At 39.5% G+C, this 72,089-nt stretch overlaps 4 protein-coding genes across 5 annotated transcripts in view; 3 read left to right on the top strand and 1 right to left on the bottom strand.

The window, feature by feature from the left end:
* npvf (neuropeptide VF precursor) overlaps nucleotides 1-963 on the bottom strand; it is a 2,050-nt gene extending 1,087 nt beyond the window's left edge. The window contains exons 1-2 of the mRNA XM_027014969.2: nucleotides 825-963; nucleotides 1-59 (exon numbers count right to left, since the gene is read on the bottom strand). The exon at nucleotides 1-59 is cut by the window's left edge and continues 321 nt beyond it. Coding sequence (XP_026870770.2) covers nucleotides 1-59; nucleotides 825-956 — 191 coding nt within the window. The 5' untranslated portion in view covers nucleotides 957-963. The remainder of the gene's footprint in view (nucleotides 60-824) is intronic.
* A 29,311-nt stretch (nucleotides 964-30,274) lies between these two features.
* nfe2l3 (nuclear factor, erythroid 2-like 3) lies at nucleotides 30,275-37,670 on the top strand. The gene is made up of 4 exons (XM_027014970.2): nucleotides 30,275-31,012; nucleotides 33,307-33,414; nucleotides 33,497-33,577; nucleotides 35,122-37,670. The coding sequence occupies exons 1-4, from the start codon at nucleotides 30,611-30,613 to the stop codon at nucleotides 36,355-36,357; spliced, it is 1,827 nt and encodes a 608-aa protein (XP_026870771.2). The 5' UTR covers nucleotides 30,275-30,610; the 3' UTR covers nucleotides 36,358-37,670.
* Nucleotides 37,671-38,237: 567 nt separating this feature from the next.
* Nucleotides 38,238-42,146, top strand: cbx3a (chromobox homolog 3a (HP1 gamma homolog, Drosophila)). 2 transcript variants are annotated; one of them, XM_027014972.2, is made up of 5 exons: nucleotides 38,238-38,375; nucleotides 39,554-39,693; nucleotides 41,211-41,376; nucleotides 41,460-41,554; nucleotides 41,836-42,146. In XM_027014972.2, exons 2-5 carry the CDS (start codon nucleotides 39,560-39,562, stop codon nucleotides 41,960-41,962), a joined length of 522 nt encoding a protein of 173 aa, XP_026870773.2. In that variant the 5' UTR covers nucleotides 38,238-38,375; nucleotides 39,554-39,559; the 3' UTR covers nucleotides 41,963-42,146. The 2 variants fall into 2 exon arrangements, with proteins under 2 accessions (XP_026870773.2, XP_026870772.2); XM_027014971.2 differs by having other exon boundaries at nucleotides 38,242-38,375; nucleotides 41,208-41,376.
* Nucleotides 42,147-49,810: 7,664 nt separating this feature from the next.
* snx10a (sorting nexin 10a) lies at nucleotides 49,811-67,280 on the top strand. The gene is given in 7 exon segments (XM_027014963.2): nucleotides 49,811-49,903; nucleotides 50,630-50,716; nucleotides 50,948-51,048; nucleotides 51,216-51,314; nucleotides 51,974-52,102; nucleotides 56,026-56,080; nucleotides 67,116-67,280. Coding segments are annotated over 7 exon segments (729 nt in total).
* The last annotated feature ends 4,809 nt before the right edge of the window (nucleotides 67,281-72,089 follow it).

Below are 72,089 nucleotides of genomic sequence, written 5' to 3'. Positions count from 1 at the left end.
GGGACCACGTTGAAAGTAAAGTCATCCATTTCTAGACTTCGTGGAATATCTTGATTGCTCTGTGAGAGGTGTGGACATAGTAAAACGAACTATTAAGAGTAACAGTTGACATTTATGTTTTATCAAAGCATCAAAATATATTTCATGTCTAACAATCTTTTGAACAACAGGTAAAGCAAGTTTATTTATTTATTTATACAGCACATTTCATCATACACAGAAATTAAAGGTACTTTACAAATAAACGAAAAGGAGGATTTGTTGTAGGCTACACACTCAATTTGTACAGGGTTGATTCTTGTACCTGTTCTCGTTATATTCTCCTTAGAGAGAGAGAGAGAGTGACAGAGAGAATATATATATATATATATATATATATATATATATATATATATATATATGTTCTCTCTCTCTCTCTCTCTCTCTCTCTCTCTCTCTCTCTCTCTCTCTCATTTGCTCTCATTTCTCTTTGACCAGTGGTCCAGTGGATAATTGTCATGAATTAATGTCTTACTTCCCCTAATGAACATTAGGAAAGTAAGTAAAGATGTTTTCCACACTTTCTGCTTCACTCACTTATTCATTGTGTGTGTGTGTGTGTGTGTGTGTGTGTGTGTGTGTGTGTGTGTGTGTGTGTGTGTGTATAAAATGTACCTTTACTTGAAACCCTGAAGAGAATTTTTTTTAATTAGGATAATTTTAGGAATAGGTTTAACATAACAGTATAAAACATCTTGAGATTTTACATTGTAAACTGTTTGTAAGTGTAATACAAGTGTATATGATAAGTAATAAAATGTATATATGTAATAAGTTTCACTTACCTCTGAAAATATTCTGCTTGTGATTGTGTTGGGGTCATTGTTGCCAGCCAGTGGAAGCGTGACAGCACTAACATCCCGGAACATTAGGCCACCCAGAATCCCTAGGGTTAAAGTGAACGCAGGGAAAGGCATCTTCCAGTCTTCCTCACAGGTCAAGACATATTACTGTGTATTTATACATTAGCACCCGTACTCCGCACACACACACACACACACACACACACACACACACACACACACACACATTCCGCATGGAACAGTCACTAAATTGAATGCTTATTACAGGGACCCTGCATGAGACCATTTTGTGCATTCACTAATTACATTCTTTGTCAAGTCTTAGCAACAGCGGACGGGGGGCAGGACAACTGAAGAGGAGATGGAAGTATTTGTCTATGATGCTTTGCGTGGGATCCATATTTAAGCAGAGGGTGTATAGAGCACTGTTAACATTTAAACCCAAGAAGCAATGGAAAAAAAAAGACTTGTACATTTTGTGCCTACTGTCAGTCTTGCCACATTGTCTTGTATTGAATTGAAATACGATTATCACATATTCAGGCCTCAGACTCAACATTTAGGTAGTGTTTTTGCTACCTATTACCTATTCAGTTAACACTGGAAATCTTTGCCCTGCTAGGTTTTGAGTTATTGTTCACAGAAATGCATAGTGCCAGATGTGACGTTTGTACCTTAAAGGAGAGACCTTAAAGCCCAGGAAGGCTGATTCCTAGAATGCCGCATACAAAAGAGGCATGTTGGGCTATTTAGGAAGAGCCATGTGTCGCACACACACTCTCCCAACCACTCAACCCACATGTACAGGAAACCATCAGCTCGTAATTAGGGCCCATGACCTTTGATCAGTGGTTGAAAGCCCTCGAAACAAAGAAGCTCAAGCACCACTACAGCATTCAGTCCAGAACATTCTGCCGTTTTGTCCGGTAATGAGGTGCATGTCTGGGGTAGCTCAGGCCTCCCAGTCAAGCTGGGCTGGGCAGGCTGACATTTTCACTAATTGCGAACTATTTTTTAATTACATTTTGCATCATGTTGACCCTCAGATTCTGCAGAGAGCTTTTCAGCCAATGCACAGCTCTGCTTGCTCAGAGCTCATTGCTTTTTATTTATCAACCCCATATACCAGAGTTATAAGAGAGACATTTAAAAGCCCATTGAAAATAATCTTTAGCTGCAATTTTAGGAATGTCATCTTAAAGAACTAGCATACCTGAAATACCTTATTATGGGTGCCAGATCACATTAAATTAATTATAATGAGCTAATGTACTATGTATGTCTTCAAAACCAAAGCAGTAACTAAAGGCACTTGTTGTCTGTTTAATGTTTGCATAGGAAAATCAATAGAGAAACTTTTAAAATTCAAACTTTAGACATCATAGATCTACTGTTTATATTTAATAAGATATTTTAATCTCACCTTATATTTAAAACAGTAGGATAAAACTTTGAAAAGAGTAAGATGTCAGTGCTGTTGAAGTTATTGTAGAAACAAGAAGCAGTCAGCACTCCTCAACACTCGCTGCTGTGGAAGCCTGATCTACACATTCGATTTTCTGACATTCGAATCACATCAATATAGATGTACTGCACAGAACTCAACACATTAAGTGTTAAAAATACCCAAAGGAAATGTGAACTGATGTAAGAGGTGGCAGGATGCAGAGGTGCTTACTTGTCTTTTTTGCTGGACCATCTATCACACCAGTCTCACATACTTCAGTTTAATTTCTATATACTGTCTTAGTAGTTGGCGTAGTAGTTGCATAATTCCAGGCTGCTCCTTATTGGTTGCATTTAGATGTGTGTCATAGCTGCAGTCACACTCCCTTATTTTGGAGCAAAATGTCTGACACTGCCAGAACATAAACAGAACAGAATCACAGAACAGAATCATACACTGTCTTTGGTCGCAGAGACACTAAATTGGTCACAGTAGACCATGATACATTACACATTTAAACACAGCAGATATGAACTCACAGTCAAATAATTATTTCACGATTTGTGATTGGCACCTTTGCCTGCCCTGATAATCACACAAAACTTTAAGTTAAAGAATAACGATGGCACACAGATGCCTTTGTAGCTGCATACTGACCATATTTATCTCGATCATTATCCTATTTACTTGGCTAAGATTGGTGTATATGAGTAAGAGATCTTCAATTACCTGATCTTGTATAGATATTAGAATAGATATCTATTTGGTATTGACCAAATAGAACCATTTCTTTTACTAAAACCCTTGAGGAACCATCATATTTAAGAGTGTACGAGTTTAAAACGTTAGTAAAATAGGCCAAAACCTATCTATCTATATATATATATATATATATATATATATATATATATATATATATATATATATATATATATATATATATATATCATCAAGCTTACAAACTACAAACATCCATGTCACAACCTCAGTATTCTCTTTATGTCACATAGACCTCATGAACGTACACTATACACTCCACTTCGTACAAAACTACAGCCCCACTTCCACCTGAAAGCAGTGTTGTTACATATAATATATACTTTGTTACTTAAAAAAACAAATAAAAAACAAATATGTTACATGTTAAAATTCTATCCTAAGGGCAGGAAAGTGTGACAGTAATTCTGAAATGTACCACTAGAGGCGTATTATATGGAATTAATTGTACAGTTCTGAAAGTGAGGGTTTAAAATTCCGGTACTGCCAGTCTGCAGCTGGATACTACTGGAATGACTTCATCCTCGTGGCAGAAATTCACATAAACCAGAGATCCAAGGGACTTCATGTTTAACATTTCTTGTTAACTGTGGCTATAACTAACAATGACCAAGTACAAAAAGGACTTGGTCATTGTTTTCACAATGTTTTCACGTAGAAGACCAGTCCAGACCAGTTTCAGACATAATGCTGAAAGATGCATAAAAGATGCTGCGCAATAAATGGCAGTCCAGTAAAACAATCTTGTTTTATTGTAACATGTAATGTAAGATTATTGTATACATTTGGATCATTGTATAAAATATATCAAGAACATATACAAAAGGAATAATAATGAATAACTAAAAACTAATTAAAATGTGCTTGAACTTTAAAAATTGATCTCAGAAGATGATATGGCAGAATCTTATGTTTTTGAACATCAATATTTAAGCATGTAATGGACACAGGCTATTGTTTTCTGCCTAATGTTAATTAAATTGGTAACAGTTCTTGTAAAAGAAGGTTGGTAAACCACAGATAAAACAACTGGGCAGCAAGTCATAAATAAATGGTGTCATTTTTAAAGCAATGCTTCAGTTAGCAAAGCTCACTGGGCAAATAAGCTAGGATTCCTGTCTTTGTATTTCATCCTCTTGCTTAGAGAGAGAAGCTAATCAGAAGAACCCCAAAAACAAGTGAAGAGAGGAGGAGTCATGGTACAGAGGAGGAGTCAGTGGAAAGGAAGATATTACTTCAAAACAGAGCTCCAGAAGTGTACAAATGTCAGCAAACCCCAGAGATGTGGATCAGGGATGTGGATCAGAGATGTGGATGATAGCTGTGGACCAGGGCTATGGATCAGGGTTATGGATCATGGCTGTGGATCAGGGATCTGTCTGTATCCTGTAATAAGTGCAGGGCATTGCCAGAAAGTGAAAGGGCCACCAAGCCTGAGGGTGGGGATAGTTTCTGGGCCACCAGATAGAACTGCCTACATAGATCTCTGCAGGAAGACTCCCTCCAGGACACTAGAAGGCACTCTGCAGCACAGTTTGAGTAATAATACTGACGATCTGTGCTGGTCATTAGAATATCCACCAGGTGGCAGCAGAACATTAATTTCTAAACCATTGTTTTTTTTCTTGCCTACAGAACAGGTCTTTGTAAAGTTCAGTTTTATTCTGTACAAAAACAAAGACTGAAGACATGAACAAGATATACTTTACATAGAATATTTTCCAAGTCACCTAAACCCCCATCTTAAATCCACTGTAATCATAATAACCCTCAATGTTTAAACACCTTCAATAATCACAAAGTTGTTATTCAAATAAATCACAGAATAAGTATTCAAATAAATCAGAGTGGGTGTTCAGATTTTAGGTATTAAGATGTAGGTATTCCAAATACTCAGTCCATTGCACATACTTAAGTTAGCATTTACTTAGTATTTCATCTACACAAATTTTAAATATACTCTTTCTCTTCATCTGATCTTGAATCTGAGCTCATTACATCCCAAAACTGTAAGTACTGTCTTAGAAGCTTTAGCATCAGCACCATCTGCTTAGGAGCAGGGTGTTTTCTACATGTACTCAGAGCTGCTTAAAGGAGATGCAAAATGTACTTTTAGTGATACTTTGGAAAAGAAATACTGTCAAATGATTATTTAGGCAAAACCTTTTCTTCCACCAAAAAACCTTTTTGATGAAAACTAACATGATAGATGTAAAATATACCCAAAGAATTCATAAAAAGCTGTTTTACAATAACCAAACCTCTGTAACTTTTTTGCTTGTGAAAATCAAACATTTATTGAAAATGTTTAATTAAACTTGAGAGGTCTCAATCAATGAATCTTTCCTTTATGTCAATTGTCCTCAGTTAATAGTTAAGAGTTTTTTATGCTTCACTATTCAGAAGACTTATATTTTTTAAATGGCCATGTTTTTTTTTTGTGTGTGTCTGCCTTTCATGAAAGCTATATCTTAGTGGTTTATAAAGTGTCTAAGATGAGTTTAGATTTATGACTCTAAGAGCAGTCTGATTGTAATGTATGTTAAGATGTATTATTTATGGATAACCCCAATTTTCCCTACAACACTCCACAAACCCACTTCCATTTTGACAACCATTTTTCACTCTGTTTTCTCCAGCAAATACCCAAGTAAACAGGCCAAGCCCTCTTAGAGGGTGGGGCCTGTTGTCTAGAGACCCAGTGGCCAACCAATGACTTGACCTCTGAGTGCAGTTTTTTCTGCCAATCAGGAGAAAACATGAAAGTCCTGATGAAGGAGCAGGAAGCCAAGAAAATTGGCCCTTAATAACAGGAAAGGGGTGTGTCCATATATGTGTGTGTTTTTATATCTATCTTGTTACTGCTGGTGTGCTAATCTTATCTGCTTATTTGTGTATTTTATCTGTGTATGTTTTAATCTCTGCCTTTGAACTGTGGAGTTTAATCTGCCCTAGAAAAAAGGCAGCATGAACCAAGTTTGAAGAATGGAGAATCGAGATATCTCAAAGGGGTGTAGCTCCTCCCACCACTTGATTCTGAGCTATAACCTTTAAGATCTTCATCCCCTTATTTTTCTGTGGCTGTGGCTATCAATGGCAGCCGCTGTGGGGGTCAATGTTGATTCCATGGGTCATTCTGAGATGGGTGAGGGCAAGTGTGGGAGGATTGAGGGACTTTTGCCCTCTCTCAGGAGATGAACTATCACCTCTTCACTCAGCCTGGAGGAGAACTGTTGGAACAACCCCCACTAATTAAATGAGACACAGGAACCTATCGCTCTCTCTTTCTCTCTCTCATTCTCTCTTATTCTCTCTCACTTATTCTCTTTTTCATTCTGTCTACCCCACAACTCTCATTCTCACTCCCCCCACAACTTTTGCTTCATATAATTTGATCTCTTGATAGCATCATAGAGTTGCCCTGCCCTCAGCCATCTCAATCTCTCCTTGGTTCCCTGGTTGTCTTTTGGCTTCTATGTGTGTGTGTGTGTTTGTGAGTGCGTTTGTGTGCTCACACTAATCTCGGCTATAATTACCTTAATGCTTTCTCCTCCACAAAGAGGACACATGCACTTATACACACACACCAGTGCAAGTACACACACACTCACAGATAGTTTGATCAGTGTGGATAGGTCCCAACAGCTGAAGAGCTCTGTGTGCATGACATCATTCTTGTTAGGCTGCTGCTGTGTGATTCCACACCATTATCAGTAACATTATGTTCTGGGAACCCAGACTTACCCGGATTGTGGTCACAGGATGTACGCTTTCTCTCTCTCTCTCTCTCTCTCTCTCTCTCTCTCTCTCTCTCTCTCTCTCTCTCTCTCTCTCTCTCTCTCTTTCTCTCTCTCTCTCTCTCTCTCTCTCTCTCACACACACACACACACACACACACACACACATATGCACGCACAAATACGATGTATCTCACTCCTATGCATGCATTTTTATATGTGTACAAATTTACCACAACTTGATCACATATTTGATTTTCAACAGCAGCTCTGCTCAGGAAGGCTCTAAGAGAATGACTGAATGGCTCTGTTACAGACAAAAATGTCAAAGCACTTTCTTTTGAATGCGTGACTTTCAGAAATTAAAACACCTTCACACTACCGTGGCTTTAATGCCAGCAAAAACTACTTGAGTGTGCGTGTGTGTGTGTGTGTGTGTGTGTGTGTGTGTGTGTGTGTGTGTGTGCTTGGCTGTTTATGTGTATGTGCTTGTTTGTGTTTCTGTGTGTGTACCAGTGGTTAAGCACACTCTTATTGATTGAGATCCAAACTAACCATATAACTAAGGTATACAGTAACTGTAAAAAATGTGTGGGTTTGGGTGTTCATGCATGTTCAGGTGTGTTTGTGTATGTGTGTGTGTGTGTGTGTGTGTGTGTGTGTGTGTGTGTGTGTGTGTGTGTGTGTGTGTGTGTGTGTGTGTGTGTGTGTTAGTGGTTGACAGAGTGTAACATACAGATAAGCAGACTTAGCAGATTTGAGATGCAAACTAGCCACATACCTGAAGTATACATAACGCTATAACAGAAAGGGTGAGAGTTAACTCTAACACTTTAACAGAAAGGGTGAGAGTTAACTCTAACGCTATAACAGAAAGGGTGAGAGTTAACTCTAATGCTATAACAGAAAGGGTGAGAGTTAACTCTAACGCTATAACAGAAAGGGTGAGAGTTAACTCTAACGCTTTAACAGAAAGGGTGAGAGTTAACTCTAACACTTTAACAGAAAGGGTGAGAGTTAACTCTAACGCTTTAACAGAAAAGGTGAGAGTTAACTCTAACACTTTAACAGAAAGGGTGAGAGTTAACTCTAACGCTACAACAGAAAGGGTGAGAGTTAATTCTAACGCTACAACAGAAAGGGTGAGAGTTAACTCTAACGCTACAACCTACGTAACAAACATTCTCTATTTCACTAGTCTTTTAACTCCAGGGTGCTAAATCCATCATGGGCAGAATTTTTTAAAGGAGTGAAATGTTCTGCACTCACACCCCCTAAAGCAAATACTGAGGCTTTCTGAGAGAGTTTGTGTGTTTTTTATGTTTGGGTTAGACATTCCCCCAAAGTTCTGCTATGGCATTTTCCACACCTTTCATTGTATGTGTGTATGTTAGTGTGAGTGTGTGTATGTGTAGGGGTATGCCTTTGCATGAGTGGGTGTGTGTGGGAGAGAGAATACAGGAATAACGTAGACTGCATTGTGTACTTGAAGTGCTGAAAAGCCAAGACACAGCTCCTGTCACCTGTCAACTATTCCCATGTGAGCTGCTCTGCCCCGGAATGTCTAGGGTGATGTCTGTTGGGAAAACCCCAGCGCTGACTGACATATGGACGTCACTTCAAATGGGTAATATTGGGTAATATTAAAAGAAAATAAAATTGAACTTGTAATCAAGATGTACTTCATATTATTGTGGTAAGAACATCCTCTGCAATGTTATAGAAGTGATTAAACAACCAAAATGACTTTACACCAAAAATGACTTTGACTTTGCAGGTGGTGTTAATCTTAAACAAGTACTTTATGTGCCAGACATGGATTCGGATTAGTTTTAAACTACAGAGCCAATGGTGAAACACCATTTAAATTCACAATTAGGTTTAGGCTTAATTTAGGTCTCGAAAACTTGTCTTATACAGAAAGAAACTTTTAATAAACTGAATAGAAATCCCAAACCAATACATGGATTTATAGATTTACTGGAGAGGACTGGATTTCGAAAAAGGCATTGATGGGCATATTGTGAAACCATGCTTTATGTGATGAAAGTTTGTAAGTCTTTGAACTGAAGCCTAAAACTCTCTAGAAAGAAAGAAAAGTACACACTACCTGTCATCACCATGACAACCTGAAAACCTTTTCAGACCATCACCATGACTTGGCTGCCCCTCGTAAAGCATGTTTCATGAACATTTCACTAAGAGCTTTGAAGAGATATGCTTAAAAAAAACTGAGCAAGGAGAGAGTGCTAAATGAAATGAACTGATGACAGAGAGGTAAAAGGATGCTATTCCTCAACCATTCCTCATGCAGTAATGAATGAATGAATGACTGCTAGCACAGCTCGGACCGACTGTGTAGTCAGCACAGTGTCCAGGTAATGGGAGCTGAGGAGTGGATGCGCTCGGCTAGAGGGTGACTGACATTAATGCCTAAAGATGCCAAACATGCTTAGAGTGAGAAGGGGAAGTAACACAGAGGGTAGGCTTCAAAATAAATTGAACAAACACTTATATATGTTTACTGAGATTTTACAAATCACATACAAAGAGACTTTTCAACAGCCGATGCCATTTTGGCTCAACTTCCTACTGTGCTGGACTAAGCTTCATTCAGCTTTGCACTCATGCCTTCAACAGTCTTAATTCTGTTCAGTGGAAAATCCAGAAACCTCTGTTTATTAAAGCTCTGAGTAAACCAAAACTCTATAAAGGACTGTTCAGCTGCAGTAAACCCAGAGAATTACATTAACTTGGGTTAAGACCATGAGACTCAAGCTCTTAGTTCCATGTGGAAGTTATACATTACCTGCCTACCTGACTTGTTGTAGTGATTTCCATCTAATTCTCATTTTTTACCTGCCCATAAAAAGCAAGGAATTAGGGAATTAAAATAATCAAGAATAATCAAGAATAAGAGATATATGGAGCATGAAAAACAAAAGAAAAAGATAATTTGGGATAATACATTTATCGTTACATTGGATATTCAAGAGATCGCATGTTTTTTCACTTGTATGTGGATTTGGCAGTTTGCTGATATGGGGTCTCTATCAGGTGTTTGCTGTTTTTCCATTACTTTCTTAAGCCTAATACATATTACTGGTAACTATTAACAACAAAACTCAGACTTCTATGGTTTATGTGAAATAGGTTTTCAAGTAATTGAAAGTATATTAAAATAGGTGAAATACAAAGATGAGTTTTTCTAATGGTATATTCTAATATACAGTTTATTGTATTTAACAGATTAAAAACTGTCCATATGTCATGGGGCTAAGAAACTAGATTCAGCCAATTGTGTGTGTGTGTGTGTGTGGGTGGGTGTGTGTGTGTGTTTGTTGAATGTTTGTATGTTGCGTGTGTGTGTGTGTGTGTGTGTGTGTGTGTGTGTGTGTGTGTGTGTGTGTTTGTGTGTGTGTGTCTGTGTGTCTGTGTGTGAGAGAGAGAGTAGTTGACAGCTATGATTGATGATGTATTGTGTCTGCAGATGCTATCAGAAAAGGCTAACATTTGATCATCTGTCTCTCTCATCTCTCTCTCTCCCTCTCTTGCTCTCTTTCTCCCTCTCTCTCTCATCTCTTTCTCATGCACATACACACATTCTGTCTGGTAGCTTTCAGATCTCAATAATGAAAATTCTGTCTTGCTTGTAGTGTATTTGTGAATAAGATTAAGATACATTAATCGTTAGAGCAAAAGCCTACTAGTATCCTACTGGCCTAGTAGCTTGTGTGCTGTTTAAGAGACAACCAGCTTTTAATGATGAAGGTAAATGGAGTCATGGAGTTACGTGGAATTATGTGCAGTTATGTGGAGTTATGTGCATGATTTGGTGCTAAAATTAACTATGGTCTTTATTGAATTTATATTAATGAATATTATGGAACAAATGAGACACTTTTTCATTGCCATTACTGAACAAACACTTTAAACAGTAGGGATCTTTCATTATAGAACAAACACTTTGAACAGTAGGTGACCTTTCATTGGAGAAGTATGTGAACCCTTTTGGATCATGACCTCTTTAAAAAAGTGGTTACATGTACTTAGGTGTTCTACAAAATTCAGATATATGGCTTGACCAGCCACTCCTAAAAAAATTAAATTAAAAAAATTAAACAGTATAAATTTGGTTATCTGCCCTTCACAATAGGATTCTGTTCATATACAATGTGACATGACTAAATAAGGAACATCAAACTCTCAAACTGGAAAGTATGCAAAAGATCAAGGGCCATAATCCAAATGGTACAGTACTTTAAACATGGAGAAAATTCAACACCTCACTGATCTCTGGCTACTGACTGTAGTAGTGGATGTCCTGTAAGTATTAATGCATGAGTAGACTATAGAATTCTGAAACAAGTAACCATGAACCCTAGGCTGAGACATCTGTAGGCACATTCTACATTTGTTGTTCATGGGAGGTTACAGTGGAGGAAATCTCTGCTCTCAACAGTGACAAAAGCAACAGCAACAACAACAAAACAATGTGAGATGTTGTTCAGTAGACAGATAAGACAAAAGTGGAACTATATCGTGAATATTGTGAAACAAAACACCAAACCTCCAACAAGAGAACAGTGAAGAATAATGGTGTATAAGATCTATAAACTCTAGGTCAATATATTCTGGATCAGAAGATTATACAGCAGAATGTGAAGGCATCAAAATGTGATCTAAAGTCCCCAAAATGATGCACCAATCAGCATGACAGCAAACCAAAAGGTGTGTAAATAAACTGCTTGGTCCACACAGAATGAACCCTGACAACACAGACTGAACCCTGACCTCACAGGCTGAACCTTGACCACACGCACTGAACCCTGACCTCACAGACTGAACCCTGACCACACAGACTGAACCATGACCAGACAGACTGAACACTGTCTTCACAGACTGAACCGTGACCACACAGACTGACCACACTGAACACTGTCCTCAAAGCAACAAAAGTGCTAAGAAGAGATCTAAAGAAAGTTTATAATGGGTCGAAACCCCCATAAGCCCCTACAGCTCTGCAACACAGAACAGAAAACATTTTGCAGGAATTAGTGCCATTTCTTCCAGAATATAAGGGCCCACATGCTTTTTCCATCATTTCATTGATTCTTTAGTACATTTGCACCAGATGTTGTATTATAAAATGTACTGTTTGTTTTATTTACTTCTACTATTATAGTAGTAGTAAATAATGATACATTAAGCACCATTCCTGCAGAAATCACGATCATCTCAAAGGCTTCTCATAAAACTAAAATTCCTGATGATTCATTAAGACATAATAGGCAACGACTGTTCCAATATCAGCATTTTCAGGCTGTAATATAATATTAGCTACACAGTAACAGTTAAAGAGTTTGACACTGTACAGAAAGTTTCTCATAATTTCATAATCATATAAGGCCCTGCACTTCTATTCTTAAGACAAACAAAAATGGCATAAGTCAAGTCAAGTTTATTTGAATAGCACTTTTCATACATAGTATCAAAGTGCTTAACTAAGATATAGAAGGATAATAAAGCTTATTATATCTTGAGATCTATCCCCTCTGGAAGGTTTTTTTTCCAAAAATAAAAAGAAAACTCTTATTTATTAATTAAAATAACATTAAATATAGTTTAAATAGAAAATTAACTAAAGTTCATTTAAATAAATAAAATGAAAGATTAAAGAGATAATGTAGATAGTTCCTATGTATGTATTTATTTGCAAAACAACTTTTAAATAAAAAAAAAATAAAAAATTTAGCTGCAACAAGCAGCTTTCATTTCATTTCATTTAACTTTGTTAAATAATGTTGTTATGTTAAATGAAATCTGTGTCTCTTTGCCTTATCAGCCTCTCTCTCCTGTTTATTTGACAGGGCACTCAGATCACAGGAAGCTTGTAAGCCTTCTCCAAGTCTCTCATTCTTTCACTCTTGTAAAGTATGTCATCCGGTCCCAGCTACCTGTGAGATGAATCTGGGTTTGAGGATAGTGGGAGTGAGGGACATCCACTGGTACTGGGCAGCGGTAGCTCAGTGGTTAAGGTGCTTAATCTGCCACCACTGGGCCCCTGAGCAAGGCCCTTAACCCTCAATTGCTCAAGTTGTACTCAGTCATAATTGTAAGTCACTTTGGATAAAAGTGTCTGCAAAATGTACTGGGTTGAGGGACATACAGTGGTAAACTATGTAATCATAGACACACACTCAGCCAAATACAGACCAATGCTGTGCACACAGAGAACCATGTACACATGTTTCTTTCACTCACTGTGTGTGGTTCTGCTCATTGGTGCTCTGTGAGTGGCCACACAAGTCTTTGCCTGGTCCACTTGCTTTCTGTTACACACACCCTCATGCTCTCTCTTTCTTCACAGGGCAACCACTTACAGAAGGGGAGAATTCTGGGGAAAAAACAGCCAGCAATCAATATGAGTCACTATCAGGGGGACTGTGTGTGTGCGCGCACACTTGTGTGTCTGGAAGCCCGAATACTGCCAAAATCTATAGCCCAACGTCTGTGAGTACATGCATGTGTGATTGTGTGTGTATGTGTATGCGTGTGAGTTTGTCTGGAAGCCAGAATGCTGCCATAATCTATAGGCACATGGTCTAATTTTCAGATAGTACCAGCTGACATGAACCAGCTTGTATGTGTCTGCTGATTTTCTGCCCAATTTATGTATGTGTGTGCGAGGGTGTGTGTGTGCTTGTGTGTGTGTGCATGTAAAAGAGGTAGCATCAGGAGAAAAGAGGGAGGAAAGTGAAATCAATCGCACTTGTTGCTGATTGAGTACCCACTGTGCCTCATACACATTTGTGCGCGCACATGCGTGCACACACGCACACACACACACACACACACATACAAGCCTACACACATACACACACACACACTTGCCTCTTGAAACACAAAGCAGTCTTCAGCTGGAAACCATCAAAATAAACTGAGAGACTCACTATGTAATAGCTTCCAGACCACGTGTGAGTGTGAAATGTAATTGAAGGGGACATGATAGCTTTTATTCTGTCAGGCATTTTGCTGGCTGCCCCTCTGAAAGATCCCAGTTGCTATTCAGCCCTCCATGCCAATAAAAATGGAATCTGAGAACAAATCCCTCCATTTCTATGGTGCATGCAGAGTGAGAGAAGGAGGGTCTGTAGGTCTGTGTGTGTGTGTGTGATGTGTATCTAAGTCTGTGTTTTGTGTTTTGTCTGTGCCTGTGTGTTTTGTGTTTGTGTGGTGTGTGTTTGTGTCTATGCATGCTTACCTCCGAGAAAGGCAGAGAAAAAGACCACATGAATGAAAGAGTTTCCTGTTACTGCCACCTCCATTCCATCTTTTACTGCTGCAGCCTGGACATGGCAGGGAGCCTCTGGTGTGTCTAGTATACGTGTGTGTGATTGGGGGGGGGTTGTCATAGGCAGACACCAGAGTAAGGATAGGGGGCATTTTTGATATTTCAATCATTCTAGTGCTCTGAAATAACATATTCATAAAAACAAATAGGGGGATGAGGCAGGTGAGGGATGAAGAGAAAAATTAAAGACTAATTCTGGGCAGACAGAATAGGAAAGTAAGAGTTTTCCCATAATTTTGTATAATTTTACATTATTTTCCAAACTGAGGGCAATTTAAATTAATGATTAATCCAAATGAACTATGCCTCTCTGTATTTGGGATTAGGACAGTGAAATTCACATGAGCAAAAAAAAAAAAGAATAACAGCAGTCAGCAGAACTGAAGTGTGTGTGTGTGTGTGTGTGTGTGTGTGTGTGTGTGTGTGTGTGTATGTTTGTGTGTGTGTGTGTGTGTGTGTGTGTGTGTGTGTGTGTGTGTGTGTGTGTGTGTGTGTGTGAGTTGTGGGGTGGGGGGTCTGATGCAGTCTGGTGCTGGTGCTGGCCTTTCCCATGAGGTTCAAGAAGCCAGCCATACCCAGCCAATATAAATGTGTGTCTGGATATATATGCATGTGCATGTCTGTGCGATTTTGTGTGTGTGCATCTGTGTGTGTGTATGTATGTGTGAGTCCTTGGCACCATGTAGTGCTTGAGCTCACAGTGAACATGGCCTTTCACTGCTGCCAGGGCGACATGATTGGTTCTGCCAGATGGTTGATGGTAATCCATCATGAGGTCTGAGTGGAGGGAAGGCATGGGGGAAATTTAAGAATCAAAGGTTTGGGGGTTTGTATCTTTAGGTGTGTGTGTGTTTGTGTATGTGTGTGTGTGTGTGTGTGTGTGTGTGTGTGTGTGTGTGTGTGTGTGTGTGTGTGTGTGTGTGTGTGTCTGTGTGTGTGAGAGACTGTGTGGGTGATTTCTTGATGTTGTGCAGAATGTGTTCCCTCCATTGAATGTTTTTGATAGTTAAATATAACTGCAATGCGTTGGGTTTCATGGTTTTTGTAATCAGTACATCTTGTGTCCACTTCATCCTAGTCTTTTGTGTGTGTGCATCCTTGTGTGTGTATTTCTGTCTCTGATTGCTGTTTGTTTATATTGGTCTCAGTTCTTTAATCATACACAAGATCCCTGTAGTGGCGGAAGGAAAACCCTTCTCTCAGACTCAGATCGGGTTTCCCAAAAAATAACAAGTTGTCTGCAGCATCTGTGTTTGTGTGTTTGTGTGTGTGTGTGTGTGTGTGTGTGTGTGTGTGTGTGTGTGTGTGTGTGTGTGTGTGTGCATGTGTGTGTGTAAGCAAGAGATATTCTGAAACACAAAGGATTTTCATAAAGGAAACTTTACTGATGACTCATACTTGCTCAATACTGTCCAGAGAGCAGAGACCTGAGGTGAGATGTGTCAGACAGGACAGGGATGTGCTTATGCTACAGTGTTTGAGAACCTGATCTAAGTTTGGCAGCAGTTTAGTGCAGTTTGGTGCATAAGATATTTGGTAATGTTGAGTCATATTAGTTATCTTAGCTAATGTTGATAATTCTGGGTAATGCTGGGTAATACTGAGTACTGTTGGGTAATGTTGAGTAATGTTAGTAATGCTGGGTAATGTTGGGTAATATTGGGTAATGTTGGTAATGTTGGATGATGTATAGTGGGATATTTTATATTCTTTTTTTTCTGTGCAAAGTACAGTAATGGTCTTTTCTTTTTTTATATGGTTGTGTATGTGTGTTTGTCACTTACTATGTATACTGTATCCATATGTATATTGTATCTGTATATTGTATGCATCCACATTCTCTTTTGTATTCCATTTGACCTTTTGACCTCTATGCTGAGGTCTTTCTCTTGCAGGTGTGCGTGTGTGTGTGTGTGTGTATGTGTAAGTGTGTGTGTGTGTGTGTGTGTGTGTGTGTATGTGTGTGTGTGTTTGTGTATATATAATGTGTAACTATATGTATGTGTGTGTGTGTGTGTGTGTACATGTAACGTGTAACTGTATGTATATGTGTTTGTGTGTGTTTTGTGCGTGCGTGTGTGTGTGTGTGTGTGTGTGTACATGTAACGTGTAACTGTATGTATATGTGTTTGTGTGTGTTTTGTGCGTGTGTGTGTGTGTGTGTGTGTGTGTGTGTGTGTGTGTGTGTGTGTGTGGTTTTGCACTAAATCTTAGAAGAGTTGTGGTTTTGCGATGAATCTTAACAATTACAGCCTGAGCACCAATGAAATCCAATCTAACCCAGTGGTGCAAATTAAACCCCATTAATGCAGTTTAGGGGTGAAGGGTTGGAGAGGGAGCTGGCTGGAGAGAAGGTGGAGCTTCTAGCTCTCTCCTGCATTTGCTCCTCCTTCATTATGACAGAGAAGGTAAGCAGCCTTTATCCCTGTTGCCAGACCACTGGAGGAAAAACATGGTTCAAGTGTTCAGGAACACTGCAAAGGGATTCAGATCAACTCACCTGACCTAGAAAGGCTTCCCAGAAACCCTCTGTACTAAAGCACCAGAACCTGATCAGAACCCCGAAATGGGCCCATGTGAGTGAACAGTGGAAGGAGAGAAAACCCAGGTAATGCATGATGGTGAGTGTTCTTACATTGAATCCTGTAACCACCAACCAATTGCCATCCAGTTGGTGCCGAGCACAGTGCCCCCAAGTCCAGCTACACAACCACTTGTCTTTTATTCCATCATCTAAACTACCTCTGAGACACAGAAATGTATAGGGATTATGTGCAATTTCTGTGTGCCAGAATAAATATTGCATGCTTCCACAAACTCGCAGACATGCGGGCCCACTTCATCGCAATTACTACTTTGTGTTTTCCATCTGATTTTAATTCAGTCAGACATTCAGCACTTCACCTTCATCTATGTTCAAGCATGTGATGTTATTCTGCTTGGCCCCTGAGCCGACAATTGTCCGGTCGCTCAGGGCAACAAGCCCTTGCCTTCCACTTTCGGTGCTTCTTAGACATTATTGTATTAGGCATCAAAGAGACAGTTAAGATTTCTGCAAAACTCTCTGTCATCAGCAATATCTACCACTGTTTTTCTTGACAAATCAAGCAATCAATCTCCCCTTGGTCTCTTGCATTGAAGTGTTCACGGACTGAGCTGCCGTGCAGAAGGCTGCCAAGATAAAGAGAGGTTCTGGCTTCTTTGTTTTATTTTGATTAAAATAATTATGTCCAGAAAAAAAAATCCTTAAATAAAACCTTTCAGTGTTTCACCCCCAATCAGTTCAGAATCAGAGAAAATCCAAAGTGCCAAAAGGGTCTGATGGCTTGTAAGTGGAGATTTCCAAGAAAAGTGCCAGAATGTTTTTGTAGTATGAGGTAAGGCTATGAAACTTGAAATCATATTTTCATTGTCTTAGACCGGCATGTGACCTCGATGGAAATTTGTTGACTTGGAAATTTTCCCAGCAAATAGCTAAAGTTAATGTTAAACACCTATTTGTTCAAGGCACCTCAGCATTGGATCAGCACAGATGGACAGGCGGGCAAAGAGGAGCAGAGACACTCACACTCACATAGATGTACACAAACATACTGGTACAACACGCACACACACACACAAACACACACACACACACACAGGGGTGCAGCCCCAAATTTTGGGCCCTGGGCAGAATCATTTGTCCAACCCCTCCCCCCACCATCCCTCCTTCCAAGAAAACAAAACATATATTCACAGTCAGTGAGGGAGAAAATGCAGCCACCTCTTCCTTTTCTGATGTTTAACCATTAAATCCAAACCATCCAACCTCATCCAACCTCAACATTAGAAATACATTATATATGATATAATATAAATACATAATTATATAGAAGATGTGGTTGTGTTTTCTCCCTCACTGACTGTGGATGCCAGAACTGACAGTGTGCGTTTTACAAGTCTGTTGCTGTAACGTCGTTTGATTATAACAGTAGGAATATTTAATGTTACATTCACTATTTAAAAAATATGTACTTGATGTACCAAGTGAAAGTCCTTCTTTATCCGTTTTTTTGTTTTGTTTTTTTTTTTAAATAAATGACCAAAAATATAAGTTAGTTGATGTTATTACAGCATAGTCACTGTTTGACCCAGTTCTGGCTCATCTGTTTTCTTTAAGGAATGGGCTCTGCCTTCTTTTTGCATGTTCTCTCTTTCTCTTTCTCTCTCTGCTTCTTTCATTTCTGTAATGATCCTTGATTTTGGTTTCATTTTACACAGACTGAACTGTTAACTGCTCTCTGGTCAGTAACACAGAAATTACACAATAGATCTATATGCAGGAGAATCAAACCACTTTTGCTTTTGATGTAGGGTGAGGTGGTTATTAAAGGAAACAACATGTAGATAAACAGAACTTATAAGCAGAAGACAAATTCTGGTATTATTTATCTCTGTAATAATGGAGAATATAAAAATTAGAAAATAACCATTAGAAACCAAAATCTTTTTTTTCTTCCTGAGGCTATTGGAGGCCCCCCACCCAAGGAGGGCCTGCATAGTCAGGCATAGTGTGCCCGACACACACACACTGAACACACACGCACACACACTCATTTCATTTCCCTCTGCCCAACACCCCTGTGTACACACACATACACACAGAGACTTCTGTTGCTGATTGCTGCTTTAGATTTGTGGGTTTAGTACACAGAGCCATATCATATGTATACAGATGCACATACACTTGGGAAATGTATTCCTGCTGTTATTTATTGATGAAATTATTTATTTGTGTTTACCAGAGAACATCTTTCTCATTGCTGGTACTGCTTGCTTTCTTCCTTTCTTTTACTTCCTCTGTCTCTCTCTCTCCCTCCCATTATCACTACATGCCAATTTTCAACATACAGACCTAGAATCTCAATTTGCTCAGTTTGATGAAGGTTAGCTGAACAGGAGTATAAACTGGAGCAAGTGACACTAACTGAGGGTAAAATGAAAAAGATGAAAAGGAGAAAGAAAAGAGGAAAACCATTGATGAATCAATGCTAAATTACAAAGACAGAAAGGAGAAATCAACATGTGACCATTATGGAACTTCTGGAACAGATAATTAAACAAGATTTCTTCGTCAGTCAGGAGCCCTCTCAGAGGAGAAGGGTGACTGGTTCTTATTGGTGTCACTCAGCTGTCATTCACAATGGCAGGCGAACCCCAGGGTCCCATGTCACCGGGCAGAACCTGTCTGTAAAACACTCAGCAGCTGTCATGACATCAGCAGCCAGATCTGGAGCACCACTCACCTGATGGCCAAACACACACACACACAAACGCACGCACGCACACGAGCACACACACACACACACACACACACACACACATACACACAGGGAGGATAATTAGTGTCTATTTCAGTGCTCAGTGGAGCCAACTAAACATACCCACAATTTCCAAACTGAAAAAATCAAAGTGATGCATGACTGTAGCACATGACTACAGAGAGCAGGCTGACAAACCCTTGACCTATAAACAACACATGAGCTTGTATATAAGTAGATAATGAAACCTAAGATACATCCCAAGAAGTACTGTAGCAGAAAGATTTTTGGTAGACACATAACCAAGAAGCTTAGAGTGACAGGCCTAAGTTGAGGAGTTATCTGAAAGATAAATCTGACTCTGTGTCTACAATGAGTGTATTAAACTATAGCAATGACCAGGGCCATATGGCTCACAGAATCATGATAAACTCCCTGCCTTGCACTCACACTCACAAACACACACACACACACACACACACACACACACACACACACACACACACACACACACACACACACACACACATTTACATACAGATAAAAGCTCATAACAGTAATATTGTAGTGAATAATAGATGTATTATTGTGTAGGTAATATCTTAAAAGGCAAAAGACTCATCAAAAGACTCAGGTGACTTCATCTGGGTTTTGGGAGAGAGATTTAAGAGATTTCCCTGTTAGATTTTTTTTAAGCCCTGTAAGCTGTGTTGGGGGAATGGTAAGTCTCTCAAAAGCATGGGACACACAGTTAATGTTGCTTTTTTAAGATTTGGTGCTAGGTAACCATTAAAAAGGCAAATCTGTTTTTTTCAAAATAGTAATATAAATCATATCTGGCAATGTTTTCAAAATTTACTGTAAAAGAGGAGAGGATAGGAGAGGCAAGGAGCAGAGAGGAGAGGAGAGAAGGGGAGAGGAAGCTATGTGCCTTGCATTGAGAACAGCATAATTTTCTGGGTTCATGCAGAGCAGGGCAGTAAACATGCTGGGAGGAACAGGAGGGTCTTCTGCTGGAGGGTCTTCTCCTGTGAGAGTGAGCGAAGGAGCCCTGACCTGGCGATGGTTTTATATCTAGCCAACAGGCCTTCTTCTGTTTCCATTCATTTCACGTGGCCCCAGACACATTCCCAGGGAGAAAAAAAATGAATGTGAAAAACACAAAATTATACAAGCGAGAAATGAAAGGCACTGATCCAGAGCACTGTGACAACACAGATGACAGATGGTGTATCATCTGAGGGAAGACTGAGCCCTTTCTATGAACTGTCCTCTCAACTGTGTGCGTGTGCATGCATGCATGCATATATGTGTGTTTGTGTGTGTGTGTGTATATTTGTGTGTGTGCATACATGCATATATGTCTGTCTGTGTGTGTGGTGTGTGTGTGTGTGTGTGTGTGTGTGTCTGTATGTTTGTGCATATGTGTGTGTTTGTGTGTGTGTGAGGTGAGTGTGTGTGCGTGTGTGTGCGTGTGTGCATGTGTGTGTGCGTGTGCGTGTGTGTAGGATCATGACTGCTCAGCTAACCCAACAGGAGTGGGAACGGGAGACCCTGTCTCCAGCTGCTGTCCACACTCTTCTCTTCTTTCTTTCTTTCTTTCTTTCTTTCTTTCTTTCTTTCTTTCTTTCTTTCTTTCTTCTTTTTTGTGTTTCTTTGTGTTTCCCACTCTCTTTTTTCACAAGCTGTTTGACTGTGAAAGCCCTCTCACAGCCCTCTGAAAGCCCTCTGAACTCCTGACAGCAAGAATGCCCAAGAGAACAAGTGAGAAAGACACACACACACAGACTGAGAGAGAGAACAGAGATGTTAACGATATTGACTTTTGTAGCTATAATATGTGTGTATGTATGTATGTGTGTGTGTGTGTGTGTGTGTGTGTGTGTGTGTGTGTGTGTGTGTGTGTGTGTGTGTGTGTGTGAGTGTGTGTGTGTGTGTGAGTGTGTGTGTGTGTGTGTGGACTGAATGGACTCTTCTGATGAGGTAAGTTGGTTATATTACACAAAGAATCTAAATATTAGTAAGAACTCAGTTACATTTATTTACCATTCTTGTTTTGCACATTAAAGTCTACAAGAAAATATTATTCCAGCTTTCAGCTCATAGATGTTATCACACCGTATCGCAGCATGAAAGGGATTTTGTCCATCTATATCTGTTTTTATGAGCCTTAATAATCTCAGTGGCCAAAGCAACATATGAAGATTACACTACTTATTTTTGGCACTATTTCTGCAGCTAGTTCTAACAGAATGGCAAATTTAAAGTGATGATTTGAATTTTTTTTTTGCCATTGGTTTTCTTCATGTTTTCCACATAGTTTTGGCCAAGTGTAACGTTATTGCTGGATCAATTTGCATAAAGGGACGGAGTCTTCTGACAACCTGTTTATACGCTGGTAGATATGTGGATAAACCACAGGTTTTTTTCTGCCATGTTTGGAGCAGACCAGGAGTCTGGGTAATGAGGTGTGTATGTAGGCACAGAAGGGGGACCAGCAACTATTAGGATGAAAACCAAAAAACACACACTGGCCTGTCAGAACGTTTAAAAAATAACAGGACTGACACGATCGGTGTTGATCTGGATGATATTTGAGAACACAGGAATCCTGCGTGTGTGTGTGTGGGTGGGTGAGTCTGATGGAGCAGTTCTATGTGCCTGTGTTTTATGCGCAGAGCACTTACACTTGAAATTTCATATAAAGCCAAGGGCTCAATGATTACAAGCCCTATTCCCCACCCCCAAACACATCTGTCAGTCATTACTAACCCCTCCCCCTCTCCCTCACCCTGGGACTCCTGAAACAGCTCTTGACCTCTGACCCAACATGACAGTCTCCCTTTTATGCTCTCCACATGTTTTTTTTGTGAGGAGCAGGCTAAGGCACATTCTGCTTTGCTCCAACGCACAGACCACAGCTCCTGGTGCTGTCTGTGAATGTGGGGCTACTGCTAACAGCCACATTTCTTGACCATAAAAGAAATTAAAACAAAGCACTAAAACTATGTGTAGTGTAGTGTGTGGCCTCCCTGGGTAAAGCTGTCCACCTAAAGCAGGACCTTCCTGTGCCTCTCCCTTGCTTTTACTTGAGGGTTCATACAGATTTTTGGATTGTTGGGGAAATTTGATAAAGTGGTGGTAGAGAAAACAGATATAAGACTTTTAGGATTTTAGGAAGCTTTTTTGTCTTTGACCAGGCTCTGAAACATGATGCTGTGGTTCGAAATACATCTGGAACTGTTCTTTTCTGCTGAAATGTTTTTCAGTAAGACTCTGAAATAAACCAGAAGACCAGGCTTTTGATTCTATGCCATACAAAGCCTTCTGTATGAACTCTCACTGACACAATACACCTGTGAGTACTCTTGGTATCACAGTTACTTGCTCCTTAATATCATCTCTCCCACCTCTTTCTCCTTCTTTCATCTCTTTTTTTTTGTCACAGGCATTTGTGTCTTCTCCTTTCTCTCCTCTTGTCCTCCTACTCAGTCTCACACTCTTCTCTCTGCAGCTCACTGCTCCTTATAGCCTCTTTAAGGTTTGTTGACCTCTCTCCCTCTCTCTCTCTCTCTCTCTCTCTCTCACACACACACACACACACACACACTCTGTTGTTCTCTTTCCCTCTCTTCTCTGATCAATAGCATACACATTAGTACTCTGTAAAATTGTGGTGGTCCTGTATCGATTTGTAACCTAAGCCATGCCCATACACTACTTCACAATACATACTTTCTTTCTCTCCTTTATACACACACAGCCTCGTTATCCAAGTACCTTCTCTCTGTCTCTTAGTCCCACACTCTTTTATACAGTTCTAGAATCCTCACATACTCTTTCATTGCAACTCTGTCTTACTGCTCACAACCCTATTTCTCTCTAACTCTCTCTCTCTCTCTCTCTCTCTCTCTCTCTCTCTCTCTCAATTCAGATCAATTCAATGGTGCTTTATTGGCATGACAAATATTCACATTTGTATTGCCAAAGCTCGAAATTAAGAAATTAATATGTTAAATAAAAGATATAATAGACAACAACAATAATACAACTGCTACCAATAATAGTAATAACAACAATAATAATATAACTACAACAGCAATACTACTATTACCTTTATTACTTCTACCATTATCTCTATAATAATAATAATAATAATAATAATAATAATAATAATAATAATAATAATAATAATAACATAAGGCACTGTATCTCTGGTATCTGATATGGTCACTCTCTGTCCCTCAGTCTGTGATGTACAGCACTGTTGTTTTTGCTCAATTCTTGGTACTGCGAAGCTTTAGAATGATATGAGTGGGGATAATAGAACTCTGTATGCAGGGTCTCAACTGGATGTTTTTCCCAATTGCTGTGTTCCTGATTTTTAAGTGGGCCCCACACTTCACAGCCATATAGGGCAATTGGTTCAATTACAGATTCATATATTTTTAGCCAAATTTTGATTGGAATTTCTACTGAAATGTTTTGTCTTATAGCATAGAAAGCCTCGAATTATTTTCCTCTCAGTTCATTCACTGCCCAGGTAAAGTGTCCAGATGAACTAATTTTGATCTCCAAATAATTATAATTGTTTGAATATTTAATATTGTTGATACCTAACGGTAATGTGTGTTTTGATCCCTGAGATCTGGATCATTTTTTGTACATTGACTTCATTTCTCTCTCTCTCTCTCTCTCTCTCTCTCTCTCTCTCTCTCTCTCTCTCTCTCTCTCTCTCTCTCTCCCTCCCTCTCTCTCTCTCTCTCTCTCTCTCTCTCTCTCTCTCTCTCTCTCTCTCTCTCTCTCTCTCTCTCACACACACACACACACACCAGTGTTTTATACCTTGTTAGAACATGGGGTCATACATATGTCCAGTATGCATTATACATATAACTACATGACTACATAAATATATAACTATAACTACATGAGGAATTTTCTAAGTCAAACCATAAACTTAACATAATACACCCTGAAGCTCAGTTGCCATAAAGAAATTTTATTGCTGTATCAGTTTTTAAAAATTATAATTCTGTAAAAAGCACTTATTAGGTACATTTTTCTGGTCTCTGTTTTTCATACAGCTGTCTGACCTATCTGACATTTTGTTATGAAAATTGACATTACCCAATACACATGCACACACACATACACACATACACACTTACATATATATACACACACATAATAAGTGCGAAAGAGAGAGTCTTTGGCAGCTCAGAGGTACTTCAGAGACCCATCTTTCATTGTAAAACTATCTTTCTGATGGCTGTGGATTGAGGAGAGTAACAGAAGACCATAAGACAACAATAAAAAACAGCAGTAAAACTCATGTATAATCATATGTGGGTTTAGCAGAGGAATGAGGAATTCTTGGAGCCAGTGGAACACCTAGAGTTTTTATACATTTGTAGAGTCATCTCAGTCTTTTATACAGTTCTAGAATACTCTCATACTCTTTTGTACAATTCTAGAATACTCTATTACTCTTTTTGTACAGTTCTAGAATACTCTAGTATTCTTTTATACAGCTCTAGATTACTCTGGTACTCTTTCACAGTAATACTGTCTTACTGCTCACAGCCTTCTTTTCCAAAAACATCATAGTGTTGTGTTCATCAAAATGAGAGAGAGGGTGTTCAGCATGATACACACTGTGCCATTTAAAGATGATCTTTGTTTTACAATACCTTTGGGAGACCCAGGCCTGACAAGTGTTTGAGTTGACAGAGCACCGCTGAGCTCTGCCTTTGCTCTGGAGCCCTGTTATCCGGCACCACAGGGGCGCCTTCCCTACTGCTTCTCCAAAACCTCCTCTGTTTTCTTTTGCACAGAGGGTTCTGCCAGACAGGCCAGCAGCATGGCTTATCTACTCACTCATCACGACGGGTCCACAATAAAAAACTCTCAAGCCTAAATTGAAACTGAAAAATGTCCTGTCACCACCTTTGTCAAGGCCAGGAGAGAGAACACACACACACTCACATTGTAAGAGGAGTGACTGTGTTGCACACAATCTATACAATGGCTGTAATTTTTATGTAATAACAGGAAACCTTTTTGTGATTATTGAAATAAATAAATTGTATATATATATATATATATATATATATATATATATATATATATATATATATATATATATATATATATATATATATATATATATACGGCATATGAAAATCTCACACTTGCATAACTTAAACGTCCCATTTAAGTCCCAACTTAAACGTTTCGGCGCTTCAACCATTGCTACTGATATGGGGGACTGCAGCGACACCTTTTGGCAGTTTAAACAGCCTATACAAACGAACACATTTTTTTCAAGTACCCACTTCTATAGACTATTAGTAACATACATGTCTATTTACTTTATTACGATTATAAATTCCTATTTTATGTGAATTTAATTTTACTTATGGATAGAATCTTATTTCTTTTTCCATGGGAGCATATATGGCCAGTCAGCAAGCCACAGACTTTTGGCACGTGAACGCAAACACGCTTCTGACATTAGATTAAAAAAACAAAGACGCTTTTTGATATGGAGAGAAATAAACTAAGAGATTTTATGCATACACATTTCATTGTCAATACTCTCTAGCTGCATCGCGGAATTATTTTCTCGTGACTTCGCTACGTGGCGCAATGGAGTGAGCTAAAAGCACAATTTTTGGCGTTCTCCATATCCAAGGTACTGCAGGTTTCGCCATTGGCTCTTTTAAGAACAGACGTAATCGCCAACGGACAAATAAAAGGCCACATAGCCTAAACTATGATTTGATTGGATTACTTGACTTGTCCATCAAGACAAACGTCGTACAAGGAAACTAAGCGAGCTCAGTCGAAAAGCCGTCACGCTAGAGGAAGGTCCTCCGTGTAGCGCATTCTAATCCTATTACAGGCCAATTGATTTTCTTCAGTCTGAATAAAATGGCAACAAAAATACTATTACTAGCATTACTATTATATAACATAATAATAATAATAATAATAATAATAATAATAATAATAGCAATACTAGTAATAATAAATGTAACTGTTACATTTATCAGTAGTGTCATTAATATATAATATGTAAGTATAATAATAATAATAATAATAATATTAGTAGTAATAATATTGTTATTGTTGTTGTTCTTCTTCTTCTTCTTCTTCTTCTTCTTCTTCTTTTATTCTTATTCTTCTCCTTATTATTATTATTATTATTATTATTATTATTATTATTATTATTATTATTATTATTATTATTTACCGCCCACTAAGCATTATATTCGCTACAACACTCAAGAATACATTTTACTATCTGACCTACAGTCTACAGAAGGAGGTATTTGAAACCAGTGAACTGCTTTTTCACTTTCCATCCAGTGAAAATGAAAACTATTAAAATCTGCTTTCCTGAGCATCTGATTCCGCTTCTATTCTTTATGACACATGTATATGTGAAAAAATTGGTGCATTCACATTATGTCGTTGAGTGTCACTCCAAGACATAATTAATTACTAGTGGGCAACTAAATCAAGAAAATAACTAGCGTTTGTATCATTTATGGACCTCGTCCTCTGTGCAAGACCTAATATGGTTAAAATTACAAGATATTTCACTGTCTCATTTTCTTTTGGCCCTCGTCAGTCTGCGTCATCGTGACATTTCTTCTTATTTCTACAATTTTCCGCGATGCAGTTATGCTTCAAAGGAACAGCACAAACATTTTAGACTTAAAACCAAATTAAGTAGCACTCGCCGTTTGTCGAGCAAATCTGGTACAACGTGAAACCATTTTTATTTTCTGTGCCTTACAACGTCACCATTTTTGACCAATCTGAACCACCGGGTCTCTCTCTCGCTCTCTCGCTCTCAAATGTTTTATAAGAGCACAATCAATCCACGACAGGTCCATTTCTCGATTTCATTTATCATGCAAGGATCTGCTTCCTCTGTGATGACAAACCACCACACTATTTCTTCCTTGAGGTTTGTCATTATTTGTCAGTCATGTGTAACCCAGTCGATATCAATATAACGTATATGACGTTAGTTGCAGGAGGACCCTGAAGGTGGGTTTGTTATAGTTTGTCATGTCAAATAATGAGGCATCTACAGGCCAACGCACATTTAATTTAATGTAATAAATTGTGCAATAATTGTGCCTACATGGCATCTACGGCTGTTTCATTGTACAAAGTGCTATTAAATCATGAACGTATTGGATAAACAACAAACTGAGTGATTGTTCAAGCGAAGCAGATATCTACGACTCATGGGAGAAACACCAGATTTCAATGTAATTATTTGTCTAATCGAATTATTTTTATAAATAAATAATGTTTTAGGATTTTGTGATTATTGTGGTTCTGTAATTTACCTTTTAAAATTGTGGTTCTTCTAAACTACAACTTTAGAATGAAAGTATAAACGCAGGGCAATAATAAACAATCTTTTTAAATTACATGTAACCGAACTGTCCTAGATATGACACGGATGGTGTTTTTGTGTCCAATTCACTTTCCTTATTCATATTTCTACCTTCTATTGAAAACTAAAGTCCGTTGTCGATGGCTGTTAATCAAGTAGGTCAGTGTTATTACAGCCTATTGTTTGGATTAGTTTTTGAAGATGTTTCTGCTGTGATGATAGGTCATTATTAATAAATCATAGTTACTGTCTATTATTTGGCGTTGAAACAAAGAATGTGGCATGCATAGGAAACTGTATATTATACGTAAAGTCTCTGCCTGAGCGAATTAACTGGACAACGTTGCTTAACCAGCAGGTGGCATAAAATAACCAATTATTTTTGATATTCAAGCCCTTCTCTGGGTGAAAGAAAGGTTCTGGAAATATATTTGGGTTCAACGTTACATATAAAACGTATCATTTTGCATGGCACAAAATCTTCCTTATTAATCAGATTTATTTATTAAAACCAGGCACGACATGACTGTAATGGATTTTTGCGTCCAGCAGATGTCGCTAACACAACGAGAACAGAAGAGCCAGACAACAAAGAAAGTTTCAAGTTTCAAATTTCTTTGGGGGGTTTGGTCAGTGTATTGGAAGTGTAGGCAGTGTAAGAGGAGCTGCAGTGTAGTGGGAAGTGTATGCAGTGTATTGGAGATGTAGTCGGCGTGTTAAAGGTGTGCTCAGTGTATTGTAGTCAGTGTAGTGGGAGGTTTCGGTCAGTGTAGAGGAGTATAGTCAGACTCAGTCAGTGGGCTGCATGCACAGAGTAAATTTATTTGAGTTAATCCCTACAGCAGCATTAAAACAGGCAATGACCAGGAAAAAATACAAGAGAGCATAACCATAGGTAATTACATAACAAATCCCCACAGAAACAGGAAATCCCCACACTCAACAGCTTCAGAAAACTAGCCAAATATACCCTTAGGGATTTTCTTATAGCTAGGTGAAAATCTAACTTGATTTGGCAAGTTCTGTAATTTAAACATTTAACATTTATGACAAAATCAAAGTTGTATAATGACCAATATGAGTAACTGCTAACTGCAAGTGCTAATTCTTCCAGTAAACTGCCCAGTGAATGTATTATGACTTCTGTGTCTTTTAGTTTTAAGGTAATTTTCCCCCTCCAGATATCTTAATGGTGATGCTGTACTGTGCAATTGCAATTTTCCTGAAGAGAACAAATGTTACTAATTGTTTTTTTACACACACACACACACACACACACACACATATATATATATATATATATATATATATATATATATATATATATATATATATATATATATATATATATATAAATTAGAAAGATTAAAGTTGTGTTTTTTTCATTAATTGTAATTATGTTTGGCAGCATTAGACCTACTAGGAAACTGAGATCAATGTGTATCCCAAAGGGTTAGCTTAGCAGGGTCCCACAATAACAACAACTAAACATGTCAACCAAAACCATCAGTCCCAGTCTGGTTGCCAGGAGTGGTCTTGGTTAAGCTCACATATGTCTCCTGTGTGGAGACTGAATCTTAACTGCTTTCAGACAGCCCATTTTTTAGCTGAATATCAAAAAGGGAAGAAAACCTGAACACTAATTAAATGTAAAACCACCATGTCACGTGTCCATTCGATAGACCATTTAACATTCACATTGCTCCTGCATGGTTAGAGCCGGATGCAGTGTTTAAAATGCTTTATTTGTAGGTAAGCAGCTGAACATTTGCCTACCTGAACGTTTGTTAATTTGAATTATTGAAGGGGTGGTTTGATTTATCTTTATTGTATTTCTAAATAGACAATAGAATATTCCATTATTTTGAGGGTAATCAAACACAGATCATGTTTGTATTTATATAGAAAACAGTGATCTATAAAATACTTAAAGTGTACCTTAGTCAAACTACATCTTCTTCCTGTTTGAAGACACATCTTTAATACATTGATTTACTGATAACCAACACTAAAAAGACTGCAGTCCACTACCCCATCTACAGAGAGCTAAAATGGGTTAGTAGGTCACACTACTAAGGGAGTATCCGGAAATTACGTCACAATTTTATGCACCAATCTTGGATTATAAACGATATTTAAATTGCCGTTTAACACTGTATTTTCACAGGCCTCTGGGGTAGAATCCACGCTGTAGGTATCTGTTTAATTCATGAACGATTCAACCAGAGGTCGGTACAATCGAACCGTGACTTGTCAACGCGTGTGACAAGTGTGTTTTTTGATTGGTTCTAACAATGACAGAACCAACAAATGCACCAATAAGAGCTTGTTGCGATGGGAGTTGTACGCGAATACACGGCGATTATGCAAATTGAAATGTGTCTTTCTCACGAATTCGGTGAGGGACGCTGCTGATTCTGGTTTTAGGGAATTTGAAGTTGGATTTATAAAGTTAAAGTTTTTAGACGGATGATTAACCGAAACGCTTAGGATGTTTGCCGCTGCTTTTCGTGTCCTTAGTAACCTTTAGTGCTGGTGAGCCATGTCATGGCAGGAAGTTACCAGAAGCCGGTGGTAGTGTGTTAGTGCAAACATTTTCGCCGGCCTGGGCTGTTCCTTTTGTCTGACAGGAGAGGCAGAGCGTGCTCTTTTGTTTGGGATCTTTCTTTGTTTAACGGTTAAATATAGATAGTGTTGTGGAGGTCGCCTTAAGTTGAACTGATTTTGAAACATGCAGTACATGAAGAAGTATTTCACAGAAGGTCTTATTCAGTTTACGATCCTACTTAGTTTGATAGGTGTTCGCGTGGATGTCGATTCCTATTTGAACGGCTACTTCTCGCCATTAATAGAGACTGACGGAGGACCAAGTTCAGCTTTTGTACAGACGCCGTTTCACCGTTATCGGGACACCGCGGCTGGTCATCAGGTGCATCCCAAATGTCCAGAGCTAGACTACTTCACGAGCCGCAGATTGTTGAATGAAGTTCGCGCTCTTGGATCTCCGGCCCGCTTCCCCACGCGCCTGAGCGCGTGGCTACTGCAGCTGGATGGAGCTGAGGAGAATAACGGTAGCACAGACACCGACCAACTAAACCAAGAAAGCCTTGGAAACGAAGCTGACACTGGCCCCGTGAGTTCATTTGTCCGGTCAGCCGTTGAACTTTCTAAAGCAGTAGCTAGCAAGCTAAGTAACTATTTTGGCTGGTTAGCCAACTGCCTAGCGTTAGCTAGCTAACCAGTTTAGGTACAATCATACTGCTAACGCAAGCTAGCTTAGTGTGTTTTGTATACTTTGTTAACCATTAGCTAGCTTGCTTTTAGGGTTTATGTGGTGCTGCAGAACCTTTGTCAATGCAAATTGATTTTTAGTTAATATTAGCTAGCGTTAGCTGTTTAGAGCACGCTTTTTATGCAGGTGCATTAGCTAAACCTGAAAGTGAAACGATGTTTGTTGGTAACCTAACCCTAGCTAGCTAGCACGTTGTTTGACATAGATAAACGTTTAAATGATGCATGTTGGCTAATCTAGCTAGCTATTCTCATTGTTAGTCTCTCGAAGAGTTTTCCCTGTGAAATCAATGTCCGATATTGTGCACAGTTTAAGCTAACATACCAGTACACCTGTTATGTTACTCATATGGAGTGTCAAATTCGGCCAGTTGTCGTTACTAGCTAGCTAATTAGCTACATATGCTAGCTACAGCGATGAAGGTTTTGATACGAATTAGCGTGCTACATTGAGATACGCACACCACGTTGCTGCGTATACTGTGCAAACGTTTTCTGAAAGTTTTGGCTCACCAAGGTTAAGAAAAAGGTTTAGGCCATAAAGGAAATTTTGGTTCTTTTACGAATGTAAGATCGTCATACAAGATCCGGAAAAGCTCATCCACACGTTTATCTCCTCTAGTCCGGGTTATTGAAACACACTGTAATCGGTCAGCCAGTCTTCCATTAACGTCTACGGCTGGATCGAAGCGGTGCAGCCCGTCTGCATTCAGGTGCACCTCAGCCCTATTTTAGCGCCACTACACTGGCTTTCTGTCCAGTGTACGAGCCAACATTTAACGTTTTATTTAAGGCACTGAATAGGCCTTATACTGCAGATATGCTTATTTCATTTATATTGTAAGTGTTGGTAGTAGTTTACCACATGAAAGATGCCTCTGTATGGTTTTAAATACAAACTTTAACTTTTGGGATGTATGTAATGTATAGAGTGAAGAACAGAAATAATGAGAAGTATATACTGAGATACTCTGTATATCACTTTAGCAAACACTTGTTTTAAATGTTCTTTATAGTCACAAATTTACTTATTATGATAGTAGTGTTGAAAAACACAGACCTACATGTAGATTTGATTTAACATCCTTCTTAAACTTTTTTTTCTTTTTCTTTTCATAAGTAGGCATGGTAAACAAAGAAGCAAGAGTGTGGTCGTGTCTTGCTTGTCAAGTCCTGAGTCTAGTCACTCAATATTTCAGTTCATGTACCTCCATAAAGCTTTCATTTATGTTTTTGTCTGAAGCCATAACCAAGAATTGCTGAGTTAGCACAACAGTTACCCTAGAGCTAATGTTCTGTACATTGCCATATTTGAAGAGATAATGCTGTAGTAATAAAAATGGACTTGTCATAATCATAGATTATATAATAATCCTTTAAAGTAATAGAGACTCTCATTCCCCATTGTTGTGTTTATGACTTTGTTTTGCATTTGTAGGAAGTGGGAGCTCCCAAACTCTTTACAGCCTCTGACATTCTTATTCTGCACCTGTCATGTTCTAGAGCTGTGGTTCATTCACCCCCAAACACACACACACACATGCACAGTTCCATAATGGTAAACATATTGCAATAGTTTAAAAATCACTTTTGTGAGTCTTAAAATGAAATGCATGTGTACACACAAGAACACAGATCTAGTGTGTTTCAGTGAAACTTTAAACAATAGTGTTGGGAGGTAAATGGAGTATGGACTGTATATTTAGGAGTGCTGTCAGCAATTAGGGGCCCTGTCAAAGATATCACATTGGGCTCCATTTAAAAAAAAAAAATGTACCTAATGTTCTGATTCTTTTTTGGGCCTATAAACATCACAGATCCTATAAACATCACAGATCGTCCCCCATATGGTGCCACTGTCCATAATGATAATGCTTGTTAATTCATGTTTGAAGTTTTCTCTTGAGGTCGGTTTTCTCTTTTATTTTCAAGCAGCTATGTGGGCGGTTAGCTGAGCAGTACAGTACAGTGCTGTGTGAGGGCAGAACACTGTCCCCTGTGCACTCAGTAGGGGCCAGATGGCATAGGCTGCTGGCATTGCTTAACTGCCTCCATTTGGGAACTACTTTCTAAGTGCTGTATTTCTGTGCTGCTCTCAGGGGTTTGTAAGATATTTTTTAATCTATCTTTGCCCAGGAAGCAGCTTCCAATCGAGCACAAGAGGAAGTTGTGAAAGATGAGGATGAAGAGATCAGTCTTGATTCACTGAACCAGCTCGTTCGCAGCTCCTCACTGGAGCAAGAGGTGTGCTACAGCTTTTGATTATTTCTTTTGTGCATGGCAGTTTTTCTGTGCATTTGTAATTTTGGCTCTTTTTTTTTTTCAGGGTGTGTTTAGTAGCAGTGCCCTGCCTCCCCCTCTGTCTGAACTTCAGCCTCGCTGGCAGGACCTCCTGGCAGACTTTGATGTGAGTAGTCTTTCCTCTGAGCAATCTATTATGGAAATTACTTCCTTCTCTTTGTAATGTGACCTGAACACAGCAACAGACAAAAGGCTATGGTTTGAATAGATGATAGTGTGAAAAGGTGTTATTCTTTATTTGGAAGAAGGTAGAAAAATGAGCTGAAATGGAAGGCAAAGTAATAATTAATGTGTGGCAAATTAAAAAGTGTTCAGTCCTGCACTTGGATGGCAGAAACTATGCACTATTGAGGTGCTGCCCTACTCTAACACACTTTATCCAGTTAATCCAGGTCTTAAGCCTTTGAAAATTGCTCTCAGGTGTGGTTAAAGTAAATTACGTTGTTAGACACCCAGTGACAGTTGGGCACTGCTTATATAAAGCTGTTTCACAGTAAAAGTTCAGCATGTACTGCCAGTATATTTGTGTAGGAGGACCTCTAATATTGAGTCAGTTATTCACAACTCATTTCAGTAAATGCTTACGCACTTTCATTGGCACATATCCTATATGTGTCTTTTAAGGAAACTGAATTGAAAAAAATATGATGAATTGATGGTAGAATGGGTGGAAAAGACATGAAAAAACTTTAACTTGTGTAAGATTGGCTAGCTGTACTTAAACGGATAACAGAACAGATATGTGAATACCAGCTGGTATGTGAACTACTGCAACCCTCACATTAGCCTTAAGCATGTTTAAAGGTGTTTTACATTATGCATAAGTTATTAAAGGTTGTAATATTTGGGAGCCTAACCCCATTTAGACTTTCCACATAAAATGTAGTCTGTACTTGAATAATGAACCAACCAATTTTGCGTTTGTGTTTATACATGGTATTTTTTGGGTTCTGTTCACATTCTGATGGAATCCTTCCACACAATGTATGTATAATGAGTTTGCACGAATTCCCAAGGTCTAGGTACATTTAAGCCAGCTGTCAGTTGTTCTCCCAAACCAACTATAACTAAACTAATGTGACACACATCACTTGCAGCTTTGAGAATTAGTGTTGAATCATGAGTCATCTGTTTTTACCATAGCAGAGGCCAGAGTTCACAGGGATCCGTGGAATAATCTGATCTTGTTGTTCTGTGGGTGGGTCCTTTCTCAGATTCCACTGTAAGGATTTCACTAATGGCTGAGATCTGATCTTGGAGTGAGACAAATGGTCTACCTGAACTGTTCAAATTCTGGTCATAATACTCATTATTTATACATTTACGCATTTTATATAGATATCCAGGTAAGCTGGCCAGGTATAGAATGTGTTGTAATGAAGAATGTAAAAGGGGTTGGAGCTGACTCTGTAAATTACATAAATTATCTAATTAGGTTGCTAACCAATTAGTGCAAGCTCTGGTGGGGGTTTTTATGCCCATGTGTCAGTCACATCACATTGTTGATTAATAACAATGGCATTGAATTAAATGGTAAATTCAGGGTGACAACACTGACTGTGTTTATCTTTGCTGTACATTAAGATACTTTGTCACAATTTACTGACAGTCACTTGAGATGGATGCAAAACCTTTTTTTCCTCTCTCCAGGATTTTAACTCATTGGTTCCACTGCACATGTCAGATCTGGATGTGAACCTTGCAAATCCCATTAGCTACAATGCCAGCCTTCAAGATGCCATGGTAACCAGTGGTGTGGATTACACATCAGCTCCAACCAGAGGTCGAGCACAGATCACACCGGACCATGGGGCATCCCTCTTCAACCTAGAATCAACTAACTTCTCCCACTCAGACACGCCTCCAGCAGCAGCTGGACTTCTGGCTTCACCTCTTTTCTACTTACCAGGCAATAGGTCTCACAATGACACCTCCCACTCTAGGGTTGGAGGTTATCTGGATGAGGCTGTGTTTGAGCAGATCAGTCTGCTGGGTCTGGAGGGACTGAACATGGATTCTGAGCTGCTGAACAGAATGGAAGGTGGAATGCATCCACCTTGGCTAGAGGATGTTGACTCTGACTCAGGTCTGTCACTGGAGAGCAGGTCTCGAAGCCCAGCCTCTACGTTTGCCTCGTCCTCTGATTCGTTTTGTGAAGATGAGGGCGGAGCCACGGGCTATAGCAGTGAAGTGGAGTCCATCTCTAACAAGGGTGGGGGTTGTGCATCAGAATTCTACCACTGGTCACCAGTAGACTTCAGTGAGAACATCTGGCATGACCACACCTACTCAGTCCAGTTGCCTGAAGACCACACACCTTATAGCTGGGCTCCGCCTCTCAAAGGTATTAAAGAGGAAGTGATGAGTGAGGAGGAATCTGGACCTGAAGAGCTAAGCCGGGATGAGCGCCGCCTGCAGGCATTGGGCTTTCCCTTCTCTGCTCCCCAAATTGTTAACATGCCAGTAGAGGACTTCCTGGAGCTGCTGGAGGGGCGAGGTTTGTCTGTGTCTGAGATCGCACTACTGCGGGATGTGCGCAGGCGTGGGAAGAACAAGCTGGCTGCGCAGAACTGCCGCAAGAGAAAGCTGGATGCCATCCTGGGTTTACAGGGTGAGGTGGAGGGCCTTTTGGCTCAGCGCGATGCCCTCTTGCGCGAGAGGGCCCAGACCAGCAAGGCCCTGTCCTCAGCAGCAGATGGTTTGGAGGCGCTCTCGCGGGACGTACTGAGTCAGCTGAGGGATGAGTACGGGCGGCCCCTGAGCCCGGAGCAGTACATCATCCACTGTGGCGCCAATGGACGTGTGGCAGTCCGGCCTCGCACAAACACAAGAACAAACACAACTGAGGCCAAGAATGCGAAGAGGAAGAAGGACAAAAAACACTGAGAGACAATTTGTGTATGCGTGTGTGCATGCATCCGTGCATGTGTGTGGGGCCTGAATATGTGCATTTCGAAAGGGCTACAAGGACTACTGAATATTCTTTCCTGAGGTTGGCTGTTGCTGAATATTTGTTTTCCTCTGAGTTGTTCTTGGCTTCACAGGAGAATTGAAAGACTGTAAGTGATTTTAACATTACAGCATAACGGTGCACTTCTCTACTGGAAAGAAAGTAGCAAAAACACTGGACATGTAGAGCATTGTCTCTGAGGTTATTTAAAACAACAACAAAAAAAACGACTATCCCTGTTTTGCTTTGTTTGAAAAAAGAAATTAGTTAACATGAATTTCTTTAGAACTATAAAAAACAATAGTAAAAATACTGAGAGGCATATGGTCACTGGTTGACATTGCCAAAGCATAAAATAAAATAAATATGGGTGGGTTTTTTGTTTTTTTTTTTGTTTTTTTTTGTTTTTATATAAATAACTTAACTGCCCATAGTCATGGATGACGACATTTCATTTAATGTTTTTGTAAATTAATAATAACTATATACTGCCCCTTACTTTGTATGAATCAGAGTGAATCATATTGCAGGTACCTATAACCATAATGGCACAATTGCATTTTGTAATCTTGCTCTGCTCAAGTCAGTGTAAACATGAATAACACTTGTGTTACAGGCATCACTGCACAAATCACTTATGCACTGATGTATACTTATAATTACTCTGCACCCATTTACTTGGCTTGCAGTTCTTCTGTCCAGATTATACACAGACATGACACTTACTTTTATGCGGTCATACTTTAATTATTCCACTTGCTGGTTTTTATTTGGTTTTATACACAATTAACATTTGCCATTTTGGAATATTCAGTTGGCATTTTACTGTACTGTGTTTTTACAATGCTGCATCTTTTGTGTTTTTGATATGTGTTGATGTTTCATGTGTAATGCCACTAATGTATTGTAACATTTTTTTGAAAATACCTGACTCACCTGAAAGCATCAGCAAAATGCCTTGTCCCAAATTAATAGAAGCAATTAGAGATGTTTGCTAGGACTTTGTAAGCTCATTGACTGTTGAGTTGTGTTGATTTGTTCTACCTCATAATGACCACTAGGTCACCAAAGTTTAAAAAACAAAACAAAACAAAAAAAAAACATGGAAAGGAAGAGGACCCCTCCTGCTTTTGTCATGTATGAGAACAATTGGTTGTATCACATACAAATTACCTTTTTTAATGTAAGCCAAAATCATGTTTTACTTAACTTCTCTTTTTTTTAATTAATAAAGGAGGAACAAATGGTTTTGGTTCTGGTGCTTTACTTCATTCAGGGTTAATTTAATATTTAGCTCTTTTGTTGCTTGTGATAACACCCTCCCCCACCCTAGCCGCAGTAAAACACTCCTGAGTTCTCCCTCTCAGGACAGGCTATACTTTTTAACTTTAAGTGTATTTCTAGCAATGGGTGGCATGGTTATAATGGCTGTAACTTCAGATGAACAGCTCATGCAGTGGTCCATTTTATTAAGAAGGTAATTGAATAATATTTTCAACATTTCAGTGATAAACTAGACTGACTATAAAATAATGCATATTAACTAGTCTATACCATCAGCACAACAGCATGGTTAAAAATGTACTTCTTCGATATATCCAGCACTGCTGCTTGGCAAATTAGTGGAGATGCAGTACCTGTGAGAGAGCTCGAAGGCTCGACAAGGCAAGACAGGAAATCCAGCTACATGGGACATATTGCAATGTGTGGCGCTGGTTCTTTAAAAATCCATCTTAATGTTTAGGCACTGCCTCTTAAATGCTTTGTCAACGTTCATTGGCAAGCGAGCATGTATATGCGTGGCCGTTTAGTGGCGCGCTTATGCTTCAGCAGTTTCCAACCGAGAAATGCACTCGTTCCAGTCGTAGAAGAAGAGGTTTGGTTGGCTAGCTGCCAGTAAGCTCCGTACAAGACGCCAGCTAGGCTTCTGCATCTTTGTAATCGATTGTACAAAGTAAGTGTACATGGATGAAGGTGTTGCTAATTTACCGGAGCCAGCTCGGGTAGTTTGGCTGGCTAGCATTTTCGCGTTAAATCGCAAATGTTAATGCAGCTGTCGAGCATTTTTATGCTTTGTTTCTCTGTTCGTCCTCTTTTGTTCTCTTCTTTTCGCGCGCATGCAGGCACGCGGTAAATGCGCTGGCTAGCTACAACTGGCTGATGTTTGCGTTTTGATAGCTATCTTTAATAAGTGTATCAGTTCGGTAGCGTTTTCGATGAGTCGTCACATTATGCAGATGGTAATGTAGCTAGTTACATGTCTAGGGTTAGAATTCGGCTGACTTTAGCTACAAGTAGGTTGGTCTGATGTCTAATTATCCAACCTATCCTAAGTGGCCCAACTAGCGGTGATGTTGGCTAGCTGGGGAGCCGTATTGGGTGATGCTATCTCAGTTAACTTAGTTTAGCTTCAAGCTAACAAAGATTAGTGGCGTGTTTACCGGGTGGAGATATAACGTTAGGTAGACAGATGGAACAAAGACACATTATCATGCATAGTCATACGTTTTTGTAAATCATCTGCCTTAAAAGTAAATTCCAGCCACGTTTTAAACATGTTCGGCAGTACACTGCCATAGGCCTAATCTCGTGTAATTTCAGCAGGATAGTTAGCCAACTAGCTAACGCTAGCATACTAGCTAGATGTTAAGTAGGTAAGAGTTTATCTATCTGAACATTTTCAATTACTCAATATATTAGCCAGTTAATTAAACAGTTGTTTTAGCTAGCCAGTTATATTCACTACTCACATTTTAGTGGTAGATTTAATACTGTAGTACGCCGTATTGTTTTAGTTTGCAGTTTCTTGTTTCAGAAGCTATTAAGTGGGCGACAATTTGTTGCACGAGATCACTGGTTTGCTGTTGGGATAAGTATTCTGGTACAACATTAGCCTAGCTAGCTAACTCGTTAGCCTCTCAGGATTAGAAACACGGGTCATGTTATCATATGTCTTAAAAACCCGATGTTGCGTAGATACACCATATTTCACTTAATTAAACCCATTGTTAGCTACATCTAGGTAGCTAGCTAACTTGGGTAGCATAAAAGCGCCGTTCCGTGGCCTCAGGCCATGTGCGTATTCCGAATAATGCACTCTCAAACTGGATTTGCTGATGTTCCCCATTTTAGGCTAACATGGGTAAGAAACAACTGAACAAGTCCAAAAAAGAAGTGGAGGAACCCGAGGAGTTTGTAGTTGAGAAAGTGCTTGACCAGCGGGTGGTGAATGGCAAAGTTGAGTTTTTCCTCAAGTGGAAAGGTTTCCCTGAGTAAGTATTGCCTTCTCAGGCCTGCCGCTGATTGCAAGTACCTTTCCGTTACAAATGGAAAACAAATCTACCTGTTTAGATGAAATACAACAAAGTATTTGTGCACACCTCCTGTATTTTATTTTAATGAATCTGTCACACTATAACAAGATTAAAGGTACAGAGTAAACAAATATTTTGGTGCATATGGCCTGTGCAGTTTGCTGATGCTTGAAGTAAACATCTAGGGATTAACCCTGATTTTAAATGGGTAGAGAGACTACTAGTTCTTGGTGATTTCCTGCAATTTCATCCCACGATGTTGCCATTCAGTCAGATGATAAACTGTGTCCCTGTTTTTCATTGGGCAATATGGCCTACATGTGATTTAGTAGAACTCTGCATCTGTTTTACAGACATTGCTGCTTTTCAGTGAGTTAACTGATCTTCACTATTAAGATCTGTTCCAGTAGAAAGGGTTCTGTATGTCGTCTTCTGTTCAGTGGCTGTCTGTTCAAGTTTTGGGGCCCAACTGCCCTCCACAGTGTCATGATTGCCCTTCCCAAGCACACCTGATCTGAGGTTTGGAAATGGTCAAATCCAATCTGTGCATATCAGTGGGCCCCCAGACTGAAGTTGACTGCTTTGGTGCTGTGATGTAAGACAGTGTTACTCAATCCACTCAAAGACCACCTCGATCTACATTGCTGCTCCAACACAGAACCTGGTACATCATGAAAGGGTATCCATTTGATTAATGCTGGGAGTTGCAATAACAAAAGCATGTGGTGGTATTTGTGATAACTTGGTTGAGAAACACTTGAACGATAAACCCAGATGTTGCTTGTGTAGAACTGCCAGAGGTCCATATAAAGCATGTTACCATTCCTCTATTCAATCTGAGCAGCTGTAAAATGTATTAGGTTTTATGGGTTGGATTAACATACACATTGCTGCAGTACACTACTTCACTTTGCTTTGGAAGTAAAGTTAAACTTATTTGTGTCCCATTTTGTTTGCACCTTATGTCAGGACAGCATGAGACTGCAGTCCCAAAGAGCCATTATCACTGATTTATTAGGGTGGCAGTAATTTTTAAATCAGAAAAGGGCATAATTCCTTAAACATGAGTATCAGGCCTCTCCTTGTGTTAATCTCTTGGCGATTCACTAGTTTAGGGTTATACAATACGATAACCAATCAGAACAGTCTCCTCAAAATATGCAAAAATGCATTTTTAAAGATGGTCAACTGACTGCTGGTGTCATGAGTTTGAAGATTGTCTACATCCTGCCTGTTTCACCTTTGTAGTGCAAGTGCATGCTCCATGGGATTTTGTGTAAAATTAAAGAATTCTTGCTAAATTGTGTGTTGCATCTATATGGGTAACTTCATGAGATTCATGATGGTACATCGATGCACTATACATAACCATGGTTTTAATAGGATCCCTGTCTTATATGGCTGTCGTTGGGGCAAATAGGCCCACTTGCTTTCTGTGGCTTTGTCACTAAGCTTCTGAATGTTGTGTTCAGAAGTGATAACACATGGGAGCCTGAAGAGAATCTTGACTGCCCTGAGCTGATTGCTGCGTTCCTGGAGTCCCAGAAAGGTGTGGTGGAGAAACCAGACTCCAACAAGAGGAAGCCCTCCACAGATGAGCCAGAGACAGAGGAGAGTAAAGCCAAGAAAAAGAAAGAAACCGTAAGCTTATGACTCAACTCAAAATGAGGCCTTGGACCTTGCTGTGTGTTGGTGTTGCACCATAACATGCACTCTTTTGACAGAATGAAAAACCACGAGGGTTTGCCAGGAATCTGGAGCCTGAGCGAATCATAGGGGCCACAGACAGCAGTGGAGAGCTCATGTTCCTGATGAAATGGTGAGATGATCAGGTCATTCTGTGTTACTGCAAAGACCTTTAAGCACTACTGGGGCTTTGTCCCATGGTTGCTGCTTTATAGGACAATGTGCTGTAGATGATGTGCATATACAGCAGGTAGCAGTGTTCTCAGCAGCATACAGTCTTGACATGCATAAAATGGAGGTGGCAAACCATGAGTTGAACCCAAAAGGCTTGCCTGAGGAGCTGTTTCCATGTTCATTATTCTTAAACTCTGTTCAACACCACTTCTGTTCTCCTGGGCTCTCTTTAAATTGCAGGAAGGATTCTGATGAGGCAGACCTTGTGCCGGCTCGAGAGGCCAACACTCGCTGCCCCCAGGTGGTCATTGCCTTCTATGAAGAGAGACTGACCTGGCACTCCTGCCCAGAGGATGAGCAGCAGTAGTTTTCCTATGCTGAAGCTTCCTGGTCATGTTTCTGGAGTTTCCCCTCACTGCATGTTTGTGGTGGTGTATTTTTGTTGCCATCACCTGAGTTGACCAATAGACAAGCCTTTAATGGGTTTAAAACTGCTGTTAGTGTTAACACCAAGACGTGCAGTACAGAGAACTCCAGGGCTGAGATGAGGTGACATAGGTCTACACTACCTTCCATACCCATAAGTCTAAGCTCTGACTCCCCACCCTGTTCAGCTCGGAGCCTTCCCTCTGTTGAATGCTTCACTCCCCTCCTGTTTGTGCTGCATTGTGGACAGCCCCATCTGTGGCACAAGTGTATTAATGACTGAATTGGGCTAGAAGACTTGAGAGGGAATTGTTTTTTAATCACAACTTGATGTTAATTTAAGATGTTAGAGACAGTGCTGCTAGGCATTAGTGATGCACTGGCTTTATTTCTGTTGATGCTGTGTTTGCCTTTATGGTTAGGGTAAGGCTAACCATAACCCTGTAGTCTTCCTGTCAATCCTGTTCTTAGTCCTGCTTTCTCTGCCATTCATCTTTTAATGTACAGCACTCGTGAAACTTGGGTATTGAACTTTCTTTCTAGTCATTGTTCAGTTTTATGTGAAATTTCATTTTGAATAACTGTTGTATATTTTCATGTTTTTTTTTTTTCCAAAAAAAAAGTTCAATAAAGATTTCATTTAATTTGTTTACTAGTGTACTTGTGTCCACTGTGATCATGTGAACTGTGAAAAGATTAAACAATTCCTTGAAGAGCCAAAGTTCTTAAAGTTGAGGAATGTCAATTCCTGAGCCAGTTGGTACTTAAATCTGTCTTTGCAGTCTAGCTGTGGGCATGTGAGCCAGATGCCCCAGAGTTGTGCAGGTGAAGTGATTATATAGATTGTGCTGGTTTCTTGGGCCTGAACTGTAACCTCATTTAGACTAATTAAATGTAAAACTGATGTTTGCTTTATAATATTTGACAGTGTTTCTCAACCCAGTCCCTAGGGACTGCTGGATAAAAGACTGTTTTGCTTAGTTCAAATACCTGACAGAAGGGTACTGGGTGTTTAGTTGGCTAAAAGTATTGACTGTGAGAAGTGTCTGCTGCTCTATACAAAGTGAGCAGACCACACAACTAACAAGGCTAACCAGAAATGGATACTAATAAGGCCAAATTGGCATTGGCATGGAATCTGAGTAAAACAAAAACATCTGCAAATGGTTTGTTACCAGCCTTTTTCTACCAGCAAGCAAATGATCCTCTAAAAGTCAGTTGTGCCAAGTAGCACACTGATCTGGAATATACTGGGGATAAGGATACCAATCTAAGATGATTACACAGCATTTGTTAGAATAATTGTTTCCTGAATTCTGAATGTCGGTAGTGAGGCACTTTGTGTGATTCCTTTAAAAAGTTTCAGGCAGCTTGTTTTAATACTTTTATGTACCACTTTCACAAAGTGTGGTGTACTATATGCACCATTTGTAGAAAAATGCTTTATTGTTGTCTATAAGGTCTTTGGTGGCATGGATAGAAAAAGTTCACTGTTCTGAAAATTCAGAAGCTGATCACTACAATTTGAAATTGTAGCAATGTTTTAAAACTATTTTGTAATTCAAATATTCTCCATATACAGGTTATACAGGTTGAGGGGAAAATGTAACACTTGACCTAGACTTTCTTACTGTCAGAACTCTGTCAAACTGGGGCATTTTATTTTTCTCTTTTGGTGACTAAGCAACCTCTGTCTCTATGGGGGCAGGGCTTTGTGTCAGGACAACTTGTATTCACTCATAAATGGTTAAGCAAGGAACAGATATATCCTGTTTACCAACTGAGATAAATTTAAAACCACCATTGTTGGGGGGCGGCGTTTACACCATTGTCTGTAATTGTTCCAGGTGCATTGTTTGTCCAATGTCATATATGCATAAATGAACAGTTTTTGCCAATGAAAACCAGATGTCAGAAATGGAGGTGATAATGAAACTTTTTTTTTATCCCTTATTTGGTCTATGGTTCAGTCAGAGATTTGTATCTTCTCTATAGTAAATGACCACAGGAGTACTAACAGGTTCCCCAGTACTTAAAATGTAACAAAAAGAAAAATATATAAATTATGCTTCAGAATGATAATTTTAAGATTGTTAGTGTGAGGAGAATTTCATTCCAATTTGCCAGGCTCATGGCAAGTCTCATGAATAAGATTATAGCTGCAGACATGGACTCTGAACCTTTCTGCCTGTTTATAACATGTTTTGAAAGATGTTTATATTGACTCTGTTTGAATAGATTTAAATGAAGACTGCAGGTGAAAAACTAAAATTAATTATTTTTTTCCTTTTATCTTACTTTTACTTTTTCTTGTTGTCTATTACTCTTGCTTTTTGTGCTTCATTTCATTGTAAAGTTGCTTATAGAACATCTTTAAAGGTTATACATAAGGTTCATTTGATGAATTTAGTATCTACTGTGCTTGTGCGTTGAATGTATTGCAACTTACTGCCCTATTATATAATACCCAACCTAAACTGTTTAATATTTCTGCCCATGAGGCTACACACTGTTACAACATAGGAGTATACTAACAAGTAAAAAGGAGAGGATGCCTCAATAAATACCCTTTAAATGACCCCTATAACGCACAAGCATTTACACAAGAAAAAAGAAACACTTGTATGCTTAGGAGGACTGAGGGTGATCACTGAAACGTATTCAGTGTTCAGAGTAGTGGTAGCTTGGTGGTTAAGGTATTTGACTTGTAAGTGGAAGGTCGCCAGTTCAAGCCCCACTACTGCCAAGTTGCCACTGATGGCCCCTGAGCAAGACCCTTATTGCTCAAAGTTGTACTCAGTGATGATTGTAAGTCACTTTGGGTAAAAGTGTCAGATAAATATACGCTGTTAAGTGTTGGCTTCTTTATGTGGTGCTGTATTGACTGAAGTGTGTTGTGCATGACAAATCAATATCAGACAAGCAACACTGCAAATAACAAGGTGTTTTCCAACATGATCATCTATATTTGTTATAGTCACTTTAAGTACATGTAGCTGAGAAACCAGTCTTTTAATACCCTCATTCCTTAATAAGACCCTCATCCTATCAAGCACTGTATATGTTAATGTAATGCCACAAACCCCTCCCACTTAATGCTGATGCGTTTGCCCACATACCTGTTAGGTATATAAGATATATTTTTTTATAAGACAAAATCCCCAGTTTTCCCTGCAGTCTTAGTGATACATTTGCTGCCTGGACCAGAGCAAAAAAAAAAAAACCAAAACAAACAATAACAAGGTAAATATTTAACAGTAATTTATCTAATAATTATGAACAATGAGTGTGATCACATCACTCCATTGTATGTTACATAGTACAGTAAGATTAACATAGCTTGTCTTTTTGTCTGTTATAGCATGTATTCGCCATGCAATGGTTAGGTTTGATTCTGTGTAACATATTCCTGTGTTCAAAATCAATTTAATGTGAACTTGCATTAGAAAGCTTAGAAGTTTGCTGAAAATGTGAATGCATACAGAAAACTTAAATGAACTACAGATCTTAAGAAATGTTATGTTTTTGAATTCAGTGCCATTTAACAGGCACGTTGGAAAGAGGTTTCAAGAGACCTGCTGTGTTCAGCACCTGCTGAGAAGCCCCACAGAGAGAGCAGTGAGCCCAAAACCGACACCCACAGACAGAGCACTGGGCCCCCCATGACAGCAAGCTCGGCGAAGCAGCACAGAACATCACTGACTACAACACCATACAAGGTGAAGCAGGTGCTACATAAAGCAATGCGTTGCTCAAAGTTATTATGAATAATAGTGGTGCATTTAGTTTTATTGATCAGTCTGAAAGCTGAAGGTGATGTATGGAGGAAGTCCACAAACAGAGAATATTCAGAACCAACCTTATTCTTTCACCCCAATAGTCATTCAGAATATGATTATATAAGACATTAACCTTTAACTCGTTTGGTTTGGTGTGGTTTGTGTGTTGATGTCTATGAATTCTGAGTCATCTTTTATTGTTTAGGTTGTTTAAAAGTGTTGGGCTGGCAGCAAGACACCTGATAGTGCTCTCAGTTCTGCTCTGTTATGAGGTTTGTGGACCTTCCAAAATACACCATGAGATACACTGAGATACACTGTCTCAGCAAACTGAAATTTACTCTCCATGTAAGCAAGCCATATTCTTCCTGCTGATACAAATCTCAGTTCATTATAATTATACTACGATAGAAAAACTGCAGCATCAAACATTTACAACAGCACCACAGGACTGTCTATGAGTCCTGTGTTGGTGACTTCTTCAATCACAGGTAAGCATGACAGCTGGTTGAGTTTCAGTTCCAGCCAACAGAGCATAGCAAGACAGACAGGTAGTGAGTTTTTATCCACACTGGAAGAAGACTTGACTCAAAGCTCTAAAGCAAAAAACCTGCACATAGTTATTTTGCTACAAGAAACTGTCTGCTTTTCAGTGACTTGAAAGACGATTTGACTTACCTAAATGGAAACAGATTATGCAGTGTGGTGATGCTACATAGGTATGGGATCTTGTTGGGTGAAAACCAAGGGCAGAAGTATGATATGCCCTACATTTCACAATGACTTCATAGTTCTCCTTGGTAATATCACCCTTTCCTTCCATGGTTCCCGCATATGGTATAATTTGCTTGTTATTATGTTTCATTGATGGAGCATTAATGAAGAGTGATATGTTAGTGAGCAGAGTAGAGTTTCATAGTTTTTGTTCTGCCAACCTTTACTTATTGCCCAACTTCCTTTCTGTTGTATAGTGTCCAAATCCTGTGTGTCTGGACTGGAGGTTTTCTGGGAAGACAGACTTTGATATGTTTTAATTTCCTTTCTTAATAATGGGGAGGCATCCACGGTTGCCTTCAAACATGCTATGAAAAATACAAAAAGGGGAAAAAAAATCTCACTATAAATTATACTGACTCAACATTATCCATTGAAGCCCAACACAAAGAATTTTTTTTTTTTTATAGATGTTGGTAGTTGGCACCACATAATACAGCTGTTAATACAGTTGTTCTAAAGTGAATTTAAAATCATTAACCAAATCTTTAACAATTTTTATGGCAATGGAAAAAAAATGTATGAACAGTTTCGAGCCTTTATGTGCAGAGTCGATATGACACCCACTATCCAGTTAAAATCAGTTACTAGAGTCCATAAGCCTTTTTTTTCCATAGCATTAACTTTCTGTATTATATTTGAAATGCATTATTTTTGCCTGCCGTTGAAAGTTACAAACTGATGAAAAGCGCTAGATCAAAGGTAATGGGTAACGTGAAAGATCAAGGCCCACGTCAGAAACAATGAAGAAAAAGCTAAACCGTTATACTAGCCTAAACAAATTCATCGAACAGACACGGTAAAAAATGGTTTTAAAATATATAGCTTGCCGCTTAATTGTATATTTACCAACTTATATTTACGGCTCCCATCTTTGTTTTTTGGGGGGTTTTTTTTATCTGAAGGTTTCCATTCTGCGGTTGCTTCATGACGTTATTGTGTCTCCTGTTTAAAAGATAAAAGTAAAATGGTAAAACCGGATAACAAGGCCATAAAAGGTTCCGTGTACAAGCAGCAGGTTTATTTTCTCTGGAGCGCGCAAAGTGCACGCGCGGTACTGGCGTTCAATCAGCTCGAGACACCTTGGAACTTTGGTTTTGCTGAACTGCATGGCGGTAGTTACTGCAGTGTAACAAAAGTTAATTAAGCTGAGGAGAGTCATTTGGATAAAGGTGAGGACATTCATTTGAGGGTTCTTACCGATATTTAACATGAAACGACACGATTTTTCATAGCACGGTACCGTTAAGTTAATCTTTTGCAACTGGAATTCTGAAGTTGTGTCTGACGCTACACAGCGTATAGAAAGTTCATACTATAGAATGTAGTCCATCCTATAAAAAGCAGTAAACATGTTACAAAAAGCTTATATTTTAAGACTCGCAGTAAAAATTGTTCCCTCAGTGGCGGCTTTCAGCCATCTTTAAGTGTAAATGCCATTAGTGACATCGGTCTTATGCTCGAAAGCTCAGATTTTGCATAAAGATAATTAATGCCGCTTCAACTTCTCGTGAAGGTCCGTTTTGTTATAGTGAAATGGCGTATGGTTTGCACGCATAAGACCCTTCGTTAAACAGAATAAAGAGAGTGATGCCATAGCATAAAGATAAGCGGGCAACGGTGTGTTTGGTAGGTACTTTACACCTATGAGAATTGGAATTAAACCTACAGAATGAGTGAAGGGTTTGGCGGATTAAACCTATCGGCATCGAAAGTGTAGCCGCACAGAGTCACTCAAATTTAGTGTTTGACAAATGCCAAAGGTTTCTGGCGACGCACCTTTACCAGTACAGGGCAGTTGCTTATTCTGAGGTAAAGGTGGCCATATTGGTTTATGGTTTTACCACTGTAACATTATGGTGGTCATTCTGAGTTATTCCTGCTTTGCCTTCTCATATCTTGACAGGTGTTCTCTCAAATGGGATTAAAAACTGATTTATCCAGCAACGGGAGGTCCATGTTCCTCACTTAATTTGCTTTTAACATGAACTTCACAACATTAGGCTTCATTTCCTCATGAAAAACCAGCCATATTACACTTGTCTTAGAGGCATTTTATGTGTTTTAAAATCTGAGTGTGTGTAGTCCATGTGTTTGATGCACATAGTCCACTGAGTTACATGAACAATAGATAGTAGGTGGCCATTGGTTATGTGATATTGAGTACACAAACTCAAGGGAAGCTTTCACGTGTATGTTTACCTAAGTGATGCCTGGGTTGGCCTCATTTGAGACTGTGCTGAGGAGCTGACCTGTTAGAACTGACTAATTAATTGAACATAGCTTGACTGAATGCAGTTCTGTATTTTCATTGTAGTTTTCATCTTGAAAAGAGATTTGTCTTCCCTTTGACCATGTCATTGTATCGATCCACTGCAGTGAAGAACCCCTTTAGGATGAGTTTCGTCCTCTACTCTTCTAAATACAACTTGAGGGACCTTGTTACTTTACTTTTTCATTTTGTTAAAATGGTGGCTCGTGTTTGTGCCTCAAATTAAGGTTGCACCACTTCTGTTTTCAGTGCATATGAAAATGATCTGGGAACATGTTTACTGAGTCCACATTTACCCCTAAAATTCAAACTTGTGCCAACATGGAACATTTAGCAGTCTTGCAGATTTCTTCTTTGTAACATACAAAAGATTTGGCCCTTTCTCACGCAGGAAGCTACCCAGGTGCTTGTGCAATCTCTTGTGATCTCAAAGCTAGACTACTGCAACTTGCTACTTGCCGGTCTTCCTCTTAGAGCCATCATACCTCTACAACTTGTCCAGAATGCAGCAGCACAACTGGTTTTCAATCTTCTGAAATTCACACGTTACTCTGCTGCTGCGCTCCCTTCATTGGCTTCCAGTAGCTGCATCCATCAGATTTAAAACCTTGATGCTTGCCTACAAAGCCAAAAATGGACCAGCCCCTTCATGCATGAGGTCAATGGTCAAAGCCTGATCCATACCTAAAGTACTTTGGCTAACTTTGAATTACTGTGCTTCAGGTCTCATGGAAGACAAGCATCAAGAATATTTTCTGTCCTGGCTCCAAGATGGTGGAATGAACTTTCACTTGCTGTCCAGACAGCAGAGTCCCTTGCAATCTTAAGACACAGACAGAAGGCCCATCTATTCGTGGAATGTTTAAATGACAACTGCCCCTGCCCCTATATTGAATAACCAAATTTGTACTTATTGTAGGGTAGAACCATTGGGCTTTTTTTCGTGGTGGGTGACCTGAACCAGATGCTGCACTTCTCTTCTGATGCAGTGTCTCCCTCTGTGTTTCTTAGCCAAACACCTGAAATGGACAGCACCATAGACAGTCATGCAAAGAAGGTATGTTTGTTTTCAGATCATTTAAAGGTAGTCCCAGGTGTAATTGACATAATCATCTAGGTCTTTCTGTCGCACTGTTCCAGTCCCATATCAGACATTGAGCTGTTTAGGGGTGTAGCTCAAGTGTCCTAGGGAATTGTAAACTTTTAATTTTCCATTTTCTTCAATGCATTTTCTTTTAATTCTTTATTTACTCTTCATTTTCAAATGTTGCCTAAGCACTTTAGATGTTTAATTTGAACCTGTTCTGTTTATATCAATCATTTTGAAAAGTGTGATGCATATAAACTTCTATAAACTATATTTCAATTGAGGAGTTCTTCAGTCATTTTTAATTTCCTCCCCATTAATCAGTTATGTTCCTATTCTGAAAATGTTGTGCAACAGATACAAATACATTTGTATACAAGTACAAACAGAATATTGTTACTTTCACACATGATGGCATGATGGCAGTCTTGAGGTTAAATTGATAAACAGTAGACAGTGTGTGTGCGGATAGAAGCCCTTCCACTTCAGATGGCCAGGGAGAACAGTGCTGCTGTTACACTGTGACAGGAAAATATGCCTCCTAGTTACCTATACTTTTTTTAACAGATGATTGAAACAAACATAATTTCTCAGAAATGGACCATTTACTATTGCTTTTACCGAAGTTCCACTTGTGCATTTTTTTTATACACACACATGACTCACACATAACTTTTCAGTGCTCTTGTGTTGCAGGAGTTTGTCAGTGTGTGGGTACAAGATCCCCAGCTGCACAAAGAGGATTTCTGGCACATGTATTTTGACTATGACATCTGTCTCCATGTGAGTCCTGCCCTTTCCTATGCTAAAGCACCTTCCATCTACAAAAAACACTCAAGATCAGTCTATAACAACCTTATTTATACAATTCCAAATGCTATCCTAATACACTTGACCGTTCATGTGATAATTTTATTTCCATAATTTCATGGAATGGTATTTCACTCCATATATGTCTGACCAATGTGTGTAAGAACTTTGGGGGTTTGTAAGGCATGTGTTTCCTGTGTACAGACCAACAGCATGTGTTTCTGTAAGAAGAGGTCCAGTGTGAGGAGGCGGTACAGTGAGTTTGTCTGGCTCCGGCAGAGACTGCGGAATAACGCTTTGCTCATGTGAGTGAACTCAGGGATGCCGCACTGTTGGTGTTTTTCTGCATGACTCATTATGAGCTTGAAAGCCCATCCTGGTACGAAGGTATCCTGTGTCTGAGTGGACAGTAAAGGCATGTTCTTGGTGTGTCCTTACACTCATTCAGCTGCTTTTGCTTGTGTCTCCTCAGACATTTGCCCAAACTGCCCCCTGCCAATCCTTTCTTCAGTCTCAACAATGTGTACCATGTGACCCAGCGGATGCAGGGACTGCAGTAGTTTCTGGAAGAGTACGTGTATCACCTCCTCTCTCTCCCCCTCACACCTGTTCTCCTGGAGGCTCCTGCTCTTTCTTTTTTGGTGTGGCCTGTTTTGGCTGTGTGGGTTCTGATGGTTCTCCTTCCCCCTGCGTGTTCCTCCTAATGGACCACAGCCTCACACACTTCTCTCTTGGGTCAGCAGGTGAATGGTCTTGTACAGACTGTGACGGTTGCCATCTAGTGGCTGCTACAGAGAAACTTTTGTTCCTTAAGAAGATCAGGTTTATTTTACTGAGTGCGTCAGTGAGATTGTTATTATTACAATGTCATAATTAGCACAACTATATTTCAGACATTCAAACACTTCACCTGCTCCCTCATGTTGCTATTTTTTTCATTGCAGTAAATTGATCACTAGTGTCTGTCTGTGTCTGTGTCTGTCTGTCTGTGTCTGTGTCTGTCTGTGTCTGTGTCTGTCTGTGTCTGTGTCTGTCTGTGTCTGTGTCTGTCTGTGTCTGTCTGTGTCTGTGTGTGTCTGTGTCTGTCTGTCTGTGTCTGTGTGTGTCTGTCTGTCTGTGTCTGTCTGTCTGTGTCTGTCTGTGTCTGTGTCTGTCTGTGTCTGTGTCTGTCTGTGTCTGTCTGTGTCTGTGTCTGTGTCTGTCTGTGTCTGTGTGTGTGTGTGTGTATAGAGTGTTGCAGATCCCCCTGCTGTTGTCTGACAGCTGTCTTCACCTGTTTCTACAGTCCCAACTGAGCATCACCAGTATTGATGCATGTGTCCAGGGCCGGACTCGCTACACTGTAGCCCAGGCCATCCAGTGTGGTGCCTCCAACCCATGCTTCCCCATAGAGGAGAGCAAGAGCTGTCGCAACTCTGACTGGTGAAAGGTGTATTTGCCCACTTGAGTTAATTATTCAGTTTAAAAGGGACTGTGAAAACAGCCACAATCCAGATAAATAGTACAGATTTTTAAAAATTGTATACATTTTGTATTTTTAATGCTTGGCTTTAAATGCCCACGTCGCCTTTGCCATTTATCACAATGCTAATAATGTAATAAAGGAGCTACAACTATGGAGCAGTAAAGTAAAACAAGTCTGTGTAGGAGAACATTTTGTATAATACTCTTTATTGTCCCTGTCACAATAATAATAATAATAATAATAATAATAATAATGATAATAATAATAATAATAGTCCTACTCTTGTCAGCATGTTTGTTAAAAGTGCTTCACATAGAAAAAAAATCTAATTTGCATTTATTGTGTGAAATCAGTGAACTGACTCTATATGCTATTTTATCTGTTTGTTTTTGCAGCACATCCTCCTCTGGCTTGGGTATTGGTTTTTACCCAGCTACACCTATGGAAATGTCTCCAGACTGTGGGAGCCCTGCCCACCAGTTCTTGGCCACACCCACACAGCCTGAGCCATTTAAACGTTGATTTTTGTCTCATGACAGTCAGCAGGACGTGGATTCATGACATGAGCCTTTATAAACACTAAGGTGGTCACTCTTGCGCACACACCCATGCGTACATGAGCACAGAGATCTGTTTTTGCTACTCACATCTCCAGGCTTAATGTTTGGATTGATTATAAGAGCAGGAATGTTCCTTAATTGTTTTTTTTTTTTTTTATGTGGTTTGTCTTTTTGCCCGCTTTCTGTGATCTGTATGTGTCTTTTAAAAAGAAAACATGTTTTCTTCTGTAAGGTGTCTGTACTCGGACGAAGAGACGTAGGCAGAGGTTTGCTATGAGTGTAGTGTGAGCAGTAAGCAAACTTGAAATGGTGTAGCCTCTGTATCTGAGTCTCTAAAACATTGTTAAAAAATAAGCAATGCCATAGGCCTAGGAATGTTAATTAGAAATTAGAAAAGTCCTGTTTTATTTTTCATTGTTTAGTGATTTATTATAAGAAAAACAAATGAAGTCACCAGTTATTTTAAAAGATCATTAAAATTTTTGAAATTATTTATTGTAATTTAGATATGTAGGGTAAAATTTAATAAATGTTCATATAAATGAAATGGTCTGTTTTGATTTTTCAAAAATTATACACATTTAAGAACATTTACAGTACAGTAGAGTTTCAGAATCTTAAATTTACATTTGCTTCAGAGGAATGATTTTAAAAGCCAGTTTTATAAGTGTGAACACTGCTGATCTGTGACCTCTTTCCCTGTTAAGTTTCACAAAGCTTGATAAATTTTGGCAATGACTTTCTGTATGAACATTTGGCACAAATGCCCTTTCCCCACCAAGTCAGTTAGGATTCCAGTATCTAGATGATAAGAAACAACTACAAACTAGATTTAGAACTACAGACTTATTAGACAACTTTCTTGTCCCTTCTCTAGAACATGTCCCATTTGTTCCATCCTTCCTTGTGTTCCTCCCTCTGAACGTGCATGCGGAATTTAGAAAACTCAAACCTGAGTCCACAAACCTGCAGCTAAACCATCCTGCCAGCTGTGTTAACACGTCACACACTGCACAGATACACTGACACTACAATTATATAGCTTAAAATAGGCCTATTTATAATGGTTAGAGAAATACAAAACCCCTAAAGGACATGCAGTAGATGAAAGGATGGCTACTATGTTTACTTTGATGCCATCTTAGTGGTTTTTACATCTAATGAATTGTCTACTCACATTCTTTGTTAGAGCTTGAAGTGACCAAGAACTGTGTTTTGTTTTGTTTTTGTTTTCTTTATTTCAAGACATTTCACATTTCCACAGTTGAATCTCTTGAATAAGAATTATTTTACCACACTGATGTTTTTCAACTTGATCCATGTTGCTAAGCATGTAATCTTTCGTGAATAATAACACAAAAGTAGTTCAAGTAGATCGGAAGTATACCACATGCCTCGGTCTGGTGAGTAGATCAGTAGTATACTACATGCTTCGGTATGGCGATTGAGGTGCCTTATGGGTGAGGTGGGGGTGCTGAAAATTGTCACTTTGAAACATCCAACAAAAAGCCACTCCTAACTTTAAGCCGAGGGTCACCAATCAGAAACACTTAAGCAGGGCATAGGTTGCCGTGGTGACAGTGGAGCTGGAGGAGCAATGGTCATTTATCACTGGCTGCTTCAGAGTGAGGCTGAGAGGAAGAGACAGCACCTGCCCCAGAGATAAATGACCAACAATAAAGTGAATTAATCAGCGCCGATTACCTGTCTTACCACAGCCATGAGAGAGGGACTAAGAGTGAGAGAGAGCATGAACACAGAAAAATGAGTGGACTAGAGACAGCCAAGGAATTTTATGGAGTGTACTAAAAAAAAAAAAAAAAAATTAATTAGGCCTACTTAAATGGCATTTATTTGTGAAATTAATTTGTAACATTGTTATATTGTTCTTTACATTATTTTCTATATAGACAAAGCTTAGCCATTGTTTACATGTAAATTGTTTAAGTTGACAAGTTGCAGGCTTTCTCTTTTCTCGTGTGGCCACATAGTTTCTAATATTAAAACCGAACTAATTTCCAGATATCTTTCCCAGTTCAAAAGCAAATGACTGCAAAATTAGTTTAATTTGAGCATTATAAAAATATTAAGCGTTATTCTTTCATTTTTCCAATCTCAGAGAAGTAGTGTTCTAGGTCGATTCTAGTGCTGACTTGGGTACTGTGGCAGGGGGACTCCTGCTGCTGTTTGTCCACTGCTGATGAATGCCATACCACAAATGCAACCATTTAATGTTTATAGGCTCTACTTTTAGACTGTAAATTTATGGACTTTAATTTTGTATGCACAGACCACATACCCCATTTTGGGGTTCCATAACCATAACTCAAGAAAAGCCTCCACATACAGCTTGTGTTTCACTGCCTCTTCTGAAGGGTTGTCGTGGTTTGTGGTTTTCCTTAACAATGGCCTAGTCCAGGATCCTTAATCACTGTGTCGTTGGGACCTCAGTGTGTGGGTATTGGTCATGGGAGGGTAACTCACTCACACACACAGCCAAAGGGGTTAGTTATCTTTGACCAAGGCATGAGTATTAATGACAGATGTTAAAGCCTCTCAAACAGCTGTGATCTCCAAGGATTTCTATGCAAAGCAGTCACTGGAGAATTATGCCGAGTTCAGTGAGCGCCTTCTCTGTGGGTGGAAGCCACTTGTCAGTGAGAGGCCAGAATGTCTAGACTTGTTTCGGTTAACAGAATAGCCACAAATACTCAAGTAGCACCTTGTTTACCAGTGCTTTTCGCGAAGGACTAATAAGCATTTTATTGTAATTATGAGTTGAAATAATATAAGCAAAACTACGAATAACTGCAAAATAAAAATCTTTACTCCTTGTTGACATTTTCACAAAGCTTATCTACTGAGTTATAGCTATTCAGAAATAGTGCAACTATAGATTAACGTTAGCTGGAACTTGCAAACCAGGATCTTTATTTATTTATTTATTTATTTAAATTTAGCTCAGACCGTTATGGTTTATTTGTAATGGGTCGAAAAACAGAAATGGCATGGCACAATGTTATGGTTCTGGTAGCGAGTACTATTCTTGTTTGGTGACAAGTATACAAGTAGTTTGGAACCACCCTTTGATATTGTGTGATCAGCAGCTTTTTTCTCTGTAACATTTAATTTCTATTTTAAAAACATAGCCTAGTTAGTGCCTGCAAGACAGCAACGGAAGAAAGGGATCAAATGAGATTTTGTTCTCGAATGTCAGTTTACATGAATAGCGAGGTGAGACGGTTGAGATTGAGCAGACGGTGTGGTATAAGAAGCCACCAAATTCATCACAAACGAGGGGGAAATGACTTGGTGATACAGTCATTAAAACTAACTTGTCATAATTGTTTACATTGTTTAACAGTAAATATATACACAATAATGTATAAGTCAAATCCAGTTATAAATTCTATAAATCAGATAATACTTTTTATGTATGTGTAATTTTAAAGATAGTAATAATACAGCTGGTTTAACCATAGCCTCAGTAAACAAAAACAAACAATCCACCAACGCTGCACTACAAAGACAGACTTTATTCCACATTATTCCACTGTTCCATTATTTCATATTATATCATTATTCCACATAAGGTTTGAGATTGTAGATGTTCTGAAAGTCTGTGCACATACCTAGTCTTACTGATTAAGTGTCCTTCTCTGGTAATCAGGAACTTTTGTTTTCATGTAGTGAAGTGAATATTACTGACAGTCCTGTTCTGGTCAGGAAATTTGCTTCTTAACTGTGCACCATCAATCTCACCTGAGTAAGGTTAGAGTTTATGAAACCTTTGCAAGAATTTCAAGATATTAATGTATAGATTACAAAATCCTTAGTTCTCTCTACTCCATTATGGCTCCAGAAAAAACAAAAAAACAAACAAACAAAAAAAAAAAACTGGTTGAATTCTTTGTTAAAGTCTGAAATCTGAAACAAGGAGATATCAAAACACAGCCTAAACAGCAAAACATTTCCCTTTTCCTGTCAGTCTGTTGCAGCCAATCGATAATCTGATGGGAGCTCTGCTCTTGCTGATGGATTAAGAAACTGAGCAGGCCTGACTGTTTCTGCCCAATAACACCATTTAATCATTCCTCATACAACCTTGTTCTCAGTATACTGCTGCCCCAGCAGCGCCCCACGCTGGCCCTTTGTGGAGCTCACCTGTCACTGTCTGGAGCCATTTGAATTTCTAAGGCATCAGCCAATGGCCATTTTCATCGGCCATTAAATGGTAATAACGAACAGAAAAAACCCACAATCACTGGCCTTTGTAAAATGATGAGCAAACACATCCCTGTATTATGCCCTCCATCCAGCTGTGAGTTCTGTTTTTTATTGTAGTGTCATACTGCACTGATGCCCTGTGCAAACTGATGGGTAATACACTACTGGCCTGCATTTTAGAGACTTAGCCCCAGGACAGCAAATGATACAGCCAAAGATAAGAGGTTATGACTTCACTGATAAATGCACTATGTGTAGACATCGATATCCTGGCTGTTGGACTGCAGGAAATATGTGGTAGTTTGATTTTGCTCTGCATTACAGCCTATCCCAGTTTTTTAGTGTAACATGCTGTTAGCAGACATTAGTGTGAATAATATACAGTTAACATGCATTGGTGTAACATACTGTTAGCAGACTTTAGTGTGAATAACATACCGTTAGCAGACATTAATGTGAATAATACACAGTTAGCAGACATTAGTGTGAGTAATATACAGTTAGCAGGAGTTATTGTGAGTAACATACTGTTAGCAGACACTAGTGAGAGTTTCTGAATTAATCCATTTGTCAGGGCTGTTGTGGTGCAAAGGTCTGACAAATGAGTTTATATCATTCACTCTCCAGCAGGACAATTCTTTATTTTTCGTTACTGATGGGACCCTTAAAGAGCCCTTGGTCTGTCGGTGGAGCTGCCATAACTGGAGCACTGGTGCTCTGCTTAATGGATGGTGATGGGTTTACCCAGTCATAATACAGAACCAGTGACAAGTTAGAGAGCAGAGATGGAATTGTGTGTGTGTGTGTGTGTGTGTGTGTGTGTGTGTGTGTGTGTGTGTGTGTGTGTAGTAATTGCTGTGTTTCTCTGTTTTATTGGCTGTTAACCTTGGGCTGACAGCTACTGAGCATGCAGGGGTTATGTTGCTATGACAACTGGGCTGGAATTGGGAAATGGGACTGTGCTGGCAGGTAGGATATAGATTGAATGGGTGAGAGAGAGAGAGAGAGAGAGAGAGAGAGAGAGAGAGAGAGAGAGAGAGAAACAGAGAGAGATACTTAGTCGAAGAGTGATGGGAGGGAGAGAGATAGATCAAAGATTGTAATTAAGCATAATTTGATGTATGCAGCTGTTTGGTCTCTTGAAAAGCATTTGGGTCATAACTCTTGAAGTGTGACCCTCATAGTCCACGGCTATAATGACTTGAGCCAGATCCATGTGTCCAAGCCTACTTAATGACTTGAGCCAGTATTGTGTGACTCAGACTACTTAATGACTTGAACCGGGTTTTGTTTGGCTAGGAGTACTTACTGAGTTGAGCCAGTTCAGTGTGTTCAAGACAGCTTACTGACTAGAGCTAGTTATGTGTGGATAAGGTTCAAAACGTCAAGCCCAAAGGCACTCTGTGAACATTCCATTTGCACATTTCCTCTTCAGTTCTGTCACCACTTGTGATTAGTGTTACAAGTATGCTGGTGTGTACGGTGCATGAAGGCTGCCCCTGACTCACGGATGCTGAAAACTAATAGTAATCTCAGCAATTAAGTCTCATTGGGTTGTACAGCCAACACAGTGCTGTGAGAGTAATGACAGGCATCTAGATTTATTTAAAAGAGGGAACATAACAGAAAAAAAAGGAAGAATGAGAGAATAGTAAGGATGAGTAAGTGAATGAGTGATGGAGAGGTAGATGAAGAAGAAGAGAAATGTGAAAGAGGGATGATGAGGGGGGTGAAGAAGTATAGAAAACAGAGAATCCGTGTGCTCTTTTGTCCCCTTCATTCAATCCAGCAAACAGCCAGAAACCAGGCATGAACACATACACCACCATATTGTTCATCAGTATGAGGTTAATTGGTTCCTGAGCTATATCAGTGAAAAAAATATTACATGTGAAATCTGTGAAATCTAGGGTGTTCGATTAATATGAGAAGGAGTCTAAGCAGTTCAAAACTTTCAGCCCATGCCATTTGGTGATAATATGGTTATTTGTAAAAGGGTCCTGAGAAGAGATGACAAGAAGAGCACAAAAGTAGAGAAGGGAGACAAAGACACAAAAGGAAAAGGGTAAGGAAGATGATGGGGAAAAGGAAAATAAATGAGAAGAGCCTGGGCATACAATCTATTACTGAAGAGCTGAAACTAAGACTGCCACCTTCAGAAACCTTATTAAATTCTCCAATTACCTGGAGGGCATAAATAACTGCTTCCAATCTCAGTGTGTCACTCAAGACCAGGTTCCAGCTCCAGGGAAACTAAACAATTTAAATTACGTCCCTTCCGCTTTGTAGCCAGCCTTCCTTTGAACGGCATAATTATAACGCTATTCTTTCTCTCATTGCCATGATGATACATCACCCCTACAACTTGTGATAAACGCCCTCCTTGAGAGGAATGTGACCTAGTCCTACAGTTTTTCACTGTTAGCAGAAATCTCTCTCTCTCTCTCTCTCTCTCTCTCTCTCTCTCTCTCTCTCTCTCCCTCTCTCCCTCTCTTGCTCTCTGCAAATGCTGAGTGACACTATTTCACTGCCAGCTCGGCTGCATCTATAATTCACATGTCCCTTGACTCGGCTGCTGTCGGTGAAAATAGGAAATCTATCACAGAGACAAATGGCCGTTAAATGAAGCCCCGTGCACCACAGGCAGAGATAGAAGAGGCGGCAGATGAGTTTTAATTGTCTCTGTGTGCTCACGTGAAATTTATCAGTTTGACATTACTGCCTTACGACCTGCTGCAGCACAATGGGATATAACATCCATGTGTATAAGACAGTAATTGAAATAGCTTATAATATCAGCATGTGTAATAGTATAACATGATGGCCCCATGACCCAAATCCCACCTTATCTGACCTATCCAGGAGGTCAGACTACAAGATGCCACTCCCCAATTTTCTGTTTACTAGCTTTCTGTGCAGCCTCTTATACAGAAGGAAATTATTCCATCTCCCCTCTCTTATACTGGTGTTTCTGTCACCAGTCCCAATAAGGTTACGTCTTGTGTGTCTGGACCAGTCCACTCTGCTTGCTTGTGAGGCTCAGGTCTTGGTTGAGCTTCACAAGAGCTAGACAGGCCAGTACTGGGGTAGATGACACAAGCCAATATTGGGAAGTGCAGACAGGCCAGTACTGGAGAGGTGAGATAGGGAAGTACTGGCGATCATTTTGTTACCTGGTCTCTTCAGGCTTTGAAATTCCCTCCCTCAGTTTCTGTTCTTCGTTGTCCTACGTAAAAACCAAAAAGCATCATCCCCTGTCCCTGCCCCAACACTACCCCTGCTAATACCGTCTCATTCTTCTTCAAATGTATGAGCTTGAGTGTTTAAAAAAAGTAGTATAAACATAAAGAAATTACTTCGTAAATTATTACATGGTTGTCCCATAAAACTAAGTGGTTTTAGTATTTTGGTCTAAAATCCCTCTCCTTATCGCATTTTAAAATTAGCATACATATCTGATTTTTAAAGGCAAAAAACCCAATTTGTGAACATACTAAATATGTTCATCCTCTCAACCAGGCATTCTACACTGCTGTTTAGAGTTGAATTTCAACAGCACTTTTCCAAATACCAGTCAAACATACACAGCACTTTTCTAAAAAGCTACATACACTCTTTCTTCCTTTCCATTATGCACTGTCCTTTATAAATATATTTGACTTTTCTAAGCACATGTGTCAGTTGCCCTCTTATAACAAAGTCATTCAATATTAGAAGACTTTTGGTTTTGAAATGTAACATCTAATAAGTTGTTTTAGCCCAGCCAGTGGAGACAGTAAGAGATTAGGTTGTGATATACTATAAATGGTGTGAAAATGGTCATAAGATATTGAATTAGGATAGAAGCTATTGTGCTGATATCAGGCTTTACCTGCTGACAAATCTTGTAACTGTGGAGATGTGGTAGGACTTGTCACTTTTTTCATTTGTGTATGAAAAACACAACCAATCAGGCTTATTTAGTTAACTGTACAGAGAAAATGTCCATGATCCAGATGGCACAGTGTAACAGACAGCTCTGTTCACAAGACTAGCATACCCCATCCTCAGAATAACAAGTCTTTCAGAACATCAGAAAATTGAGAGTAGGCATGGCAGATTATGTGTGTATTCTTCTATCACAGGTTTGGAGACCACTGGTTTAGACACTTGCTAAATTTTGGGGATGGATTTGCTGCCTCCGTGTGTCAGGCATGTATGCTCAAGGCAATGACCCTCAGGTAGTATGAGCTAAGCAATACGATGTATTAAATAGTTTCTCTCTCTCTCCCCCTCTCCTCACCCCATGTGTGTCTGTATGAATGCTTATATGTGTGCGTGTGCATAATTCAAGGCTCAGTTTAAATAGTCATTTCAAGGGCTACAGCAGCCTTTTAAATATCCCATCAGTCTGCCAGTCTGCTTACAGCAGCTCTGAGAGAAGGAGAGAGAGGGAGTGGCTGAAAGAGAGGGAAGGAGGGAGAGAGAGAGAGAGAGTGAGGGAGAGAGTGAGGGAGGGAGAGAGAGAGTGAGGGAGGGAGAGAGGGTAAGACCTTTCTACCTGTCACACAGACAGGCTGCAGTTGCTGTAGCAACTCAGTAACATCTTTCTCTGCCAGTCAGGAGGAAATGAGCTGCCATGTAGCCTGTCGTTCATCAATCTCACACACACACACACACACATACACACACACACATACACACACACACACACACACACACACACACACACACACACACACACACACACACACAGACACAGAGAGAGAGAGAGAGAGAGACACATACACACACACACACACACACACATTCTTGCATATGCACTAACACACAGAAACACAAATGCAAACATATATACACACATATCACAAAAAGAGGTCCACATCTGTATTAAGTGCACATGTGTGGACATGTACAAATGTAGATGTACACAGCCCACATAAAAAGAGAGATTTCGAGAAACATGTTCTTGTAAATTCCCTTTGTCTCTCTGTCTCTGTCTCTCTCTCTCTCTGTCTCTCTCTCTCTCTCTCTCTCTCTCTCTCTCTCCCTCCCTCTCTCTCTCTCTCTCTCTCTCTCTCTCTCTCTCTCTCTCTCTCTCTCTCTCTCTCTCTCTCTCTCACATGCTTGATATTATGCACCAAAAAAGAACTACTGTCAGCATAACTGGAGATGTTACCTTAGCAAAACTAGACTTAATAGGAGCTGTTACCTTAGCAACAGTACACATCCACTGGAGATTTTCAACACTGCAGCTTTCTGTGCTGACAAGGCAATTTTAAAGAAGCTTAGCATGTGAATGTGTGTGTATGCGTGTGTGTGTGTGTGTGTGTGTGTGTGTGTGTGTGTGTGTGTGTGAGAGAGAGAGAGAGAGAGGAGGGGGAAGAGAGAGAGAGAGAGAGAGAGAGAGAGAGAGAGTGTATTAATGCTTGTCCTTTGGATGACATTGCAAGCTCATTGTAAATGTATTATGATAATGTGCTACAGATGAGCACTTTGTAATTACCTCGACAGCAGAGGGGTGTTAAAATCATCAAGCTTATTCTATTAGTGTGCACTCTTTCTCAATAATTAAATGAACTATCAGGAAAAATGCATTTGTCACTGTGGCAAAGCTGAATATTTTCCAACATTATGAACTGTATGTTAATGATCATGTGTGCATGTCTATGTATGTGTGTTTGTTTGTACATTTACATTTAAGGCATTTTACAGGTGCTCTTACCCACAGTGACCTACAAATGGGCTTTGTTTGTCTACTCTAAGAACCCTTAGCTAGTACAAATAGGTTAGAGTCCAAAAATACTTTTAAACTGAGACACTTCCAGAACCAAGTGTCAGCACTGAAGTCTCTAGAATGAGAGCAACAATACAATACAATACAATACAATACAGTAACCTGGTATAGAAAACAACACAATTCAAGCGCAGTTACAAAAAAAGACAGGTCAAGGGCAAATATATAATCTTCTTACAAGTGCCTGATTAGTTGCAATTAAAGTGCTTTGCAAAGAGATGAGTCTTTAGTGGGCGTTTGAAGACAGCGACAGACTCTTCTGTTCAGACAGCCTATGGGAGTTCATTCCACCAACTTGATGTGAGATTAGCGAGTAGCCTGGATGCTTGAATCTGGAAGCTGGGCTGTACTTGAAGTTTAAAGGGCTCAAGGTACAGGTTGGGCTTTCTCCTTTGCCATCAAGGGAGCATGTTCTTCTTTGGCCTTGTACTGGCAGCTACAGCAAGCCAGTGAAGTGAACCGAGTAGTGGGGTGTACATGTGTGTCTATAGCCTGTGTGTGTATGGGTGGGTGTATGTTACTGTATGTCAGTGTAATGTATGTTAATGTCGGTGTGTATTAGTCTGAGCATGTGAGGTTGGAAAAATGACATCTGTTCAGGTGTTTGAGATTTTGGCAAGACTCAAATCCTTATAATTTCACCAGATAACTGATTACAGCCTCTATGACTTCAGATGTTGCCTCATTGTTGTCTGCTGTTAATTGTACCGTCTTAAACTAGACCGACACAGGGCCACAACTAAAAACAACAACAACAACAACAACTGGCCTTACTGTGAATCCTCAGAGATTTTGGATGGTTTTAAGTGCTCAAGCTTCTCTGGATAAACGTTGGAAAAACAAACGAAGCCTCCTATTGCTCCAATTCAAACCCACCACCAAACTGAAATACTGGTCTCTGGTTCCACCTAATGGATAGTTTATGCACAGCAGCGATGATAAAGCGATCCAGCCATCCACCCATTCAGGCATCTATTTAGTTAGCTTTTCAGTACTTTCGAAGCTCTTGCTTAAATAGATCTTAAATGTGTGCATATTCCACGGGGTAACTCTTGCTTAACTATTTCGGTTTATGATTTTCTTATTTTATATAAAATATGAAATATCTTATTAGCTTAAGACCGACAAAGAATCAATTAAAGCATCTATTCCAAAAACAGTAGATTATCTTCTATACATAATTTCGTGTAGTTTCTATATACCTCTTAGATTTTCCAGAACAGCAGACACAGATGCTTAAAATTGACTGTCTAAAATTATGTTTTGTAAAACGAAATAAAGTGTCTACACAAAATGTATTTGTCAAATCAAAGCATATTTGTGGTTTAACTATTCCAGTCGTGGATTACAATATGAAGCGGTCATCATACGCTACAGAATAGGCTACAGTGGAAGCAGACTACACAAATAAGTTTACTAAAGGAAGCCACTGACTGCACAAAAACATTTTAGCAAATTAAAATTTTAAGACCGATGAAATTAACTCGTTTTAAAAGCGCTGCAGCCTACAATTGTGGTAAAACTTTACTAGAATATTGTGTTGCTGCGATACCCCCGCCATTTTCGTGAAGGAAAGTTTAAATAAATCAAGCGCACAATTGGGCAGTATAGTTACATTTTTCTCAATGACCACTAGGTGTCACACTACAACATAAAACGTACGTTCTCACCAGAACGTCACCTCTACTGGAGCGCTTAGGTGAACAGTTCGGTGCGTGCCCCGGAGATGGACGAACAACGACATCATGTCAAACTATGATTTAATTTGCCAAGGGTTAGTAAATGTCGTCTCGTTTGACGTGATATATTACTAGTAGGACAGACTATTTAAGAATGGCTTATAAATTGATGCATGCCAGTGAACAAATCCTTCTGACGCGACGTCATGTGTAAATATTACAAACACAAACATTACAAACTTTATGGACAGAATCTATCGGCGCCCATTAACTTCAGTGTTTCAGAGTAAGCGCATGTAATAGATAAGTAATACACTGACGCCACTTGCATCTTTTACAGTCAAGTTTAGAACGTTAAAAGGCCTGTATTCTCTCTCTCTCTCTCTCTCTCTCTCTCTCTCTCTCTCTCTCTCTCTCTCTCTCTCTCTCTCTCTCTCTCTCTCTCTCTCTCTCTCTCTGTGTGTGTGTGTGTGTGTGTGTGTGTGTGTGTGTTCTCAATTAAGAAGGCATGGCACCCCTAATAGATATGTAATTCGAAATCTTATTTTAAAAGATAGAATTTTAGGTATTTATAGAGTAATTGCTTTTAAAAAGGGAGAATCCCTTGAGGTTGTCTTGGTACATCAGCAAAATGACACGTATACAAACACTTACACACACATAAGTACATCTGCACACACACACACACACACACACACACACACACACACACACACACACACACACACACACACACACACACACAGACACACACACACACACACACATATGTACATCTGCACACACACACACACACACACACACACACACACGCACACATATACACACAAATATGTACATAATTACTAATATGCACACATACAGAGGCATACACACATACACACTTATGTGCACATATTCTCACACATATGCACATGTATACACATACCCACACATAATCACTCCTATACACACACACACACATGCACACATAGTCACACACTCATACAAAAATACGTTCACATACACAGACATATACATTCATATAAAAACATATGTACATGCACACACATGCACACAGATATACATGCATACACACACACATATATGCACACATATGTACACATACACATATAGACACATATGTTCTATCCCTCCAACTCTCAAGCACATATGGCAGTGTCTGTAACATAAAGTGTTAGTTGAGCTTGCCCTTTCCACTGAAAATTTCAACAGTCTGGAGATCTGGCTGAATACCCATAATTCCTGTTAATTGCAGTAATTTCAGTGTGATGAGTGATGTCTAAGTTAATGCCTGCCTGTCCAGCTGCAGGGGACAGTAATGTGACAGGCGGAAGCGGTCAGGTGACCTGTTTAGGGGGCGGAGCACAGGGGCTGGATAGTGGAGATGACCATGACCCTGTTCACCTTCTGTCATTTGTCTCTATCAGAGGGAGATGCCTGCTATCCTGAAGAACACTGAACCCAAAAAATGCGAAAACAAAACGCAGGGTGGGATGTATAACACACACACACACACACACACACACACACACACACACACACACACACACACACACACACACACACACACACACACACACACACACACACACACACACACACACAAACATGCTGAGTCAGGTCCAATGTCATAAGTTTGCCCCAGACAGCACTTCCTTGCAGACACTCAGGGCCTAACTGGAGGTAACAGCAGGTAAACATTTTGCCTGTTGAATTTAAACAGATCCATAGATTTATAGATTATCACAAAAAGATTATTGCTTCTAGTTTTCTATGGCACTGATGTGAAGGGGGTCTTATCTCAGAGCACCTTTAACCCTTAACATCACAAACAAGACCAGTTTATCATCCTTCATAAGCATGCACCCACACACACACACACACACACACACACATAAACACAGGCACGGACAGTCAGACACACGAGTATACAGATCACACACATGCGCGCGCACACACACACACACACACACACACACACACACACACACACACACACACACACACACACACACACACACACTCACACACACACACTCACACACACACACCCAGTCATGGAACAAAGGTGTGAGGGCTGATAGTGCCACTGCAAAGCAATGGCTAGAGAGACACCATTAATTTCCTGTTTCTCTTCTACACTCTTCCTGTCAAATCAGCTTCTTTCCCCTGCTGTAAAGGAAAGCCTTCACCCTTGGTTATCTTTTAGCTGCTCTCCAAAATCACACAATCCTCTGCACTGGGTGATGAGCAGAGGAGAAGAAACATGAAGAGTTATAATATACATATATAATCGTTGACAACTGATTTCTAAATTCTCTGTCTTCTCTTTCACAAAGTTTCTCTCTATCTTACACTACCTTTCTCTCTATCCCTCTGTTTCATATTCTCTCTGTTTCTCTGCCTTCCTCTCTTTATCTTTTTCTTTCTTACTCTATTTCTCTCTCTCTCTCTCTCTCTCTCTCTCTCTCTCTCTCTCTCTCTCTCTCTCTATCCCCTCCCTCCTCCCTCCACTGTCTCTCTCTCCATTTGTATGCTTTGTTAATGGTATGCGTGCTGTGCAGAGAGATTGGAGCCTAGCCAGAGGTTCAGCTGCATGTCCAGGGATCAATGAGCGGTCTTAAGTTTTATCTGATTTCCTGATGGCCCTGGCGGAGGGCAGGTCGATGGGGACGCCGCCTGTGTCAAGTTGACCTTTTCAGGGCGATGGTGGGCGGCGTCCCCAGGGCTCCGCTCCGGTCCCCTGCCGGATGCTGAGCGACACCGGTCTGCTCCACTCAAACACAAAGTCGCGCCGGACGTCTATATCGCACTGTCGCCTCATTGACAGGGAAGGGCCGCTGTATTTGGAACCTGTCCTTTGCCTGTGACACTTAGCCAATGAGCCACCAGCTAATTTATGCGGATGAATCTCCTCAGCACAAAAAAAAAAAAAAAGCTAATTGAGTCATTACTGGCTAATTCGGGGATAGATTGCTTCTGTCTATTGGCTTAGGCCAGCCTTGAAATGCTGTACCCCGATAGTCTCTCCCTACATGTGCTCCCCCCCCCACTCAGAGCCCCCCACTGTATGGCTTTAAGTTACTAAGTGTGTTTGAAGGTTTATCTGCAGTATACAGTATCACAGGTTCTCTAACAAAGTGTTACAGCATGGCCTCTCTAACACAGCATTTCAAAACAAGGCTGTTGTGATTCTGTGGATTGCAGTGGCCTACTGTTCTCACTGTGTTCCTGATAGTGACAAACTGTCCAGGGTCCTTCTCTGATAACCCTACATATGTGGATATCGACTGCATATAGACTGACTAGCCCTACATTAATCTGAAAACATGAAAATTCTCAAACTTTGTCTATAAGGGAAAAATATTTTTTTAGATAAAATAGAACAAAATAAAAAGATTTCCATTTTACAGTAGGCTTTAAGTGTCTGCATAGTATGTATGTACACACACACGCACACACACATGCACGCACGCACGCACGCACGCACACATGCACACGCACGCACACACACGCACACACACACACACACACGCACATACACACATGCACACGCACACACACACACACACACACACACCCACACAGAGACATACAGACATTGATTTTGGCTTTGGTCCTAGTGCACTCATCTTCAGATCAGAGTTGAAGAGTGGACTGAGCAACTAGTGTGAGAGAGAGAGGAGAAGAGGGGAGGAGAGGAGAGGGAAGGAGCGAGGAGAGGAGAATAGATGGGAGATGTTGTAAGCCTGCAGGACCACTTAACTGTCAGATCAACCCACAAACCAACTTTTACAACCTTCTCTATTTATTTAGCAAAATTAACAGAATAATTAATTAGCTGTGCTCTAGTTAATGTTTTATCTGTAGCATCATTCGTCATGCAGCTCAGTGACCTGTTTATGAATCAATGTGGACTTCTCCAGAAGGACAGATGCACTGTCATCATCAAGATTAATCAACATGTTTCCTGCATAGCTAATGTCTCTACTGCCTTCACCATAACAACCAGCAAGCACCTAAACTGTGTGTGTGCCTACTTTGTCTGTGTGTGTGTGTGTGTGTTTTTTGTGTGTGTACCTACTTTTTGTGTGTGTGTGTGTGTGTGTGTGTGTGTGTGTGTGTGTGTGTGTGTGTGTGTGTGTGTGTGTGTGTTCTATGAACGTGTATATTTAATCAGTCAAGTTTGAAGTAAACAACTCTGACTGCAGCTGTGGTTTCTGGTGGGATTGCTGTAATGATCTTTGTTTGTCTTTAACTCTTAGTGGAGTTAAGCTGTCCATTTCTGTTCTTCTGTGGTTTTTGATGTGAATAAACACAATGATTTGTTCTTTTCTGTGGTTTTTCATTTTTGTCTAGTGCAGTAAATGGGAATGTAACAACCAAAAAACACTGCAGAGTGACTGGACAGCTCCTTGAACATCGACTTACAGCTGGTGTTAATTACTCAGTATAAAACTTTGGAACACAAATAGCAATTTAGATCATCAGCACAAGACTTTGCAAAAATCCTTTGCTTGCTTAAAAGTTAATTGAGTTATAGATTAGCCAAATAACAGTGAAACAAACCCTTCAAAATATTTACACATGTGAATATGAAAGTATATCATCTTAAATTTCCTTGAATATTGATTCTTCAACAAGATACCCTATATCTTTGTATCTTTGACAAGCTATGAAAAAATATGAAATTAACTATGACTCTCTTTAGTCTCTTTTTAAGTGATTATTTATCTGTTTTGTAGGTGGTTGCTGATGATATGGTGTTTGAAACCGCCAGATGATGATGTGGTGTTTGTAATGGTCAGGACAGACTACTCAGGGACTGGTAACCTGTTTCTGCCAGCAAAATGATGGATTATTTCATCTGCTTTAAAAAGGCCCCACAATGCCACTGCAATATTGGGTCATGCTTCTTGGATTCTCCACAGAGAGGAGAGTAGAGGAATTAAGAAAATGACAATGTTTCATGGTTCATTAGCAACATTGGCAATATATTTTTGAAAATTAAAATAACTTCCCATTTGGCAATTCAAAGTGTATTCTAGGAATGCATGTGGGAATTTTAAACACCATTTTAACAATAATTCCTGAAAGTCTGCATGAAAAAAGATCTTGCAGTCCAACATTTTTGAAAAATATTTCATACTGTCAGCTAAGGAAATACAATTGAAGATGTAACTGTGTCCATTAAGAGACACGAGTGGTTGTGAATGGCAAGAGAAAATAATGTCACATAATTGTCACACATATTTAACCTACAGTTGAACGTACATCATCAAACTTTGACCACCATAATGAACATAATGAACAGATCTGTTGTTTGTTAATAAAGCATAGCTGTAGTTTGTAAACAATCAACATATCTCTGATTCAGCAGATAAAGTGCAATCACTGCTCCATGTTAGCAAACATATAAAGATTCCATGTTTTTTTAAATCCCATTTTAATAAATGGCAACTAGAGGAAGAACTCAGCACGCACTTCATGCCTTTTTGTGGAGTTGCCATAGAAACCAGGTGTCTGATTTTGGATAAGGTCACACCCACTTCATGTCGAGTGACTTATCATAGGTGATGAGATGTCAAATCAGTCAAATTACCCAAGTGTGTGTTTTTATATCTTGTGCTGACAAGCCTTTCACAGATGGGATTTAATGGCTTAGTAATGTTCCCATCTCCATGTCTCTGTCCATATCTGTTCATGTCTACTAATCAAATATTTTTCAAGGCAGGAGGGATGAGAGTGAGAGAGTTAGAGTTCCAGATGATATCTTGGATTTCTGAATGAGCAGAAAGAGATTAAAAAAACTAAAATAAAACAAACAAACAAAAAAACAACAATACACACACACACACATATATATATATATATATATATATATATATATATATATATATATATATATATATATATATATATATATATATATATATTAGAGCTTCTCCCATTTGGGAACTGAGAGTCAGAGGCATATGTTGAGAATTGTGAATTGTTTTCATTATGAAGATTGTCTTTGAGGTGTTTCATTATGAAGATTGTCTTTGAAGTGTTTGACTGTGCCAGTATGAAGCAGGAGTGATCAGGTTATTTTCTTCCTGTCAGACACTGTACCCACCTAACAGCAAACACATAAAAGCAGCTCAGGTAAAATGTTTTTGAATGGTTAATGTTCAGAACAGGGTGATGTTAGCAATCTTCTGTCTAAATTGACTTCCTGTACATTTTTGTGCTGTCTGACTGACCTGCTGATGTGAACTTACTTAACCACCTACTTCAGGTTGTGAAGCTTTTTATGTAGACACTAAATCACTCAGTCTTAGCCCCACATTTACACTTTTACATATTTACACATTTACCATTTATTCATTTCTGAACATAACCTTCAGATGCTGCAGAGTATGGCTCTGTGACACGGCAGTGCTGGAAAGAGGTCTGCCTCCCATAAGAGCTGAACTGCGCAGTGACCACATGCCTGAACTGTGCAGTGCAGAATCAATGATGGGGTTTGCAGGTCCTGTTGCCTACACACCTCATCTGTCACTCTGTATCTTCTCCATAGCCATGAAAATCAGTGCTTTAGGATATGAAACATGATGTCGTGGTGGTAATAAAGAGCATCTACATCGTTCATGTTTTTCCCATGGAATATTTCCTGTTGGACAAGATGGCTGTTAGTTAATCAGCTAATTAGAGCCCTTGGGTTTAATTAGGACAATATAAAACACACACACACCACACACACACACACACACACACACACACACACACACACACACACACACACACACACACACACACACACACACACACACACACACACACACACACACACAGAGAGACTGCATTATAGCTCAGTCAGGATGCTCGTTAATTACTCCAGTGTTCATTAGTGACAGAGCCCCAGGCTCTAATTAGAGGAATACATTCACAGACATGCACACACACACACACACACACACACACACACACACACACACACACACACACACACACACACACACACGTGTGCATTCACACACACACATATACACACACATGCATGCACACCATACAGAAAGTGCATTGAGATCTTACTCCTCTGCTACATCTCTCTGTCCTTATCTGGTCTGAACTGTCTGTCTTATCTGCTCTGATCTGTCTTATCTATCTCACAACTGTGTTCTGATGAGATTCGCATGTTGTGTAGTATGGTGGCAATGATATGTTGGTTTTTACATAGTTCATCTAACTTACTTTAAATTAATTCATTCTAACAGCATTTCTCCTGTTTTACTTGTGACCATGATAACATCTGGCTGTCGCAGCAATGCTGCCTTCATGTGATACACTGAGGACTGAAAGATTGATGGATTCATTGGTTAAGACATCAGTTGGTGCAGACAGATGCTCTTAATTTAAAAAAGCAAATTTAGTAATTTTCAAAACATCTCACTGTAGTGAAGTGAGCTGTTTGAGCTGTGAGAAAAGATGAGCACAGTGTATCGGAACCCCATCCTCTCTGTCCTGTGCCAGCCTCTTCATTTGGGTAATATTGTCTGACTGGAACAGAAAGGTTCCCCTGCTGGAATTCCTAAAACACACCCTTCTCCTTTGTAAGCCACAATGTGCAAAAGTATCCTTATTCATTTACAGC

The sequence above is a fragment of the Electrophorus electricus genome, chromosome 8 (assembly GCF_013358815.1).
Source record: "Electrophorus electricus isolate fEleEle1 chromosome 8, fEleEle1.pri, whole genome shotgun sequence".
Taxonomy (NCBI): domain Eukaryota; kingdom Metazoa; phylum Chordata; class Actinopteri; order Gymnotiformes; family Gymnotidae; genus Electrophorus; species Electrophorus electricus.
The sequence above is the reverse complement of the archived record's forward strand: the minus strand, read 5'-3'. Positions and strand labels throughout refer to the sequence as shown.

What these genes read in the sequence shown, in the direction of transcription:
- nfe2l3 (XM_027014970.2), top strand. Translation starts at nt 30,611, where the DNA reads ATGCAGTACATGAAGAAGTATTTCACAGAAGGTCTTATTCAGTTTACG. An exon ending in ACGAAGCTGACACTGGCCCC is followed by an intron (nt 31,013 to 33,306) that starts GTGAGTTCATTT and finishes ATCTTTGCCCAG; the next exon opens with GAAGCAGCTTCCAATCGAGC. An exon ending in ACCTCCTGGCAGACTTTGAT is followed by an intron (nt 33,578 to 35,121) that starts GTGAGTAGTCTT and finishes TCCTCTCTCCAG; the next exon opens with GATTTTAACTCATTGGTTCC.
- cbx3a (XM_027014971.2), top strand. Translation starts at nt 39,560, where the DNA reads ATGGGTAAGAAACAACTGAACAAGTCCAAAAAAGAAGTGGAGGAACCC. An exon ending in CCAAGAAAAAGAAAGAAACC is followed by an intron (nt 41,377 to 41,459) that starts GTAAGCTTATGA and finishes CTCTTTTGACAG; the next exon opens with AATGAAAAACCACGAGGGTT. An exon ending in CTCATGTTCCTGATGAAATG is followed by an intron (nt 41,555 to 41,835) that starts GTGAGATGATCA and finishes TTTAAATTGCAG; the next exon opens with GAAGGATTCTGATGAGGCAG.